This window comes from Botryllus schlosseri, chromosome 16 (assembly GCF_051294905.1).
Source record: "Botryllus schlosseri isolate E-star chromosome 16, Bs_hap1, whole genome shotgun sequence".
In the NCBI taxonomy this organism is placed as follows: Eukaryota; Metazoa; Chordata; class Ascidiacea; order Stolidobranchia; family Styelidae; genus Botryllus; species Botryllus schlosseri.
Genome location: NC_137251.1, coordinates 18,688,772 through 18,760,860, shown reverse-complemented (window position 1 = coordinate 18,760,860; position 72,089 = coordinate 18,688,772). Strand labels below are relative to the sequence as shown.

General features: G+C 40.9%; 6 protein-coding genes and 2 long non-coding RNA genes across 8 annotated transcripts; 4 read left to right on the top strand and 4 right to left on the bottom strand.

Annotated features, from left to right (window-relative positions):
* The first annotated feature begins 3,059 nt into the window (after nt 1-3,059).
* Nucleotides 3,060-9,663, top strand: LOC145458878 (uncharacterized). Its single transcript, XM_080337378.1, has 5 exons — nt 3,060-4,816; nt 6,641-6,686; nt 7,420-7,448; nt 8,018-8,113; nt 8,176-9,663. The coding sequence occupies exons 1-5, from the start codon at nt 3,194-3,196 to the stop codon at nt 8,281-8,283; spliced, it is 1,902 nt and encodes a 633-aa protein (XP_080193504.1). The 5' UTR covers nt 3,060-3,193; the 3' UTR covers nt 8,284-9,663.
* A 3,564-nt stretch (nt 9,664-13,227) lies between these two features.
* On the top strand, nt 13,228-17,225 carry LOC145458726 (uncharacterized). The gene is made up of 2 exons (XR_013921179.1): nt 13,228-15,543; nt 17,047-17,225. It is a non-coding gene; the product is annotated as an uncharacterized LOC145458726 (long non-coding RNA).
* Nucleotides 17,226-29,309: 12,084 nt separating this feature from the next.
* On the bottom strand, nt 29,310-40,290 carry LOC145458595 (uncharacterized). Its single transcript, XM_080337011.1, has 9 exons — nt 40,150-40,290; nt 39,254-39,438; nt 38,915-39,011; nt 38,088-38,173; nt 37,893-38,023; nt 35,385-35,514; nt 32,726-32,841; nt 31,811-32,268; nt 29,310-30,292 (listed from the first exon to the last, which is right to left on the bottom strand). Exons 1-9 carry the CDS (start codon nt 40,288-40,290, stop codon nt 30,056-30,058), a joined length of 1,581 nt encoding a protein of 526 aa, XP_080193137.1. The 3' UTR covers nt 29,310-30,055.
* A 27-nt stretch (nt 40,291-40,317) lies between these two features.
* Nucleotides 40,318-41,982, bottom strand: LOC145458596 (cilia- and flagella-associated protein 299-like). The gene has a single exon (XM_080337012.1). It carries the CDS (start codon nt 41,885-41,887, stop codon nt 41,186-41,188), a length of 702 nt encoding a protein of 233 aa, XP_080193138.1. The 5' UTR covers nt 41,888-41,982; the 3' UTR covers nt 40,318-41,185.
* A 1,316-nt stretch (nt 41,983-43,298) lies between these two features.
* On the bottom strand, nt 43,299-50,419 carry LOC145459050 (protein AATF-like). Its single transcript, XM_080337629.1, has 11 exons — nt 50,164-50,419; nt 49,817-50,024; nt 46,571-46,625; nt 46,381-46,510; nt 46,216-46,319; nt 45,996-46,120; nt 44,968-45,115; nt 44,761-44,904; nt 44,100-44,251; nt 43,865-43,945; nt 43,299-43,793 (listed from the first exon to the last, which is right to left on the bottom strand). Exons 1-11 carry the CDS (start codon nt 50,243-50,245, stop codon nt 43,664-43,666), a joined length of 1,359 nt encoding a protein of 452 aa, XP_080193755.1. The 5' UTR covers nt 50,246-50,419; the 3' UTR covers nt 43,299-43,663.
* A 1,175-nt stretch (nt 50,420-51,594) lies between these two features.
* Nucleotides 51,595-52,380, bottom strand: LOC145459283 (uncharacterized). Its single transcript, XR_013921335.1, has 3 exons — nt 52,197-52,380; nt 52,075-52,131; nt 51,595-52,007 (listed from the first exon to the last, which is right to left on the bottom strand). It is a non-coding gene; the product is annotated as an uncharacterized LOC145459283 (long non-coding RNA).
* Nucleotides 52,381-54,719: 2,339 nt separating this feature from the next.
* LOC145458938 (polyribonucleotide 5'-hydroxyl-kinase Clp1-like) lies at nt 54,720-57,664 on the top strand. The gene has a single exon (XM_080337451.1). It carries the CDS (start codon nt 55,118-55,120, stop codon nt 56,543-56,545), a length of 1,428 nt encoding a protein of 475 aa, XP_080193577.1. The 5' UTR covers nt 54,720-55,117; the 3' UTR covers nt 56,546-57,664.
* A 1-nt stretch (nt 57,665) lies between these two features.
* On the top strand, nt 57,666-58,930 carry LOC145458939 (ubiquitin-associated domain-containing protein 1-like). The gene has a single exon (XM_080337452.1). The coding sequence runs from the start codon at nt 57,666-57,668 to the stop codon at nt 58,806-58,808; it is 1,143 nt and encodes a 380-aa protein (XP_080193578.1). The 3' UTR covers nt 58,809-58,930.
* Nucleotides 58,931-72,089: the final 13,159 nt, after the last annotated feature.

Sequence of the window (72,089 nt, the reverse complement as noted above, 5' to 3'; positions counted from 1 at the left end):
TTCAAACATCTCCCCCGCAAATCATTTTATTTACAATTTTTGGGATCAAAGCGCTTAATACCTTATGTAAGATAGACATGATTTATTCCGACGCCAGTGGGAGCCTGAACAGAGACAAAGACTTCCAAAGTTATACGTTGTTGGTGCGAAATCCTATCAAAGGAGAAGTTTCTCTTCCTATCGCTTCCTGCATTACAAAAAGTCACGACTCTATATCTATCTCACAGTGCCTGAATTTTTTTCTATCTGAACGATTTCGCCTGACCGGAGCTCAGGATTGCCTGCAATGTGGAATGCAATTTTAAGATCGTTTTGCAACGAAACAAGACTGCAATATTACGTCCGCTGCTATCGCGTAGTATCTGGAATGCCAAATGCGAATGTTCTATTTTACCCAAAATCATGCGTTTTGATCCTCAAAAAGTACGCAATTTCTCAACTTTTTGATATTATCGTTAATATCATGATGTAATACTTATCCCAATGTATAACATATCCGAAGCAGAGAGCACGCCGTTACATTTAGGGTGTCCTAATCGTTGATTGAAATAGACCGAAAATCGAATTGGACGAAAAGTCGTATTTGACGCAAAATCGTGCGTTTTGATCCTCAAAAAGTACGCAATTTCTCAACTTTTTGATATTGTCATTCATATCATGATTCAATACTTAACCCTATATATAACATATCCGAAGCAGAGAGCACGCCGTTACATTTAGGGTGTCCTAATCGTTGATTGAAATAGACCGAAAATCGAATTGGACGAAAAGTCGTATTTGACGCAAAATCATGCATTTTGATCTTAAAAAAGTACGCAATTTCTCAACTTTTTGATATTATCGTTAATATCATGATTTAATACTTATTCAAATATATAATATATCCGAAGCAGAGGGCACGCCGTTAAATTTTGGGTGTTCTAATTGTCGATTGAATATGAACGAAAATCGAATTGGACGAAAAGTGGTATTTGACGCAAAATCGTGCATTTTGATCCTCAAAAAGTACGCGATTTCTCAACTTTTTGATATTATCTTTAATATCATGATGTAATACTTATCCCAATGTATAACATATCCGAGGCAGAGAGCACGCCGTTACATTTTGGGTGTCCTAATTGTCGATTGAATCTGATCGAAAATCGAATTTGACGAAAAGTCGTATTTGACGCATAATCGTGCATTTTGGTCTTAAAAAAGTACGCAATTTCTCAACTTTTTGATATTATCATTAATATCAGGATTTATTACTTATCCCAATATATGACTTATCCGAAGCAGAGAGTACGCCGTTACATTTAGGGTGTCCTAATTGTCGATTGAAACTGATCGAAAATCGAATTTGACGAAAAGTAGTATTTGACGCAAAATCATGCGTTTTGATCCTCAAAAAGTACGCAATTTCTCAACTTTTTGATATTGTCATTAATATCATGATTTAATAATTATCCGAATATATAATATATCCGAAGCAGATAGCACGCCGTTACATTTAGGGTGTCCTAATCGTTGATTGAAATAGACCGAAAATCGAATTTGACGAAAAGTCGTATTTGACGCAAAATCGTGCGTTTTGATCTTCAATAAGTAGGCTACGTAAAACCATACGATGAAATAGTTTTACGAATATATAAAATGTCCGAAGCAGAAGCAACGCTATTGCATTTTTTTGTTTTTATTGTTTATTGAATAACTTATAAATTGCGGCATTACAGTCGACCTATACCAAACACGAACATGACGTTAATCGCAATAATCGTAATCATTTATATTCTGATGTGCTCAAGACACATAGTGTGCAATGCGATGTAGTTAACCGGCAAGAAGATGTTGCATTTACCTATTATGGTATTTTAATCAAACAACGACTAAAGCCAATTGGCCGATGTAACAGTGTGGGATAGGCTGTCTTCGTTAAACGTTATTATTTGTTTGTTTTTTCTGCTCGACATCACGTATAATCTTTTGTGGAGTCTTTCTTCGGGCGTCTTGACGCCGTAAGAAATAGTCAAACATGGGGGAAGGAACACAAATTAACCTCTAATGCTTTTGCTACAGGCGAGAATCGAAATAGGTTCGCCTGCGTAGATTACGTAACGGCTGAAAATTTTTCGGAAATATGACGTAAGCATTTTCTGGCAGAATCGCAGTGGTTATGCACCGATGATCTCTGTCCTGGTACATCAGAAGTATAATATACATCAGTTCTGTATACATATACATATACATTGTATATGTATTGTCGTGTTGCCTTACCAATATGCGGTACTTCTTCGGTATTCTGAACTGAAGCTGTTCTGGAAATACGACAGGAACGTATGTGTTGTGATTATCAGCTTGAGCTGTAGCTCAGGGGCGAATTTTTCCATTGAACATAACTCGCAGTTTTCGATAATTTAATCTGTTACCACTTACCAGGATCGTTAACTCGTTACAGGGGTAAGGCCATAATATAGTCGGAACCAGTTGCCAGGACAGTGGGACTGAGGTAGTGCAGTGGTTCTTAAACTCCCCACATCATTGAAACCCTATGAATTCACTGATCAGGCAACAATACGATATGGTGTGCTTAATGTGCAATAGTGTAAATAACGACAGCTTTTCTATGTCAAGCAGACAAGAAAATAATGAAATACATTGTAACCGCTTAAAAAGTGAAAGGTGAAGATAAGCTAACCGAAGCTGTTTTCATTCATTTTAAATTTTTCCATCATCTTTTCACCATTACCGTTACTTTTGATCCAGTATCTTGATCTTGCTCTAGGCCTGTGGTTGGATTGCGACTCAAACTTGGGTCTGGGACACTGGATTTTATTTTTTGAATCGTTTGGTATCAGGCATATTGTGTTGGAGCAAGAAAAATAACAATCAATATCATCAAAAACGTATTAATATGTACACCACGACTCGTTTTCGAAAGATTTTGCTCGATGCTCACTCATTTTGCATCAGAATGCATAACAATTTGATCACAATATGTATTATGATAATTTGTTTGGGTCGAGATGGATCGCCTTGAAACATGTTGGGAACCAATGTTCTAGACGAAAGTAGGTGCCTGATTGAAAGACTGCTCCCAAGTCATTTCGACACCCGCCTATCTTTTTATTAGATCGCAATCTTATATTGTTTTTACCGTATGACTAACTGACGGAGATTCCTCAGTTTTCAGCGTACCGAGTGCACAGTAAATATGAGGCTGACACTAATCGCCACACTACTGTTGATCGTTTCCTTGGTCAATGGTGCAGTCCTTCCAAGAGTAACTACCCCTCCGAGAGTAACTACCCCTACATATGATGCTGAACACCCTCATGCAAATGATCCATCCGAATCCTTGAATCAAGCTAGAGATTTGAAGGCAGGCACTGCTTTAGTGAATAAACACCAGTCCCCAGACGTTGCAATTACTAAAGATAGTGACAATGAAAAAGACGATGGCACAGATACAGCTGAACAAGATGTTACAAGCAAGTCTGTAGAAACAGATGAAGATACTTCAGCACCCGTAACGACTAACGGTGACCCGGCATCTGTACCAAAAAGCAATGATAATCCTGACAACAGTGAAGCAGATGAAAAAACGAAAGCTGTCAGCCCATCAGATGCACAGATGGTCAAAAGCGACAAAGACAGTGTAACTACGAATCTTGAATCTACAAACGGTACATCGAAGATGGACAACTCTTCAAGTTCTCAAACAGGAGATGAAAACTCTGAAAAAACTAACAAAAATCCGGAAAAAACACCACAAAAGGGTGTCACCGCAAAAATTGGGGATCCGATCATAGATGCAAGCAAAGTTCCTGACAACAAAGTAGCCAATTCGAACGATACGACTTCATCAGATCCCAAGGCAGGAACAGACGATGATGGCAAAAGCAAAATTCATGAAATCCAAACTCCGACTGAAAATGCATCTGATCATGAAAATAAACCAACTGGTACGGAAGACGATGCAGAAGGAAATAACAAGACCGAAGAAGCCGTGAAAGGTGTCGGCGATGATTCTTCGAAATCGCAGACCAAAGAAGACTCTGATGAAGACAGGGATGCAGCAGAAAAAATTGGAACTGATTCTGATGACGGGAAGGCTCAGAATTCGAATGACGCAGACCCGGAAGATGACTCGAAATCAGTCGATGAAAAAACTAAGGAAACCGGAACCAACGAAGATGCAGAGAAGGAGGACGAAACAGCGAATAAGCCTGGTACAAAAGATGTGTCTCATACTGCTCCGGATTCTGATTCAGGGAATGATAAAGGATCGAATGGGCATGACAAAGACTCGAAACCTGTCAATGAACAACCTGAGGAAACTGGCACTGATGAAGATACAAAGACGAGTGATGCTCCGGTAAATGCTGATACGCATACCGATCAAGATCCTGATGATGGGAAGAATGTAGAATCGAACCCGGTAGAGCCGGAAAAAGACCCGGAACCTGTCGATGAACAAGCTAAGGAAACTGGGAATAATGAAGACACCGAGAAGATTGACAAAACAGCTGGGACTGATGCAGGTGACGCTCCAAATTCAGAAGATGACAAGCCGGAGAATAGCTTGGAACCAGCTGAAGATAATGTTCCAGTGACGGAGAATGATGATTATACGGACAAGGATGAGGGTACGCTTGATGCTGTGACTGTTGGCGAAACTAAAATCGACCTGGCGGATGATTATAGTGAAGATGATGGTCCCGCGTATGAAAAAGATGAGGAGAACGATAGTATGGTTGTGGCCGGTGGTGACGTTGGGTTCGGGAATAACGATGATGATGATGATGATGAGGAGGACTTTGTTTCGGAAAATATGGTACATTTTCCTTTTGAATTTCATAACTTTATGACCCAATTTATTACTGATCAGTGTTCCTCAAACCTTTTTACAAAAGGCCCCCTGGACAGCAAACCTGTACCAAACGCCCCTACTGCCAGAAAAATAGCGTTTTTTATCATTGCATACAAAGGTCTTTTTTGATTGATCTAATTCCTAGGCAACATGTTATACATTATTCCGGTCACTACTCTGTGCAAATTCTAGGGCAGTTGCAATAGGCGGGCGCGGAAATATTGTATGCAGTAACTCTCCTTTTGAATAATCACTAATCACACTTTGATTTGGTGCCAACGTTTGCATGGCAATTCCAAACTTACCTCAATAAACATTGCTTGCTAGTTGATCTGTTCGTTGATCAATTGATTGGTTGGTTAAAAACTCTGTTAAAACAATGATCATATACGGAAAGCGTTGGTGCCGATTTCCTATTGAAGTTCTTCACGGTACCACATATTCCATCATATATATATGATGCATTAGTAGAGCTATAAATTTCATGATTTCCTCAACGGTTTTCTTAGTCGATAAACCTCCCTTTTACTGTCTGTGCCCATAAACCGCCCAGTTTGTAGCTGGCACCCACTTTGGGAACCACTGTTATCAGCTTATCAAGTTCTATCAAATCAGCTCTTTGTTTTATTCACAAGCCATCTCATCGTTGCTCCTTTATGGGCTCTGAGAACTGTTGTATTTCTAAAAGATTAAAGCATCATACACAAGATACAAATATAAATAATTACCATCTTAAAGTGGATACTGAATAGTGTGGTTATGAAAAGTTTACTGGTAATCATGGTGCAAATGACTTTGACTCAATTACGGTACTACAATTTGGATGTGGTTACTGAAGCGGAACACTGACTCTAACTTATATCCTATTTATAGGAATGATAGAATAGGTAGAACGTAGAATCATAGAATGACACTGCTGTGCTAGAATTTTCTGGAGCGTAGTCTAACATGTACCCTCTATATTTCTCCTTTCTGGAATGTATCAAATTTCAATGTGTAGTTTTGGTTCATGCCTCTGCCACAGATTAATCCTGGATATAACTACGATTCAACTGACAGTGATTTTAGAGAATTTACTAGAAGTCTAGATCTAGTGCCAGAACACTCGTAACAACATTGCTACACAAAATTCCCTACGTTGTTACGTGACAATCGTTATGTGCACCCTCCCTCTCTTTATGTTAGTCCACCAATGTTAACCAACAGACTTGAAATCGTTCTTTTAAATTATTTTACTTCAACGTGGTTGGAAATGTCATATTCGGCTTTCAAACGGATTAACCTTTGCCAGTGTTTATGAATTGGACCAATCTTTACTTGACAGCTGCTCTTAATTTGAAAGGTTGAGCTTAAGAAGGATTTGTGACTATTGTAAATAACCATTGTTTTATATGTGGCTACTAAACATGTTTAGATACTCATAGAAAACTACTTTGTAGATCAACAAAATTCCAGTAATAAGTAAATTTAAAAATAATCATAAGATATTAGATAAGTTTGGTTGCTGATACCTAATTCAATGTTATGAAGCGATAGAATAGTGGTTACAGAATTCCAGAACTAAGTATCATTTAGGAATATTAGCATTGAACAGCTTGAATACCAAGCTTCAAATGTACTGCATTTATTCCTTATTAAAAGATTATCAGCTTGTATGTGTAGGATTGACTCCAGAGATCCTTTCACACATGACGCAGTAGACCAATTCGTGTATGGCATTTCATGTTAAAATCGAAATGTCGTGTGAATAACTGGATGAATACCGGTACCAATTATTATTTTTTTCAGGATGCCAGCTATGATGCTGTAGATCGTGAACCGAAGCAAGGCACAGGTGACGCGTCAATTGTATTTCTTAAGCAAGATTTAGAATGTGCTAGTCTACTTGACAAGCGTTTTTATCAAACCTTCATGTCTTTTTTAAACTTTTTAATGCGTAGACAATTTAAAGTCCTGTTAACTGCAGAGAATTTCACAAGATTCTCTGCCAGAAAAAATGATTTCGAATCTTTTCCTTTTTCATGAATTAATTATTAATCTTTTTAGGTTATTGAATTGCGAATGCTGTTGAATTTTCTGCAAATTATTCCATTTCCTTATGCTTCTGACTAGTGATTACTCTCTCAATCTCGATATTTGATTATGGACTTGCACAACTCGACTGCAATTAAGTACCTGCTTTCTGGAATATAGACTAATTTTAAGTTTTGCAGTAGTTGAAATCTAGCAAGGTCATTAGTCTTCAATAATTGTGCAGCCTTTAAGATGCAGTTGTGGAAGGATTTTGTATTGAAATGCTTGCCGTCCAAAGTACAAGCCTGTGATCTTTGTTACCTGCACAAAAGTTCGTGTTTATTTACATCTATCTTGCAACATACTATTTTGTAATAGTAGTACTTCCCAACACAGATATAATTATAATACCATATGCTCTTTTTTTCCTATAATATGGATGAATATATTCTGTGTTCTGTCTAAACAATCAATGAATTCATCTAGTTCCAGTCGTCAGATCTTCATGATCATGAAATATGCGCTGGTAAAGTTTAACTGGTTCTTTTTTCCAGGTAGCATTGTCAACATGGGTGTTACAGAGGTAAAAAGCACAGTTTCCTTCATTTTTATTTATTGATATTTATTCTTCACAGTTATCCTGTTTTCTACAATACTACTTGAAAATTACAGATTGTGGCTGTTGTAGGTTTAGTGTCTGTGATGACCATAGATTCATGATAATTTGTCTCTTCCTCAATCTTACTGGATTTGTAAATTTTGCATCTCAACATTGCCCACTGGTGTAATTCAATCTCGAATAACCTAACACAAGTATTAGGGCAAACCGAACGATGATTCAAGTAGCTAGTTGCTCCACAAGTTTCGGTAGCACACCATCATTAAGAATTCCTTGTTAACTAGTAACAACTTATGCAATTTATATATTATGCGAATGATGTAGCATCCACACATCTGCAACGAGAGATCTCAAGCCTGGCTGCTAACTATGTTGACAGGGAATTCTAAGTTACAAATACGTTTGGTTATGTTACTCGGCACCCCTGCAAAAACACATAATTGAAATCGTAGCATAGCTGAGGACGAATGAAAATCCGACTCGGTATATAATCCTGTGAATTGAAATCTTGATGTCTATTTGTGAATTCGCAGAGCGAGGACGAACCGGGAAGTAGCTTTTTCACCTTCATCCTCATTGTTATGTTCGCGACAGCGATATGCTATTTACTGTATCATAACAAGAGGAAGGTTAGTAGATATCACGTCGCGTAAGTGATTGGTCGATTTGACTTTCACATTTTACATCACAGGTTATGGGTTATCTACGACCTTCGAATCAGCGAAAAACAGGCTCGCGATTCAGAGGAAAATATGATAGACTGGAAAGCCAACCGGACGGTAAAACGTACCGGTTTTAGTGTAGCCGGTAATATAGTGTATGATAGTTTGATTTTTCCGTCCTTGGAATTGGATGCCAATGTTTTTTGGCCGATGTGCATCGTTTGTCCGCGGCATGAAATATTTGAAAATTGTAAGTTTTCCTCGGTGCGTGGTGTAAAATATGCCTTGCTTTGCGTTTAAAATTCTATATTACTGTGACGGGAGCTAAAAGTTTGAAGTGTTGTGTGGTTTTCCTGTTACTAGGGTACGAGACGCACAATTTCAGCATGTTTCATTGCAAAATTGATATTCGTCTTGTGCGTAGTAAGAGTAACAGTAGCAGTCCATTTTTTATTTTAGAATTTAAATTTTGGCTTTATAACACAACTATTAGAACAGGTAGCGAATAAACCATGTATTTGCGACGTAGTATATTTACTAATATAGTATAGTAATGGTAATCCAAGCTAGCACTTTGCAGTTTTCTATTTAGATAACCAATGCGTTACATTTTATATTTGCCTTACTATGTGATGATTTGAGTCGCACATGCTTTTGAAATTATTACACAAACCTACCCGTCAGTGGTTCTTAACCTTAACCTTTTCAAAGCCCAGCAGACACCATACATGCATGTATCGAACCCTTTGCTGTTGGAAAAAATGCATGTAATTCTTTCGGTAATATTATACCTGGCTGCCCATAAAAGAGATTATGAGATTGGTCACAATTTAGCCTATTTGGTACACCGAATTGTAGTTACATTGTTCCGAACAATTTCAGCGCTGTGATATGGCAATTGGTTTGAATTGTTCGGCTATTTGAAATTGGTAAATGCCACTCTCATATCTGTTTTGCATTAAATTTTGCTGCTTTTCTTCGTTTTCATGTCACCCAGATATTTTGCCACTCCCACTCCCTTTGATCCCAGGAAAAGTTTTGAATTATGAGCATGGTTGGATGCTATTTCAAAGTTGAGATTTGTGGATGGTGCTCAGTTCGCGACTCTATGGGTAAAATTGGCATTGTGCTGAATTGGAGATTTTTGCTTCCAACTACCAACTTTATTGCTGTTGCGCTTTCGTATAAGGAGATGCTCAGCATTCGGCTACCAGTATTTTCACTCTGCTAACAAGTGCTATGTGTCGTTGATACAAAATACCCTTGCAACTTCTGTGTTGACTGGTTTCAATATTACTTTAATGCGAGAAAATGGCATTTTCAGCCATCATTACCTTATGTTATGCATTATTTATCGCTGTAAATTCATCATGTGTAGTAGTTCGACACTGTGTAAATGCTGTACATGGTGTAACTCTTTGGGGTTATGTTTATCGCTTTCTATCTTCAGCTGCATATCAATAAATGTTTCATTTACTTGGCAGAATTTGTCGAGTTTGTGTGCCTTAAAATGTTCATCATGTTCTACGGTCTGAGTAGGGTTTCATGAAGTTCTTGTCAGGGCGGCGTATTTTATTCTATTAATTTGGCGGCAGTGAATCGTCTTTGAAATCAAGATCAGGCTTTTATAATCATAATCAGCTGTTCTATAGATTTCATCTGCTCAATACACGCACAATGTGCGATGCGACCGTGTAGCTCCCAATTCTGCTGAGCGGAACTGCGACTCCACCTTTCCGCAAATCGCTGACTTCGTCTCCCAATTCAATTGTGAGTCGGGAAATTATTCTGTTTTTCTTCCACCTGACTCAGATCAACTGTGTCAGCGACTCTTACGTGACCAAAACTCCCGAGCCTTTCCTGTCCCAGAGCAGTGGTTATTCCAACTTATTTGACCTGTGGCACACTAAAAAATATATAAAATGCTCGCTAGGGGTCTTCAAAAATGACTTTTTTTCTCAAATCGTACTGGCTACTTGATAAAATTGTTCGGTTACCTAATTTAAGCCTGCACACCAAATTTGGATCAATTTCAACCAGTAACCGCATTGCTGCAGGAGAAGAAAGTTTCTATTATATAAAAATAAATGACAAATAATTTGAAAATTTTCTCTTCACCTCATGAAAGTGTTAGGCTGTCTGTAGAAACGATGTTCACCAAATTTGGTTCAATTCCAACCAGTGGAAGCGGAGTTCTTGCCGTCGAAAAATTTGGATAATGAATAAAATAGTATTTACGGTGACCAGTTCTTTAATTATTTATCGTAGTGGTGCCCACCGTGAATACTATTTTATTCATAATACAAATTTTTCGACGGCAAATCAGCACAGTCACTGCGTATCTTAAAACAGGGCTTGCCAAACTTCGTCCAGTAGGTACTCAATATAGAACACAGTAGGCGGGGGATATAGCATAGTGGTGACGATAAGCGCCTACCTCCCAGGCGGCCCGGGTACGATTCCGTGTCGGAGGTTATTCTGGGCTCCTCTTCGCCCTCGTCGCTGTTCTTACGGCAACAAAAAAAGACCCGATGAAAGAGCGCACCCAGAAAGAATGGAAAGAGCCGAGAAAAAGGTACTGTAACATCGGGCATAAGGCCGAGGTGGATGCCAGCTTAAGAGACCGCAACTGGGTCGTTCGGCATCCTCCTATCTGGATATAATTGATTATTGAATCATACCCACCCTTCGCTGGCAAGCCGATTTGGTTTTGCCGAAATGGCAAAAGATGCATAACTTTGAAAAAAAATCTATAATTTATGCTAATTCACGAAATAATTAGGGCTCCGTCAACTTCCATCGCCCCCCTACCCCGCAATATGGGGGTTCGGGGTGTGCAGAGGTGGTCAACGTAGTCAAGAAAGCTACTCGAGCTAGAAGAAAGCTACGTAGAAGTAGCGACGCAAAAAAATATACTCACGTACGAGTAGAAGAACTTCTTACATAAGCAACCTAAAACTACTTGAAGTAGAATTGACTGACATTAATTAAATCTACTCAAGTAAGTGGGGTTGACAGAAAAAGTTAAGGAATTTTTATTTTTAATTTTCCTCAATAAATTAAAATTTTTAATTGGCTCCGCGGCGGCTTATAATTGTTAGAATTCAACCAAATTTGGTGTGCAGTGTTTTTTGGGGTAACCTAACAATTTAATCAGTGAATGGCTGGAATCCGGAAAAAAGTTTATTTTTGAGCAGCCTTACTGGACACCCAGTTATAAAGCAATATTCGCAGTCTGGCAGTCACAGATTATTATAGTTCCCTGACTCCTACAACCATGCTGTAACGTTCTTTCGACCGGCGAATTGATAATCGGTTCTGGCTCTAATCTTAAGGGGGCACTCCTAGTTAGAAATGAATTTTACAGGTGTTCACGTATATGGTCATATCTCCCACAAGGTAGATGCAAGCTCAATGATTCATATATTGTTGGAAAGGGGAGGAAATTTCCTTTCCGAATATGGCCTTTACGTTCAACCATAGGCATACCCCCCAAGGGGACAAGAACTCAAAAAGATATGTAAATTTTCACCCCCCATTCACCAAAATCCTAAAAAGTCGAAATGCTCTATATATATTCTATTCAAAATTGGTGGAGGGATAGTGCAGACATATATCTACAATCCCATTGAGGGATTTTCAAAAAAACGTTTCGTAACAAAATTTATGAAATTTTTGGAAGCGAACCCTAAATTTAGGCTTTTTCGCAACATTTTTTCCTATATAGAAATCTCCACAGAAAAAAATTTGAGAAAGCGCTCAATCGGATTATTGTATATACCCAAACCATCATTCGTGCAAAATTTCAGATGAATCGGATAAGCAGGTGCAGAGAAGATAGAATTCGTAGGCAGAAAAAGCAAGTTTTGAGAAAAACGCGTTTAAAAATTTACAACCACAATAACTCCGATAAACAAGGATATGAACGCTGCTCATGATGTCAATGGTCACGTTAGTTGATTTGCATCACACAGTGAACCATTTCGAACAGAAATTGAGCGTTAATACCCGCCAGGCACCTAGTCGGATGTGCCCAAGGAGTCTCGAACTCTTTCAGTTTTTTGCTTTTTTGACAGTGAACGACTGTTGAGATGCAGTTTTTATCATTTTTTGTCCACTAAAACCAGTACTTCTTGTGGGAGTATCAACTGGTAAGCTTTAGGCCATCAAAAACATCAAAAAAACCACTACATCCAACATTCCGAGGAAGGTTGGTTCGATTGGTTTGAAATAAGGACAAATATGTTAGAAATGAGGTGAGTCTCATGTCAGAAATGAGGATAGTCATGTCAGAAATGAGGATAGTCATGTCAGAAATAAGGATAGTCGCTATATTCACTATAAAGTCAGTTACAGTACCAGGCACGACTTTCTAGTGCTGCTAACCCAGTCCGAACACATCCCAGACATGATGTCCAAACACGCCCCAGACACGATGTCCGGGTATCAACACAGGCCGAACACGCCCAAGACACCATGTCCGAATGGCAACACAGGCCGAAAACACCCCAGACATGATGTCTGAACACGCCCCAGATACGATGTCCGGGTATCAACACGGGCCGAACACGCCCAAAAGACACCATGTCCGAATGGCAACACGGACCGAACACGCCCCAGACACGATGTCCGAGTGTCAACTCAGATCCGAAAACAACCCAGACACCATGCTTGAATGGCCGAACATGTCCCAGACACGATGTCCGATTGGCAGCACAGGCCGAACACACCACAGACATGATGTCCAAACACGCCCCAGATACGATGTCCGGGTATCAACACAGGCCGAACACGCCCTAGACATCATGTGTGAATGGCAGTACAGGCCGAACACCCCCCCCCCCCAGACATGATGTCCGAACACGCCCCAGATACGTTGTCCGGGTATCAACACGGCCGAACACACCCAAGACACCATGTCCGAATGGCAGCACAGGCCGAACACACCCCAGACATAATGTGTGAATGGCATCATAGGCCGACCACATCCCAGACATGATGTCCAAAGTCGCCGCAGACACAATGTCCGAACACAGCCGAGACACCATGTTTGAATGGCAGTACAGGCCGAACACCCCCCCCCCCCCCAGACATGATGTCCGAACACGCCCCAGATACGTTGTCCGGGTATCAACACGGCCGAACACACCCAAGACACCATGTCCGAATGGCAGCACAGGCCGAACACACCCCAGACATAATGTGTGAATGGCATCATAGGCCGACCACATCCCAGACATGATGTCCAAAGTCGCCGCAGACACAATGTCCGAACACAGCCGAGACACCATGTTTGAATGGCAGTACAGGCCGAACACCCCCCCCCCCCCCCAGACATGATGTCCGAACACGCCCCAGATACGTTGTCCGGGTATCAACACGGCCGAACACACCCAAGACACCATGTCCGAATGGCAGCACAGGCCGAACACACCCCAGACATAATGTGTGAATGGCATTAGGCCGACCACATCCCAGACATGATGTCCGAAGTCGCCGCAGACACAATGTCCGAACACAGCCGAGACACCATGTTTGAATGGCCGAACATTCCCCAGACACGATGTCCGATTGGCAGCACAGGCCGAACACACCCCAGACATGATGTCCAAACACGCTCCAGATACGATGATCGGGTATCAACACAGGCCGAACACGCCCAAGACACCATGTCCGAATGGCAACACAGGCCGATAACACCCCAGACATGATGTCCGAATACGCCCCAGATACGAAGTCCGGGTATCAACACGGGCCGAACACGCCCAAGACACCATGTCCGAATGGCAACACAGGCCGAACACACCCCAGACACGATGTCCGAGTGTCAACTCAGATCCGAAAACAACCCAGACACCATGCTTGAATGGCCGAGCATGCCCCAGACACGATGTCCGATTGGCAGCACAGGCCGAACACAACCCATACATGGTGTCGGAACGCCCCAGACACGATGTGCTATTGGCAACACAGTCCCAACACCCCCCAGACACGATGTTAATAAGGTTGGTCGTGTTTGAAATAAGGTCAGTCTAGTGTTTGAAATAAGGATAGTCATGTTAGAAATAAGGATAGCCATGTTTGATATAGGGATAGTCATGTTTGAAATAAGGATAGTCTCATGTCAGAAATGAGGATAGTCATGTCAGAAATGAGGATAGTCATGTCAGAAATAAGGATAGTCGCTATATTCACTATAAAGTCAGTTACAGTACCAGGCACGACTTTCTAGTGCTAACCCAGTCCGAACACATCCCACACATGATGTCCGAACACGCGCCAGATACGATGTCCGGGTATCAATACAGGCCGAACACGCCCGAGACACCATGTCCGAATGGCATCACAGGCCGAACACACCCCAGACATGATGTCCAAGCACGCCCCAGACACGATGTCCAAGTATCAATACAGGCCGAACACACCCAAGACACCATGTCCGAATGGCAACACGGACCGAACACGCCCCAGACACGATGTCCGAGTATCAACACAGGCCGAATACGCTTAAGACACGATGTCCGAATGAATAATTGACCAGGATAATGGAATTTTATCGAGCGATCATTCGGAACAATGCCGATTTCCAGATTTCAGACTTGGACGGCTATATTTATTGGTGGTTCCGTTGACCTGCCAGCTTTAAAATTGTATTTGCGAAATAGCTTTCGATCAAGATCGGTATTGGTAAATTGTAGTTTCATTCAAAGTTAATTTATGAGTTCGGCCGATACTAATGTCCCTTGCATTTATTGCGGGTCGCCTGTGTTTGCCGCTGGGTTTATTTGACAAGGACAGGAATATTTGGGGCTCACACATATAAATATCGAAGACTCCTGGTTACACGTCTATAATTTCAAATGCCGATGCGAAGTTGGATGTTGGACGCACTGGCGTAGCCAGGGGGGACGAAAGGGGCGGTTGCCCCCCCCCCAAAATTTATTGAAAATTTTCGTAAAATCAATAGATATTAGAGTATTTTGGGGCAAAAGTATGCAACCTAAAATTTTTCTTCGCGCTTGGCGCGATTTGGTGTCCGTTCATGTCTTGATTTTGTTATCGGTGTCACGAAAAAAAATTATTCCGCAAATACCCATTATTGAATTTAGCTGCATCCTCAATTATGAGAATACAACAGGACCAGTAGATACACTAGTGTAGCCCGAGGTCGTTGGGTTGATTGAGTCTGTAGGAGTGTCAGTTCAGTATGGCGGTTGGGAACTGTTAGCTCCGGCAACTAGGCTACCGTTTCGGGACACACGAAGATATATAAAGTATGCTACATGCTACTCCGCAAAGTGCGCTCCCGAAATGATTGACCACCATAAATCCGACCCATGTATTCCGAAGCCTTCGATATAGATAAGCTATAGTTGGCAACTGGAAGCTTCCATAGGGTATGTGTCTGTGTGCGTCTAAGAATCGTATGTATAAAGGGTAGTGATGAAATTGCCTATGGCAGGATGTACGGTTCTGCGAGATGTTCCCACGGGAGAGCTCCCCTAAAGCCATAATCCCCCCCCCCCAAAAAAAATTTGTTTTTCTGGCTACGACCTTGCGTGTGCTCGATCTCTTGATCTTGATCTCTTACTAATTGCGCAAAGTGTTTACACCGTATTCTATATAACTTCTCCGTATTACTCTTCGACTAAACTACGGGCCTTATAATATGGGGGATGGCGCCGTACCATGCTATTTTCTAAAACGTGCTGTTCGAGAAAACAGAGGATTAGTATAGCATTTCCATATCAATACTATCATAATGAGAATGAATGCTTATGCTATCGAAAATTGGATACCTGTTGCCTGTTGGTATGCATTAATATGAATCAAGCTCGTCACCTGTTCACAATCCACGTGAACGAATTAGGATCATTTTCACAACTACTTACTTACTTGAGTACTTTTAAAGTCAGTCAATTCTACTTCACCTTCAAGTAGTTTTAGGTTGCTCATGGAAGAAGTACTTCTACTCGTACTTGAGTAGATTTTTTCGTCGCTACTTCTACTTCTACTTGAGTAGATTTCTTGACTACTTTGACCACCTCTGGTTGTGATACACAATGCTGCATAGTATGACACCGGACAAAATTTTATACTCCTTGATTCTTCCGATCAGCTGTTCAATATGAATACGTTCTCTCGCCATCTTTCTTGTTGTGGAACAGTCTGGCTCAGGCATTTGACGTTGTGTAAATCATGTGAAGGAATATTTAAATCTAGATTCAATTTCTTGATTTCAGACTCAATGGTGAATCCCTTTTCTGCCATGATAGCATTGCCTGGCTCACCATAGCTGAACTCCATCATTTTCTTGCATTCCTTGTCGAATCCACATATTTAACTAGTATTTCGATCTGAAATGATCCCTGTGAATAGTTCCTGCACAAAAGTAAGTGTACCACAATCCAATCCATCAATCCTTTCAAAGTTGTATGTCATTTATTGACAGTCAGTAATCATTCTAGATTTGAGAAATCATGAATGAATGCAAATGGTGCATTTTTAAGAACCACATATCTACATGGCCAAATCGCGATTTAATGAAGCAGTTACATGTGGCTGACCCAATGGTTTAATACTATGCTTACAGCAATACTATAAATTTGACGTCAGTAGGATAAGTCGGACAATTCAGAAAGAATTTAATGTAGTCTAGCATAAAATTTCAGCTTCTCCGCATCTTTTGGCATTATGATGCTCCTCTGAGAACTGAACTTCACTAGCAATAATTGTCCGTCAATTTGTAATTTTCCTGGACGAGTTTCCTGTTTTGTGCTTCTATACTTCTTCCAGAAATTTGATTTTCTTGCGTTTAATCCATCGACTTCCTCTTTCTGCAGCTTCATAAAAGAAATCCATCAAGCCTGCACAAAATATATAATATGTTTATTTTACAGAGCAATACTGCTGTGCAGGCACCTGTCAAGGTGTACTCGTCCGACTCATGCAACGTATCACCGCTACCAATTTCAACCATTCATCTCGTTATTGAATATATATTGCTCTCAACAATTTCAATACATTACACACCATCAAGCAACAAGACTGGAGTGGAATAAAACGAGACACACACCAAGTCGATTGTGGCATCAAGTGTGACTGCATTTCAGATTGGACTCATTTTGAAACACAGAATTGTTTCATCTAGATCAGGGCTGGCCAACCTTTTCAGCTAACGGGCCACATTCGATTGACGAATTATCGCGCGGGCCACTAGCCGCGCGAAATTTTTTTGAAGTTCATAGGCCAATAATATTGTCATTTGACTATATTGCGGGCCTGTTGTACATCGCTGGCCCACCTCTTATCTTAGAGTCATAATCCTGTTGATTGCGTGGTAATCGACAGCGCCGATATGCATATTTCTCTAAAATATGCGCATATTTCTTTACTGATGAGTGATGATATTAAAATCTAGGCATAATGGGGCATGAAATCGCGCGAAGCGTGACAGAATTTTCCAAGTTGAATAAATATCCACTAACAAACGACCAACAAAATAATATTGGACCCCTTCGAGCTCCCAATTGGGGGTTTCGGTGTGGCAGTTACAGCCCTCGTAGATCATAGGCTAGAAGTCCTGAATATTATTCTGATCGCCCGCTGCTCCATTCGCATCGCGAAACACGATGATCAGATCCCGGCATCCACTGTGTAATTGGGACTTTAGTTCCACTGTTGTGTGGAATAATGATCATTCTGGACCAGCTTCGAACAATACATTGGTGAATGGGGTACTATACAGCAAAGTATCTGCGATTTCAGCTTTAATCCAATGATAAAATCAATTCATACGACTCTTACACAAATATCAGTGCATGGTCGCGGTGCTGTATCATTTCTGACTCAAAAGGTCCCCGTAATGTAGAGAAACCTGAATCGTGATTTAATAATACAAATAAAATACAACAAATTCAAAAGTTCGCGTTTACAGTTGAATCTCTGGAATTCATCAATCCTCACAACGCATACATACGGTTAACGATATATTACGACTCAAGTAAATGGAGCATAGAAATAAGTGAACTTGTATCGTCGTTACCGCGACTGTTTTAGCAGCGGTTCATAAGTGCATTGAACCAACCAATCATCATCGTCAATTTCATTGTTCGCGATCAAAGTGTTGCTCTACTTATTCTTGCTAGCTTGGTAACAATATGTTCAAGTGAAAAGCAAAGCCGGTGGCCCGCGAGCATTTCGAATGTTTGAATCCGGCCCGCGACGTAATTTTGAGTTTGACAGCCCTGGTTTACAACGTAGGATATTTGTGGCCAGATAGTTATTGTTTTTAGTTGCTTGCTGATGCTGTATAGTAAAGCGATGCAGTGAAGGAATATGAAATTGCTATAGTTGTTGAAATTTACGGACGGGTGATCAGAATAGAACCCCGAGGAAGTATCTGGCAGATGTTCAGTACGTTATCGCAAAGTATTCGAAGAAAGAGTGCGACTGTGATTCCGATTTTTGAAGACACAACTGTCCAGCATTTTGGCATATTAATATTAAATGATGAAGATTATGCTTTTGGAGATGCTGACTATCCACTGAGGACTTACTTATTCACGCCACTATTATGGCCAAGAACATTGACCGAAAAATGTCACTATTGTTTTCATACATAATGTTACCCTTTCTGGCATAGAGCACAGTGCTTTGGGTGTTGAAAAAATATCTCGCGCATTGCCTATATTCAAGGAAGAACCTCAGAATATAATTGTGACAATAGCCTGCCTCTGCCTTCACAATCTATCAATTCAGACGAGGAAGATGGAGCTGAATTTGATGAAATACTTCAAATGGAAGCGTTGAACGCACTCGCATGGTGTCGACTCCTACAGACTACACCAGTGGTTCCCAACCTTTTTTGGCTCATCGCCCCCTTTTCAAACTCCACGCCGATCATCGCCCCCCAAATATGGGGAACCGAAGAATGGGCATACAGACTGAAATCACCGGCGAGTTGACTAAGAAAAAAGGTCAACTTTTCGGCTCGACCGCGAAATTTCACTTTCCCAGCTAAATTTTGGTGAGCTGAGTAACAAAAAAGGTGATTTCTCCGACTTGATTCCAAAAGGACCATAACAGCACTTCGTCAGCCCCCAATACGTTGGTCTTGACCCCCCCTCCATAGGGCGATAAAGCAAACTTCTGCACCCCTCATACCCAACTCCCCCGATACCTCTTCACCGCTACTTCTCAGCACAAATTGTTGGACTCATTAGTTAGTCGGCTTAATTCGTGCGAAGCGCGAAAAATTTCCATCGGTATGATTGAATCGGTCAATATGATCGGGAATTGCATATATATTTCTATCAATTTCTTATCCTCTCTCTGCTCATGTATTCAGATTTACCGGTAAAGCTGAGTTAGGTGTCTTGGAAAATGTAGGGCCCGTAAATAATAATTTAACATATTCGGGCGAACCCGTGGGTATAATGACTTCGTTACGTAATGACATTTTGTGGCCTGTCTGCTATGCCAAAAGATATTCAAATCGCCCATACGTACTAAACTAAAAGATTCACACGATTTGAAATTGGTATGTCTGCACAGGCAATTAATTTTTCTCTGCGAGATGGCATAATTTTGTGGGGTTCTGATTGCCAGGACAGGAACATTTGGCGCCAGCCATTTAGGCGCATATATACAATTAAATAAATATGTCTATCGTATATATATCGAAGTCGGTCAGCATAAAGGCAGGCCTTTTCCCTAAGGTTTTCGCGTTCTGGCCCACTTCTCGGAGTCGCATGTTACATGGCCTGAGACTATACATATCTCTTGGTGCGACATGGTGTGACTGATGCCGAGATGCCCATTTATATAACTCATGCATATTATTTCTTGGAGGAAGGGTATCCAATAAGTAAGAAATATGAGACCAAGAAAAGGCGCGCAGCGCGGAATTTTTTTGAAAAAGTTGCCTAAATTTCCACAATAATTATTGTTCATTCACGAAAGAATTGTGGGCCTCCTTCGATCTCGGGCCCCCATCCCAATTGGGGTTTGGGTGTGGCAGTTACGGTCATGGACGCCAATATAGCCATTTCAACGCGCCATCGCCCCCTATCGCCCCCTTCGTCCGTTTTCGCCCCCCTATCGCCCCCTTGGCTATTTTCGCCCCCCTGGACCGACAAATCGCCCCCCGGGGGGCGATATCGCCCACGTTGGGAACCACTGGACTACACAAATATTTGCATGACAACGCATGATCTTGAGATTTCTCCTAGCTAGCATTCATGAATATTCTTGTTTGCAATACATTTGATTACATTCCAAAACATACTTGTGCTTTATTGCTTGCGACACGTCAAAATGAGGTAAAATGTGCATTATGGCTGTATTAAGTAAGTTCAACCTTATAAATTTGCGACACGAGATAGCGAAGTTATTGGGGCGTGTTCGGCCTATGATGCCATTCAGACATTATATCTGGGGCGTGTCGGCCTGAGTTGACACTCAGACATCGTGTCTGCGGCGAGTTCGGACATCATGTCTGGGGTGTGTTCGGCCTGTGCTGCCAATCGGACATCGTGTCTGGGGCATGTTCGGCCATTCAAACATGGTGTCTCGGCTGTGTTCGGACATTGTGTCTGCGGCGACTTCGGACATCATGTCTGGGATGTGGTCGGCCTATGATGCCATTCACACATTATGTCTGGGGTGTGTTCGGCCTGTGATGCCATTCGGACATGATGTCTCGGGCGTGTTCGGCCTGTATTGATACCCGGACATCGTATCTGGGGCGTGTTCGGACATCATGTCTGGGATGTGTTCGGACTGGGTTAGCAGCACTAGAAAGTCGTGCCTGGTACTGTAACTGACTTTATAGTGAATATAGCGACTATCCTTATTTCTGACATGACTATCCTCATTTCTGACATGACTATCCTCATTCCAAACATGAGACTATCCTTATTTCAAACATGACTATCCCTATATCAAACATGGCTATCCTTATTTCTAACATGACTATCCTTATTTCAAACACTAGACTGACCTTATTTCAAACACGACCAACCTTAATTATTAACATCGTGTCTGGGGGGTGTTGGGACTGTGTTGCCAATAGCACATCGTGTCTGGGGCGTTCCGACACCATGTATGGGTTGTGTTCGGCCTGTGCTGCCAATCGGACATCGTGTCTGGGGCATGCTCGGCCATTCAAGCATGGTGTCTGGGTTGTTTTCGGATCTGAGTTGACACTCGGACATCGTGTCTGGGGCGTGTTCGGTCCGTGTTGCCATTCGGACATGGTGTCTTGGGCGTGTTCGGCCTGTGTTGATACTTGGACATCGTGTCTGGGGTGTGTTCGGCCTGTGTTGCCATTCGGACATGGTGTCTTGGGCGTGTTCGGCCCGTGTTGATACCCGGACTTCGTATCTGGGGCGTATTCGGACATCATGTCTGGGGTGTTATCGGCCTGTGTTGCCATTCGGACATGGTGTCTTGGGCGTGTTCGGCCTGTGTTGATACCCGGGCATCGTATCTGGGGCGTGTTTGGACATCATGTCTGGGGTGTGTTCGGCCTGTGCTGCCAATCGGACATCGTGTCTGGGGCATGTTCGGCCATTCAAACATGGTGTCTCGGCTGTGTTCGGACATTGTGTCTGCGGCCTATGATGCCATTCACACATTATGTCTGGGGTGTGTTCGGCCTGTGCTGCCATTCGGACATGGTGTCTTGGGTGTGTTCGGCCGTGTTGATACCCGGACAACGTATCTGGGGCGTGTTCGGACATCATGTCTGGATGGGGGGGGGGGGGGTGTTCGGCCTGTACTGCCATTCACACATGATGTCTAGGGCGTGTTCGGCCTGTGTTGATACCCGGACATCGTATCTGGGGCGTGTTTGGACATCATGTCTGTGGTGTGTTCGGCCTGTGCTGCCAATCGGACATCGTGTCTGGGGCATGTTCGGCCATTCAAGCATGGTGTCTGGGTTGTTTTCGGATCTGAGCTGCCATTCGGACATGGTGTCTTGGGTGTGTTCGGCCGTGTTGATACCCGGACAACGTATCTGGGGCGTGTTCGGACATCATGTCTGGGGGGGGGGTGTTCGGCCTGTACTGCCATTCACACATGATGTCTAGGGCGTGTTCGGCCTGTGTTGATACCCGGACATCGTATCTGGGGCGTGTTTGGACATCATGTCTGTGGTGTGTTCGGCCTGTGCTGCCAATCGGACATCGTGTCTGGGACATGTTCGGCCATTCAAGCATGGTGTCTGGGTTGTTTTCGGATCTGAGTTGACACTCGGACATCGTGTCTGGGGCGTGTTCGGTCCGTGTTGCCATTCGGACATGGTGTCTTTTGGGCGTGTTCGGCCCGTGTTGATACCCGGACATCGTATCTGGGGCGTGTTCAGACATCATGTCTGGGGTGTTTTCGGCCTGTGTTGCCATTCGGACATGGTGTCTTGGGCGTGTTCGGCCTGTGTTGATACCCGGACATCGTGTCTGGGGCGTGTTTGGACATCATGTCTGGGATGTGTTCGGACTGGGTTAGCAGCACTAGAAAGTCGTGCCTGGTACTGTAACTGACTTTATAGTGAATATAGCGACTATCCTTATTTCTGACATGACTATCCTCATTTCTGACATGACTATCCTCATTTCTGACATGAGACTCACCTCATTTCTAACATATTTGTCCTTATTTCAAACCAATCGAACCAACCCTGTAGAACATTCCAGTTGAGAACACACAGCGCCACGGCCCGTTTGACTGCTGCAGTTCCAAAGTATCCTTCTTTCAGATACCTTTGCCATGGGGTCATGTTCAATGGCTCATTTTCATAGTGTATCAATGTATCTCCTCAATAAAGATTCATCTGACAACCTCTTACAGAGCCAGAGTGGCAGAATGTGTGGCAAAAAAGACTCTGGTAGCTGCTTTGCTTGCTTTTTCTTTCGGCCCAGTGCTGGATCATTTGGATGTATTTGCCTACTGCGAAGTGTGCACAAAATGTTTGGCACTTCTTCGATGGCAGTCAGACATCGAAAAGTGTTCACCATGATCACCGATGAATGTTTTCCATGAACACGAAAAAAAAAATTATAAACGTCAAAATATATTTTTTTTTGTGCCTTTCGAAAGACGAATGTTAGGGTTGGGGTGGGGGGTATTAGGGTGGGGGGAAAGGGGGATATTAGGGTTGTCGGAGGCGATATTAGTGTTAGGATTGGTGGATGGGGATATTAGGGTTGGCGGAGGGGATATTAGTGTTAGGATTGGTGGATATTAGTGTTAGGATTGGTGGATAGTAATATTAGGGTTGGGGTGGGGGGTATTAGGGTGGGGGAAAGGGGGATATTAGGGTTGGCGGAGGGGATATTAGTGTTAGGATTGGTGGATGGGGATATTAGGGTTGGCGGAGGGGATATTAGTGTTAGGATTGGTGGATATTAGTGTTAGGATTGGTGGATAGGGATATTAGGGTTGGGGTGGGGGGTATTAGGGTGGGGGAAAGGGGGATATTAGGGTTGGCGGAGGGGACATTAGTGTTAGGATTGGTGGATGGGGATATTAGGGTTGGCGGAGGGGACATTAGTGTTAGGATTGGTGGATGGGGATATTAGGGTTGGCGGAGGGGACATTAGTGTTAGGATTGGTGGATAGTAATATTAGGGTTGGGGGAGGGGGAGATAGCGTAGTCGTAACGATAAGCGCCCACCAATCTGGCGGACCCGGTTCGATTCCCGTCGGAGGTTTATGTGGGCTCCTCTTCCCTCGCCGTTGCCGCTCTTACGGAGACAAAAAAGACCAACGAAAGAAAGCACTCACAAGGAATGGAAAGAACTAGTAGAAAGGACCGCGGCTTCAATAAGATCAACATCGAAATGAACTGCGACATCGGGCACGGCTTCGATAAGATCAACATAGAAAAGAACTGCGACATCGGGCACTCTAGACCGAGGTGGAAATTAGATTAAAAGGATCGCAACTGCATGCGTGTCGTTCGACATCCTCCTATCTGCTCATTACATCGCATTTTGTCTTATCGCATGTACATTGTGTGTGACTTGTTCAGATGAAACATATAACCCAACGATTAATAATATGATATTATTACTATTAGGGTTGAGGTGGGGAATGTTAGGGTCCATTCATTACATTCAGCACCCATTACCATCCGTTCAAAAGATACATATTTTCCAATTGCCAAGACAGAAAGTATCGAATCTTTCATTCGAGCACGGGGTTAGATCGTTCTAGTTCATTACAAAACTGATTCAAATATAAGCGAGTGATTAATATGATGCCTATTGAATCAATAGGTTACGTCAATTCACGCGGAGTCATCATTACAAACGATGGAAAAACATAAGCGGGTGAATTCAAGCCTGCAGGCTCGTGCCGCTAGGACATACTTTGCGATAGGTGATGCTGGAGCAAACTGATGATAATCAGTATGTTGATATTTCATCCTTTCGAATACACGAAAAGATTGCGATTGAACGAAAAAATTGGAAGGTATTGAAACGATATTTAGTAGTCGTTGAAACCGGACATTCGGACACCACACTTCCTGTAGCCATAAGACAATGTAAAGAGGCACTTACGTCGTTGTAGCCTTGTAGGATGGGCAGTTGGACACTGAATATAAAGTAACAGAAGTGATGGGATGATAGCCTAATGAAGTGGCATGTTTCGGAATGATGGGCCGATATATCAAATTGAGATTTGAATGTGGACGTTCTTGACGACTGTCGGGATGGCCTTCGAGGCTTTTAGCGATGTCTTTCCCAAACTTATTTCCACGGCGTATTTCAATATCGAATATATTCCACATATCGATAGGAAGTCTTGAATCGACAGGTGAAGTCAATGCACGCATTCATGGAAGAACACGAGCATATGGAATTATAGATAACAATGTCTTGGCGAACGGGACTTAATAATTTCGATTTTCTCGACGGCAAATTGAAAGTTGAAAAGTATCGGGATAGACGTCGTTGAATGACCAGTAGCCAAAACTATTCTTTCAAACTATTGGTAAATATACTCCTACACAACTTGTGAAGCAGACGCAGTACAAATACAGTTGATGCCATGCAGCATTCACAATCAATCCTAATGACTATTGTATGATACACGATAAATAGCCTATGCGGTATGTATTTTCATGACAAGTTGATTCTGCGTGTGTACTAAGTTGTTTCTGCTTGTGTGTACTAACTTTTTGACTTCTTAGGGTGAAGCAGAACGCACTAACACCGTACTGATGCATCATTAGTGGTGTGTTTCACTCATTTCCGCCCGTAGGAAGGGTGTGGAGAAACGATTTGGTACCCGAGTGATGCTGTACCGTAGAACCTTAGCTAACCTATTCCTTGAAATTGACATGATGCTGCCGGCGGCGATTACCAAGTTGAAAAAGTGGCCCTTTACTCTTTTCGAGTTGGTAGCCCCTGCTCTGATATCAATATACCACTATATGTCACTGCATGCACATTGCACCATGCACAATGCACATGTCTGTCTGAGGAGCACTGGAGACGGTACAATTCACGCATTGTTTTGTTAACGAATGAAATATAATAAATGTAGCAAAGCCAACGAAAAAATACAGTGTAAATCATGGATGTAAATAAGTATAAATTCAAACAGGATAGCGAGTGGAAATAAGTTTGGGAAAGACATCGCTAAAAGCCTCGAAGGCCATCCCGACAGTCGTCAAGAACGTCCACATTCAAATCTCAATTTGATATATCGGCCCATCATTCCGAAACATGCCACTTCATTAGGCTATCATCCCATCACTTCTGTTACTTTATATTCAGTGTCCAACTGCCCATCCTACAAGGCTACAACGACGTAAGTGCCTCTTTACATTGTCTTATGGCTACAGGAAGTGTGGTGTCCGAATGTCCGGTTTCAACGACTACTAAATATCGTTTCAATACCTTCCAATTTTTTCGTTCAATCGCAATCTTTTCGTGTATTCGAAAGGATGAAATATCAACATACTGATTATCATCAGTTTGCTCCAGCATCACCTATCGCAAAGTATGTCCTAGCGGCACGAGCCTGCAGGCTTGAATTCACCCGCTTATGTTTTTCCATCGTTTGTAATGATGACTCCGCGTGAATTGACGTAACCTATTGATTCAATAGGCATCATATTAATCACTCGCTTATATTTGAATCAGTTTTGTAATGAACTAGAACGATCTAACCCCGTGCTCGAATGAAAGATTCGATACTTTCTGTCTTGGCAATTGGAAAATATGTATCTTTTGAACGGATGGTAATGGGTGCTGAATGTAATGAATGGACCCTAACATTCCCCACCTCAACCCTAATAGTAATAATATCATATTATTAATCGTTGGGTTATATGTTTCATCTGAACAAGTCACACACAATGTACATGCGATAAGACAAAATGCGATGTAATGAGCAGATAGGAGGATGTCGAACGACACGCATGCAGTTGCGATCCTTTTAATCTAATTTCCACCTCGGTCTAGAGTGCCCGATGTCGCAGTTCTTTTCTATGTTGATCTTATCGAAGCCGTGCCCGATGTCGCAGTTCATTTCGATGTTGATCTTATTGAAGCCGCGGTCCTTTCTACTAGTTCTTTCCATTCCTTGTGAGTGCTTTCTTTCGTTGGTCTTTTTTGTCTCCGTAAGAGCGGCAACGGCGAGGGAAGAGGAGCCCACATAAACCTCCGACGGGAATCGAACCGGGTCCGCCAGATTGGTGGGCGCTTATCGTTACGACTACGCTATCTCCCCCTCCCCCAACCCTAATATTACTATCCACCAATCCTAACACTAATGTCCCCTCCGCCAACCCTAATATCCCCATCCACCAATCCTAACACTAATATCCCCTCCGCCAACCCTAATATCCCCATCCACCAATCCTAACACTAATATCCCCTCCGCCAACCCTAATATCCCCATCCACCAATCCTAACACTAATATCCCCTCCGCCAACCCTAATATCGCCCTTTCCCCCACCCTAATACCCCCCACCCCAACCCTAATATCCCTATCCACCAATCCTAACACTAATATCCCCTCCGCCAACCCTAATATCCCCATCCACCAATCCTAACACTAATATCGCCTCCGACAACCCTAATATCCCCCTTTCCCCCCACCCTAATACCCCCCACCCCAACCCTAACATTCGTCTTTCGAAAGGCACAAAAAAAAATATATTTTGACGTTTATAATTTTTTTTTCGTGTTCATGGAAAACATTCATCGGTGATCATGGTGAACACTTTTCGATGTCTGACTGCCATCGAAGAAGTGCCAAATGTTTTTGGCTACGTCTAAATTTCCTCATTCGACTCTTTCTAGGCATATTGAAAGCTATAGAAATGAAAAGCAATCGAACATAGTTATCCACAAAGAGTAAATACTACCTAATATTGTCAGTGATCAGTCAACGAATAGAAAAATAAATAAAAAATACAGCCTTCACATCACCTGTTTTCGGTACTGAACCAGTCAAGCAGCCAGGTTTATGGAAGCAGCAGACTGGCTCGTAGTGGCTATAATACTTATTTCAAGCTCTGTTTAGTATGGAAATCACCAGATGGCGCTATTTCCTCCAATAAAAGTGAATATACACGGCTATATTCGAAATTTAACTGTAATTTTTTATTTCTATTTAAAATGGCCACCAAAATAAGGTAGATTTGACCAAGAAGGAGTTGGACTATCAAAAAAGTAGTAACATATTCGGAATCAGCGTGAAATTTCCGTTCTAGGTCGATAATAAAAGAAATTTCACAAAATTTTTATTTGTAACTAGGAGTGCCCCCTTAAGCCGTTCCAATGTTATCCCGAGAAACATACATTTTTAGTAGGGATGGTGTGAACCCGAGGTTCACGTTCGCGTTCTGTGTGTGAACCTCGGGAATTTGGAGGTTCGCGTTCACAACAGAACCTTGGTAGGTTCTGCACTGTGAACCTTTCTCATACATAACAATTTTCACTTCATAATGACATCTTTGGTTCGAATTTATTGCATTTCAACTGCGGGCCACTCTATGAATGACGCCGGCAGCATAAAAAAAACTCAAAACGAGCATGCACTTTGACAATCTCAAAGATTTTACTTGCTTTGTTACAAAAATTCTGCTCTAAATATCCAACTTTCCGTTTGTGAATATCTAGTGACTCTCTGCTGTGAGCTGACCCGCAATCACATAACATCACGAGCGACATATATAACATGTAGAGAGCGATTCAACCAATCAATGAGATTGATATCGTTTTTTGATGTAACAAATCTAGCTAGCGTACGGGGTCTATCTTCACTTCATATGTTTACTGTGTCAATAAAACCAAATCCGTGCGATTGAGGTGTTGGTCACAGCAGTATAACTTTTGGGGTAGCCTAATATCGGTAGCAAGTATAAAAACCTGTATTACACTCTGCCCAATAGCAATGTAGCAATACTCATACACCGAATACATTGCCCGGTCTGGTCAAAATCGTTAAGGCGTAAGCTTATGTTCCCTGGCAACACCTCTTCGAAATTATTGGCAAAACGACGGATGATATTGATTCTATGGGAGTAATATATCATATGATTGCCCCAGTTGATACATTTAGTGACGTTTAAATCGCCAAAATGTACTTCAGCATTATGGCATTATGTGGCCCGAGTCGTCGCTAGGTATCGTGTACATTAATATAGGCTATCACTTCATTGAAAGATAGGGTTGGAATTAGCAATATGACGTCACGTGACGTCACGAAGTTCACGTTCGTGTTCACACAGAACCTTTCTAAAAGGTTCGCGTTCACACGAACCTGAACCTTTCAGAGGTTCACACCATCCCTAATTTTTAGTATAGCATCACACCGTCCTGTTATAACTTATAAGTCTTTTCTACTTAGTTTAGCCTGGCCTGGAAATTTCTACATGTCATTGAACAGGCTTTTACAGCATTACTTCAACTTGATTGGCATCATTACACACAGCTTGCCGGCCTCTGACTTGGCAGAATCACGCATATCCTCTGAATTGCTCCAGAAAACATGAAATAGTTTCACTGTTAGGTACAATCTGTTACTAAGATTCAGTATAATTCTGATGCTCAGCAATCATATTCGAGCAATCGACAAAAATCCCTAACCTTGAAAATCATCTCCCAAATATTTATAGATCACTCTCAACAGCCTGAAAACTATACAACAAATTCGTTGTTAGAATACTCAAAATTTTATTAACATATCAAGCTGATAATAATAGCAGAAAGTATGACGCTTCTCAACGGACATAACATAGCAGCTAATGAAAATGGATTTTGATGAAAATTTTGAGTGCACGATTATCTTTCTCAAAGTCAAATATAAAGTAAATTTGTACTTGCTCATAAAGTTGCTTTGAAGTTCTGTAATATAACTGATAGTTTCAGCAAGCTCGTGGTTATTCTTGTAATAATTAACAAAATATTAGGGTGGCTGTGCTATCGAAAATCTAATTGTTAAAGTACAGGACTTCAAATTTTATTGAGATGACAAGGTGCTGGAATCAGCAGGAACCGACACATCATGGCATGTAATGATAAATGGATTTTGATAAAAAAGTGGAATTCATGAAAATCATTATGAAATTCAAAATAACATAATGTTAACTTGACATTTGCTCATCAAGTTGCTTTAAAATTCGTGATTTCCTGGGTAATTTTTATAGGTTGCTACTTGAAACTCTATCATGAGGGAGAGTACTAATAGTAATGCAAGTAATCAAAAGAAAATATGGAAACAGCAGAAAAAAATCACGTTTCTGAACAGGTACAGTATAGCAGCTAATGAAAAATAGATTTTGATAGAAATCTTGAGTGCATGATCATTATTCTAAAATTTGATATAATATAATTAAACTAAGTATTTGCTCATGAATTGTTTAGGTTGCTTCTGATCAAGTACTACGACGAATCCAAGAAACTTGTTCGCTTCAGTCCGCTCGTGTATTTCTTTACAAGTTTATCGGCGTATTCTTGCTGTCTGGCGCTGAGCCCCACGTCCGAATGGGTCGGAGACCGCCCTTTAGCATGAAGGTGGTCGATGTCCTGGAGAAATTCATACCTGCCGATATGTTCAGACGTCCCAGATGAGTGTGAGCTGATTTCGGCCCCGCTGTCATCCGTAGTGCTGGATCCCCCCTGTAAAGTTGAACGTTTAGACATAGGAACAGTAACTGGCAAAGGTGGTCAATGTAGTCATCATTGAACCTTGAGTAGAATTGGTAATTTCCAACTAAGCAAAAAAGTTAGTATTATGGGCCCTGATTTGCCTAAAAAACTGGAAACTGTTGACTAGTAACAGAAGTAGGCTAAAATAATAACCGTAAATGCACAAGATAACTCGACTTGAGTCAATTTGTGTATTGACTCGACTTGTACTCAAGTCATTGTGCATGACTCGAACCGGGTCGGTCAAGGCAAACATTTCATTGTAACTTCGAAGAATAGTAAAGTCACCGCATCATTGGTATTTCGTCTATCAGTCCTGATACTTGGAAAATGTGGCTACAAACCGTTAAAACTGAGGAAAATTACAATATTATGAACGCGAGCCATTCTATATCACTCGAGCAGAGTTGAAAAACAGGGCTGAGTCGGATTGAACTCAAAACTGAACAGTACACACAATGACTTGAACTCGGACTCGAGTCACAACACTATCACTCGGAATCGACCCTCTACTCACTGACTTGGACTCGGTGGTGAATTGAAAATGACTCGACTTGACTCGAGTCAAAACTATAAAAGTCAGATGACTTGTGACTTTGTCACAACCCTGGTGATCAGACAGGTTGACCTCCAAAGTCGTATCGATCATTCCTATCTATACCGAATACTGTGTATGCGTATTTTCGGTACCACTATCATTGCCGTCCGCTTGTTATGTATTTCGGTTGGATGAAAATGAAGGCTTTTTTGCTCTCTCTATCACTGCGTTGGGTGCAATGGCCAATAAGGGAGACATGTAAAAACGCCATTTGTATTAGACAAATTGGCTTGAATTCATTATAAGATTAGTCCGACATTGGTTTCTTTGGAAAACACCGTTGGGATGCTTCCGTGTAGGGGTGTGCAACGTGCGGGCACGGGAATATGATACACGGTTATTTCAGGTTCAACCCCTTTCCCTCTCGGGGCATATGCAGACATGAAGTTTGACTCCTACTTGAACAGTTTTTTTGGGCAAAACGAATTACTTTTAACATTTAAGATTTTGGAAAGCATAAAGTAATTTTGCTATAAGTCTGCATCAATTTTATGTGTGAAATCATGTGAAATAGGATCAAGTAACCGCCGAATATCATTTCGAAGATTGCACCTAATTGTAGCATCACTATTCATTTTACGTTAGTCACGAAGATGCGAATTAAACAGGAGTGAATACACAATACACATACTTGACTATTTCTAACTACTTCAAATATTTTCGTACCCCAAACTTTTGAGAATTGATTTGTTGGTGCCACACACTGGACCTGAAGGTGACTTGAAACTATATATTCAAGACGATACAAAAGCACCATCTACTAATGGATTAAATCATTTATTTGATCTTGAATCAAGTATCGTTGGGACATTAAAACTTACTGTATGTTGAATAACGTTGTATGATACTTGCAGTACTATCCGATGAAAAATAGTGATTTCAACTCTCACCTTCATAGGATCTTGCAATTGCTTCTTTGCTTCTTGGTGATGAAGATTTTCGGTGATACGGCTTGAGGAAAGTGAAATATCAAAGCTATTACTTGAACGAGAAAAGTCACATTTTTTTGGCAGCACGTCAACAATTTCTCTGGTGCTTTTGTGTGGCAACTTGCAGTATCTCTCCTTGCTCACTGTAGATCTTTTCTCGTTGATAATAACAGGATTTCGATCCCTTCGATCCTCTTTGTGCGTAAACGACGTACTGCCATTGTCTCGAACATGGCTGCTTCGGTTTGATCTTTTTAAAATGCTCTTCGGACGTCTGTTTTGCGGAGGTAAACTAGAGCAGCTGCTGTATGAGTTTTCAGTACCGGAATACGATACACTTCTGTTTGACAGTCTGTGAGCTATTGGAGACAATTCAGGTTGTTGATCGTACAGGGGTATCCTTGGCTTTGGCTTCAACTCTAGAAAATACAAAGCTTTTTTCACACCTCTAATTGTCATTGTACTGTTATATTCCAACTCTATATAATCACATTGATTCAGAAAAGAAAAAATTTCCTGGGAAAAGGATCCAGAATCCCTAGACCTTTGATTTTCTACGTAAACTTGAAGTAGTATTGACATGTCTTGTAAATCACTAATAATTGATAACAAGTTAGCAGGGTTACCTCTAGTCTGTGACTACCTCGGAAGGAGAAGATGAGTCAGTAAACTACTATTGCAGCTAAAAGCAGTAAGTTTGCGTTTGCATGATTTGGCAATAACATTTAAATAAAAAGCACAGGTGTAGCCCATCAGAAAGACGCAGATGGTGACCAGATTCATTTTAGCAGTGAGGAAAGGACACAAATTAATTCAATGTTGAATGCTGCTGGCAAGGAAGTACACGCGACCAAATTAATCGATGGCGGTCCGTACCTTCTGTCTTTAGCGACTCCTTTTTCTTCAACCGCTCGAGTTTTCGTTCCAAATCGCGAATCTTTGCCGTCGATTCCTGCTTGCAGCGACGCAATTCGTGGAGTTCACGTTCCGTCCTGCCACAACAGAAAATTATGAGTATCCAATTTAGTGGTTCTCAATCATCGACAGGTGTCTACTTTCCTGCTGGTCCGTCACACATATTACAATTCAAATCTCAATCGTGAATTGCAAGAATTCAGACGCTTGTGTATAAATTAGAGAAATGAAATATCAAATTTGAAACGTCTGCATCATGTCGTAATAGAGCGTTCATGGTCTACGTTCGACTTCTTGTAGGTCAAAATTGTGCAAGTGTTGTACCAAACTGTTTAGCCCATGGCTCGTTTAAAACCGGTGATTTGCGAAAGCTGAGAAGACTTATTATAAACAAAATTCATTGAATTTTGGCGATACCATCTGGCTACATTTGGCAGTATAATAGAAGATTGCAAACAGCAAAGCTGCAGTTCTTTAAAAAGAAACCAAACAATCAAAATCAAGTTAGTAGTTTGTAACAGAAATTTGCCTGGCAGAAACTGCAATAGAACCAATAATAATATCTGTAATATCACAAAAGCAAAAGTAAATTCCTCATTAAATTGCAGCGTTCAAATATTCGCTTTTGAGTTGCATGAATTTGAAAAAATTACAGTTTGGGTTCGTTTTGATTGTTGAACGTACACCGATCCACAAAAATTTGTTACAAAGCTGAAAAACTTGATTTAATTCACAGTCTGCGGCTGTTTAGAGCACATGCTGTTCTGCCACCCAGTGTACACTCACTTACTGTAAATTAAGAGACACTACTCATCTGGCTGTAGCACTAAAGTTTATAAATACAGCTGGATTTCCGGGCGCACCAGAAAACGCCCGACCTCATTGACATGTAGGTCCCAGTGTTTAAAGGCATTCATCCAATCAACAGGTAAATTTGTGCGCTTTCAAATCAACATGCCGTCAGAATTGCACGAGTAAACGTTTGAAAAAAAACGTTTCAAAAATACCAAATACTTGCCATGTGATCGTGGAAACAAACGGCTACAATTTATGAATGCAAATGGTATGATGTGCGGCAAGATTTACCCAGTGGTGACCTGTCAGGTCCATTTACACCTTATCCAGGGTGTAGGAGAACTAGACATCATGATTATAATTAAAGTGAAATTTTGTATTCAATTCAGACTTGGCATTCATATCCTTCCTGTCCGATTCCATTACAATTTGCCATGTTCTATGAAATGTGACATGCAGCAATAAAATCGATACCTTGTAATCTGAGGGATCTGTAAATGTTTCTCCTACATTAACCAATTTCTCAAGTGGCCAATCTTAACTCGTACTTCTTACTCAAGTGGTTTGAAAACTTGAAAAATACAGATTTTTTAGACCGAATCAGTCATTTTTACGCTTTCTCAAGAGGAAAGTAATTTTAGTACCATTTTCTCACAATCATCAGACAGTAAAGCTCCTCATCACAATAAGGGAATGGAGTTCTGAGATTGCTCATGACTGTAGCAGTGTAGCAGCTTGCAATGTGGACAGCTGCTAAGAGCTATTGACAAACAAGAATCTGAAATGAGTCAATCAAAACTAATTTGAAAATGTAGGCCTACTTCTTCGAGTACTTGACAAGCTGTTTGTTACTTCTATTCAGAAATGGGTGGAATCTTCACTACTCCTGAGTAGCTGAGTAGTTGGGTACTGGGTAGACTACTTTGATCACCTCTGAACGAACCTTAGAAACTGATAATCGTCATATAACTGATCTGGTAGAAAACTGACAAAGACCATAGATTGGTCTACTCATGTATAATTGTTTGAGCTGATATATACTTGTAAATTACACGACCATAAAAATACTCCTGTGAACATACTAAAGTACATTTTGAATGCATACAAATGCAATTGCAGGCAACACTAAAAAACAGGAAAACACAGATACCTCGCCACCGGATGAATCTAATATGATAAATTATCCGTTTCATTACTACCCATGGCATTTGCATCGGCAAGTGCAGATAATGTACGTTAGTGCATCAGATAAAAATGAATCATATCATCAATATGTGCTGCAATGCTAGCGATTTCCAAATAATAGTGTGATGTTTGACATGCTTCTATTCCATTCGCAATATTTTTCTTCTGAAATTGGTGCCAGGACTCTTCGACCTCTACTTGCATTGCTTGAATGGTGTAAATTGTACACCACTAACATCTCTGCTCTGTTTGGAGCTAAATTACCTGGTTGAAGTTCGTATTTACAAATTTGGCTGGGCACTGCATAAATTTGTGAATAAATTGTGAAATTGTGAAGACCACTGCCCAGTATTATTAATAGCAATTCTGCAACGATTGAGTTTCAAAAGTATGTTCTTTGAATGCTTCTACTTCCATTTAGTTGGCAACATACACACTACTAAAATACTGTGAAACTAGGCCTACTTGCATAATTACAGTGCAGTGTTAGAGTACATTAATGAATGGTGCAGTTGAAAATTTGTGTGCACTTTTGCCACATACCGTACTTTCGGTTCATAGATGAAGTTTCAGGACGTCACAACGCTGACAAGAAAGCAATTTTTATCGACTCAAAATGGCAATCAGAAAGTTGCTTTACTTTTGTGACGATTTTTTCAATGTCTCGTATTTCTCGCAAAGCAGAAGAACTTCTTTTCGGCTGCAAATATCTTTTTTCCGTAATGACGTAGTCATCTTGTTTTGTTCCAATGCGTCTTTCAACAGTGCGTCTGAATTGAAATGATTCCATTGGTTTCTACTTGAAATATCATCACATGTTTAAGGGGGCACTCCTAGTTAGAAATGAATTTTACAGGTGTTCACGTATATGGTCATATCTCCCACAAGGTAGATGCAAGCTCAATGATTCATATATTGTTGCTTGGAAAGGGCAGGAAATTTCCTTTCCGAGCGAGATAGTGTAATGGTTATGCGTCCGGCTTCTCGAGCGGTAGGTCGTGGGTTCGATCCCCGGCCGGGTCATACCAAAGACTCGAAAAATGGTATCCGCAGCTATCCTGCTAGGCGCTCAGCAATCACGGATAGCATGGAGGAGAAAAAAAAAACGGGGGCGCAGACTAGATGACCTCATGGGGCCGTATCGCAACTCCGTCGCCAAAGCATCTCGATGGTGCAGGCGAGAAAGAATATCATATCTCTCTCTCTCCGAATATGGCCTTTACGTTCAACCATAGGCATACCCCCCAAGGGGACAAGAACTCAAAAAGATATGTAAATTTTCACCCCCCATTCACCAAAATCCTAAAAAGTCGAAATGCTCTACATATATTCTATTCAAAATTGGTGGAGGGATAGTGCAGACATATATCTACAATCCCATTGAGGGATTTTCAAAAAAACGTTTCGTAACAAAATTTATGAAATTTTTGGCAGCGAACCCTAAATTTAGGCTTTTTCGCAACATTTTTTCCTATATAGAAATCTCCACGGAAAAAAATTCGAGAAAGCGCTCAATCGGATTATTGTATATACCCAAACCATCATTCGTGCAAAATTTCAGATGAATCGGATAAGCAGGTGCAGAGAAGATAGAATTCGTAGGCAGAAAAAGCAAGTTTTGAGAAAAACGCGTTTAAAAATTTACAACCACAATAACTCCGATAAACAAGGATATGAACGCTGCTCATGATATCAATGGTCACGTTAGTTGATTTGCATCACACAGTGAACCATTTCGAACAGAAATTGAGCGTTAATACCCGCCAGACACCTAGTCGGATGTGCCCAAGGACTCTCGAACTCTTTCAGTTTTTTGCTTTTTTGACAGTGAACGACTGTTGAGATGCAGTTTTTATCATTTTTTGTCCACTAAAACCAGTACTTCTTGTGGGAGTATCAACTGGTAAGCTTTAGGCCATCAAAAACATCAAAAAAACCACTACATCCAACATTCCAGTTGAGAACACACAGCGCCACGGCCCGTTTGACTGCTGCAGTTCCAAAGTATCCTTCTTTCAGATACCTTTGCCATAGGGTCATGTTCAATGGCTCATTTTCATTGTGTATCAATGTATCTCCTCGATAAAGATTCATCTGACAACCTCTTACAGAGCCAGAGTGGCAGAATGTGTGGCAAAAAAGACTCTGGTAGCTGCTTTGCTTGCTTTTTCTTTCGGCCCAGTGCTGGATCATTTGGATGTATTTGCCTACTGCGAAGTGTGCACAAAATGTTTTTGGCTACGTCTAAATTTCCTCATTCGACTCTTTCTAGGCATATTGAAAGCTATAGAAATGAAAAGCAATCGAACATAGTTATCCACAAAGAGTAAATACTACCTAATATTGTCAGTGATCAGTCAACGAATAGAAAAATAAATAAAAAATACAGCCTTCACACCACCTGTTTTCGGTACTGAATCAGTCAAGCAGCCAGGTTTATGGAAGCAGCAGACTGGCTAGTAGTGGCTATAATACTTATTTCAAGCTCTGTTTAGTATGCAAATCACCAGGTGGCGCTATTTCCTCCAATAAAAGTGAATATACCTGGCTATATTCGAAATTCAACTGTAATTTTTTATTTCTATTTAAAATGGCCACCAAAATAAGGTAGATTTGACCAAGAAGGAGTTGGACTATCAAAAAAGTAGTTACATATTCGGAATCAGCGTGAAATTTCCGTTCTAGGTCGATAATAAAAGAAATTTCACAAAATTTTTATTTCTAACTAGGAGTGCCCCTTAATGCAAATGTAAAAATATCACACAGCATTAATTTTCATGTATCACATAGAATATACAAATTTTGCACGAAATACTGAGCATTGTACTAAGGAACTATTGAACGTTCAATTTGGAGACTTTATGGACAAACAGCAAAAGGTGCAGTTCAGTGATAATAATATGCCATCCAATCCAATTACGTGCGGAAAAAGATTATCATCGTTCAAGTTTATAAAAATATTTATTGCTAGTAATCTTTTAACATTGTTGTTGAAGATTACCGCTGACGAATGCCAGCAGAATATGTTTGGGTTTATTTCAATATGAATATGTAATTATATAATTATATATTATTTAATGGTTAATAGAAGTATTGTAACTCCGAGAATCTCAAAAAATTAAGTTTGAATGCAAATTGGACTAAAAACCTTTGAGACTCTCAATTTCAGTTTCTTTTGCCAGTAACTGTTGATGCAAATCTTCCATTCTTTGCTTGTACGTATTATCGATTTCCGCCCGATGGTTTTGCACGGTCACTCTTTCTTCCAGCTTTCGTATCCTGAAATTCGGATTGGCCACAAAATCAGACGCCAGTCGGAAAAACAAGTATAAAACGACGAAACCTGAGAACATGCTCCTCGTTTTGCACTTGCAGTTCTGCCGCCTTTTCCATGACGAGCATTATCCTTTTTCTACAGTTTTCACAATCCTGTTAGAATAAAAAAAAATGAATCTCAAATAAACAGTCCCATATTTTAACAGTGGATATAGTGCATATCAACACATTATTATCCAGCGATATATATATATGAACACGGGCAGACTTGTACAAACTACTCATTTAGTTAGTTGACGGTCAGCTAACTAACGTTTTTTTTTAGTAGTTCTAGTTCTAGTTCTGGTTGGAGACTATGAAAAGTGAGTAGTTTTAGTTTCAGTTCTAGTTGCGAGGTTTAAAAATTGAGTAGGCCTACTGTAGTTCTAGTTCTAGTTTTAGTCGTACTTTTTGAAAATCCAGTAGTTTGTACAAGTCTAAACAGGGGTGATCGAAATGCGATTGATGCCACATTCAAATTTGTTCACACTGCCAAAATACGCTAACATATTGAATTCTACTCTGGGACAGCATATGATTTTGATTGTTACATCGTACTTTGCCATATCATTATCACTTTTGAATCAGTTTGAATCCCTTTAGCGCACTCATGATAAGATGCACCCGGAAAGTATTCGAGTTTTTTTTTACGAAGATGTATCCAAGATATTTTTGCAAATGGCCTACATGAATTTTCAAGAATTCCTCATTTATTTGCGCAGCTAATGCAGACTGTCTGTTTGACGAAACTTCCGATGCAGAAAGAATATCAGTTCTGTAACTATAAGGCGCGGGTAGAAGAAATGTGGTATAAAATCTGCTATTAAAAGCAGATACAATAATATGTACCGGTACCTGATTGTGATTTTCTTGGCTTTTTGCTTCAATTTGTGCGCTTTTCGGAATTAAATTCCGGCATTTTGAACATAGCTTGTTTCCTTCACGTTGAATTCTGAAAACAAGCAAATTCTTCTTGACATTGAATGCCGTAATCGATAGCCGATCGGAAGGGTTGGCAATAAACTTAATCCAGAAAAGCCAAAGCAAAAAGGCGAGTAGTCATAAACGAAAAACATTTGTGAAAGCAGTGGGAATAGCAAAGCTTACTAGAAAACAGTTGAAGCAATTCATTATTACCCAACCTTTCATCCAATACTAGTACTGCATCTTCCTCTATAATAATATATTATATACCTGTTTAGGGTGGAGTTCTCTTGTGAGAGATAGAGTACCACATCTTCCAGTTTTTCACATCTTGTTTTGAATTCTCTCACATTGGTAGGTTCATGGCTAAGCTGTGAGAGGTGATGCGGTGCTGATTCTTCGGTCAAGCTTTCCAGCAGTAATGAAGAGTGATTCTTTGCCTCTTCTTTTGCACTCTGCCAGGCAGATATAGTAGTTTTTTTCGTACAGAAAAATTGACCGCACTAAATATTCAGTCTTGATTAACATTTACTGAATGAGGGTTGTTCATGAGACATTTTAATTACATCAACAAAGAGTACAGAGGTGGACAAAAATGAAGCGGCCAATATCTACATTTCCAGAGTACTTGTGTAACTTTTGCCTGCTTGCATTACTTACTCATGCGGTTACTGCCATAACTAGTTCAACAGTTCTACTAATTTTTTACAATTAGGATTTTAAAAAGTATAAAGTGGTTCTGTAATAAGTTTGGATCACATGATTAGTGTGAAGTATAGAATGACTCTCATGAAAAAGCCTCTGTGTTACGGTAATTGAACCTAGTTTCAAAGAGCGTAGCCTACTTAATTGTAGTGTCATCAATCTGTTTGCGTTAGTCGCAAAAATACATCTTGCACTCTCAAGAATCAACACCTCCGACTAATTCCTGAAATTATGCGACCCGTCGACCAAATCCACTTTTTTAAACTACTTACTCGAGCAGTTTTCATGCCCACGATTTTCTACTTCCACTTGAAGTAGTTATGACGTGCCACGTCCCTCAACCAAATCTTTTGAAAATACATAATTGAGTACTTTGAAGTTGCTACTTAGATACTCTGATTGCTCGTTACACTTCTTAAAATCCAGACGCAATAATAACTCTGCTTTGAGTAATCGCCCACCTCTAGTTCAGATAGCAGCTGCTGTCCTGTACTTGACATTTTATCCAAAATGCTCGACAACTCATCGTGAGCCGATCCGTTTTCTGCCGATTTGAAGCTCAAAGAAAAGCTTGACATATCCATGATATCGCCCCGAGTCATCTTAGTATTACCGCATTATGGTCATGGTTACTAACAGAAAAGATCAATGTCAGCTTGAGAAAAAGGAACCAAATTTTCACACAGCAAAATGTAGAGTAGATTAACACACCTCAAATTTCACACATGAACATTAAACATATATAACATTTGCTAAAGAACAAGAAACAGCAGATTTCTTTTTATTATTTGATCATCGACGGTTGACCTTGCAATGTAATATAAAGCATACACAATTGCAAATATAGAGTGAAAGCGATATAATTCAAATAACACGACTATTGTACATTTCAGTTTTTGAATAGAGAAAGAAATTTGCTGATTATATACAGCTGAGGAAATGTGATCTAAAAATGTTTCTGCCACCTATTCATCAATAAAATTTGAATCAACATTACTCACAATTGTTACGAATGGGCAGTTTGAATATTTTACAGGTTATGAGCAATGTTTTACATCAAGCTATTAAACGACTGAATCAAAAATCTTGGAAAGTGTATTCAATGCTAAAAAATTCTATTGAAAGGTCATTAATTTGAATGAATATCATCAACTGTGAAAAAATGGGCACCGACAAGACCAGTGGGAAAATGCTGTTGTCAATGAAAGTAGACAGATATGCGGGTTAAAAAGAATCGGTTAAGATATTTCTGTTAGCCAAATTGTCACTCCAATTATGTGGTGTTGGAAATCAGTCAGTAGTACAATAAATGTATTAGAATTGGGCCGACCACTTGATTTTAATACTTCACAGCATGAATCAGAAGGACACCTACAATCCTACAAATATGCAGGCTGTACCAACATATGGTAAAAACAAGGAGAATTGATTAAACAAAGAGTTACTTTCTCAGCATATAATATAAATATATTGAAAGTAAAAGAAAAAAATGTCAGATTAAGTTTTTCTTCTTGTGATATGATCGTAAATCACGACTTGCGTGTACTGTTCAGTAACAATCGGGGTTCTGGTGGAATTATCACCGGGCGATTGTGCTTTGGGGTCGACATTCAGAATCTTTCTGTCTCTTTTATTCTTGAAAAGCAGCCCAGGCGCGTTTTCAGTGATGACATGATAGTTTGGGGTGGGAGTGGACGTAGATGTCTGCGTTTCCCAATTATAAAAACTTAAATCCGAAGGTTTTGGAAGAAGTCGCTTTTTTCCTGAAAAATACGGCTCAAAATCTTCAGTTTTCAATCTATGCGCCAAGTCTATGTATCCAGATATTTCTTGGCCCCTTGCATTCTTATCACGGATGAAAATTATAGAAGTCATTTTGCCACTACGGTTGCCCTCTTCTCGCTGAGCTAAAGCTTGAAGGAAGTTAGATTTCAGTTCTTTTCCAGAACTGGCAAGGGCTCTTTGCTGACTGCGCTTCGATAATCTCGAAGCTTCAGCTGCACGCTTCCTGGAGTCGAACTCCTCCCTTTTCAGAACCTCTCCGCTACCGCGGTATCCCAATTCGACAAGCTGTCTGGCCAATTCCTCATCTTCGAGATAATAAAGATCAAGAGAGGTGATCTGTGAGTCTAAAAAGTCTTCGTAAGCGCTGAACTCTGTGACGATATTATCGGCACCAGCGGCGGCATCGTCCTCCATAATCGAAATCAAAGTTTTCAACGAACTGCGGCAAATAAATTGTAACTTGCAGTGCAAATAAAGTGTCAACGTTCGACTGGGCAAGCATTACCATGGCAACTGTTATGATGGCGGTGGAGCTAGAGGAGAGCACGAATCGCTGGACCATATCAATTCACAGCAATCGCAGTAGGGCTGCAGTTTATTATTCATTTTATCGTTTCAAAACACCATGACACTGCCGTACAATGAAAGTTAGGAAGGTGTCGAAATGAATTATAGTAGCCTTTACAATCAGACTATAGATAACTAACCTCCGTAGGTTAGTTATCTATAATCAGACACCCAACCGGGCCCAGGTGATGCAAAGAAGAAAGAAGATACATGGTGAATGAAGAGAGGCCGTTCGCTCTTTCGTTTGGGTGCCTCGTAGTGGACTGTGGACTTTTATCAAAATACGCTACCCAAGTCTGCACGGCAGAAGGGTTTCGTGTACCACCTTAAAATAGTAGAAATTCGAAATTTCGTACCGGTGACATCATCTTTGTGATGTGACTGTTGATGAATGTTCTTCTCTACCAGTTGCTGACGATCACCCCTGACGAGTGTCAATCAATCAGGTTTATTAATATTTTCATCGTTTCAAAACATCACAAGACTGCGAAACAATGAAAAGATAGGAGGGTGTCGAAACAACTAAAATATTCGGGCACATTTCAATATACCATGCAGTTCCGTACCTCCAAGAAGTTCTTCAAACCTAACTTCAAACTGGCAGCAACGGCCGATTTCTCGCTGTTTCTAACACTATTCAAGACTCGTATCTTCGATGCGGCAGAGTATATGCGTCAAAAGCAATGGCCATCCCATGCCCTACCCCGAACAACGCATGATTGACGCATCTAGCAGCACATGAATGACAGACCCTTTCTTCAGCAGTTGACACAGAACTCATAAAGTCAGAATCAGTGGGTTCGATCTCCCACAACAATATCGTAATCCAGGGGCGGGCAATTATTTTTCTTCGCGGGCCAAATTAGAAGTAGAAAATACGTTGGCGGGCCGTCTGAAAATTTTTAGCTGTATTCTCCAGGGTATTTAAATTTTATTTCTAAATTACATTGTCATTATATGCTGCTCAGTGAATGTGTTGATTGCATGTAAGGAGAAAGTGGCGGTTAAATATTAAATATCTATTTGCAGTCATGATTCGAAATAATGTCAAACATGATACCTTTTTAACTCTCTTTAAACCCCTATCCACGTTCTTCTATCAAGACACTAAAACAGTAGTTCTCAAGCTTTTTTTAGACACGCCTCTTTATAATAGTGAAAAGTTTCGCGCCCAACCCCCTATCAAGATATCACAACATATTAAAAAGAGAAGCCAGAAAGCTCGCAATCCCGACCAATAGTTTGATGGCATGAAAGATTTAGGTTGTGGATGATAGAATTCTGTAATAGTTAAATCGGACAATACATAGAGCATTAACGGTTAAAAGCTGGGGTTAAATCGCGCTCACATTTCATTCAACTTCAGCGTCGCGCCTCCCTTCAGATGCATCAACATTCTAAAAGCAGTTTTAATGTTATTAATTCCAAGCAACCTTTCGTGGGCCGCACAGAATGACTTCACTGGCCGCACTTGGCCCGCACTTTGCCCAGGTCTGTCGTAATTCAATACAGACTGCAATATTGCAAGTGGATCACAAGCCACTGTCGCACATTCTGACAGCATTGACTCTCGACACAGATCCGTCGGCATACCTCAGCCAACATATACATGAAACAGAACATCTATTGATCGGGTGAGTTCTCATAGAAAGCCCTAAAAAGTGATTTAAATATCTCATTTCTTGACTCGTGAGTGACAGTGCTTTGGTCGTTCGGAGCCATAAAACTCTGCAATTTGCTGTGAACCCCGTATCTGAAGAAAAATTGTAAGTTTGGCCTTAAAGCCTTTCTCATATCAAACATTTGCATATTCTCAACACAAACCTAATTTTTCTCCCTTTACTCGCTTTCGTGTCCACGTTTTTCTTCGCCTTTGACCGTAAGCTTTGAATTTTCAGATTTAGTCTGAAAGTATAAATATACATATAATGGAATAGATTGTGTGGGGCCATTCTGACAAGTATTTGTCTATGTCTTGGATTGCCAATTTCTGTACTGTTTACACAAGTGGGTAACTGTTAACCAGCTCTCCGCTTGCGGATACATTGTTGGTAAATACCTTGAAAGTGCTTGCGGGTCGGACGATCCGATTGAACCCATGGATTTCTGCTCGATTAACTGCCGCAAAAGTTGGTGGTAAAAATCATCGTCGTCAAAAACTTCCGTGTCAATCTCCAGCAAGGTACTTTTGGGAGCTGGTACATCAGTTTCCTGAACAGTTATTGTTAAAGATATGGTGATGCTCAATGTCATTGAATTAACTTGCGGACAGCATTGTAAATTGTGTAATAGAGATGAGATCATGCTCAGAAAGGTTGTCTCTACCATTCTTTACTCGCAGATGTGGTCAGTAACGAAGTACTTTTACATTTTCATAGTGGTCGAGTAGCCTATAGGTGAGCCTACAAGCACTACCTACTCGAGTGTTAGTATTTTTTCAGCAGTTGCTTCGGAACTGACAAAATCATGAATATAGAGTCAAAAAAAATAACACCAAAATTTGAGCAGTTCAACTACTTCAATTTTTTTGAAGTACACAAGTATGGTTAGCCTACTAGCACTACTTACTAGAGTGTTTCTATTTTTGCAGCAGTTACTTCAGAACTGACAATATCATGAATAGGAGGTAAAGGAAAATCACACCAAAATTTGAGTACACCATCTAATCTGACCCACTTCGTAGAACACAAAATGCAAGCCTACTGTATTAGTAATATTACCTGATCTTTCGATGATTCAGAGACTTCTACGCCAAGCGTCCTATACTGAGACCTTTTAGACTGTGTACGCTTCACCAGCCTTTCTTTATCCAACAACACATCCAATATTTGAGAAACAGGCGTCCGTTCAAAGTTTTCAAAAGACTGAAAGCAAGAAAACAGGTTACCAGCACCATAAGTAAGAATATGCGAGACAACGATATCTACCTTCGAAGAAGCCTTGCCAGAGGCAGTCAATCTTGTTTTGTCGTACCAGAGCTTCAAAACTTTATTCCGTACGCCGCGCAGAGCTTTTGATTGTTGCTCAGCGCATTCGTCTATTTCATCCAAGGGAGTACCTTTCCTTTTTCGTGACCTGCGTTACGGAGCAAAGAGACGACAAATCTGTCAATAACGCAACAAACAAATGCACAGTCTAACTTTGAACTTCATTTTACCGAAACTCCGCTAGGAAAAATGCATATCGCATAGATAGAAGTAGAGATTCTATCATGGTAGCTGAGCAACTGTTTTGCAGTATTCTGTTTACTCACCAAGTAGAGTCTCCTGATAAAAATGATCCCACACTGCCTAGGACAGCGGTTCTTAACCGGGGACAGGGGTTCGCTGAGTGGGTCTCAGGAGTTGGCGGTGGTCAGAATACACCAGTAGCCTATTGGCTACCATTGTTGTCAGGGAATTAAACGTGATCAGAAGTCAATCAGATCCCGAAAGGGAACACTGATATGCAGTAGATATTCAATTATTCCTTTGTTTTATTGTTATCATCATGTTTCATTGGTTTTATGATGTAGGCCTACAGTTCATTTTGTGCCTCAGAATTCTATAGCAATGTATGAGGTAAGTAATGTGGTAGAACTGCCGAGTCCCGCTTGGTTATGCACATGTCACCACTGCCCAAGGTTATCTAGCAGTGCCATATTGCGGATTTCAGAGTTATCGCAATCCATCAGAAAACAGATTACGGGACAGACCATCAAAGCAGATGGAATCGGTACGTTTCACATCATCCATTTTATAGTTGTACTTGAACTTCTTGAGGAGTGCACTAATTCACAAGAATGTCTGCACACTGCTCAACTTCATCAATGTCAGTGAAGGTGCAGACAAGTTGGAAGAAACACAACAATCCCAGAATGCTGTTAAAGACTGCCACGACACTACTATTTTCAAAGACAAATCGGAAAACTTCTGCAAAACAATACTTTCAATTCATGATTTGTGTGCGCACGCACCAAGATTCAGAATCCGCAATCTTCTTCGTCATTGAGCTCTGAAGCATCAGCTTCCTTCGCAAGTCCATCAATTTAAGCAAAACCGATTCAAACACGTCGTCCGTTTCAGACAAGTTGGATTTGACCTACGACAGAAAAGGAAATATCAGCGCGATTCGCAATGGCTCGTAATTTTCCCGATATTAAGGGTTGCGTGAAACAAAGAGCGAAAAATCCAAACCTGTTCAGAAAATGAATCAAATGTGTCATGTCGCGGAAGACGGTTGCTCAGCGTCAGCGTCTCCTGACACTTGATACGAGACTCCAACATCAATTCCCACAATTCTAAACACAAATTCATAGTGTCAGAAGGATGGCGAGACGAGCGTCAGTCCGGGCTGCCTACTTAGTTGGTTGAGCGTCGCTTTTCTTTTTTGATGCTGACTCGCCTCGGCTGGAGCTTTGAATATTGCCAAGTCATCATCACCAGCCTCGTCTGAATCTATTTCCTCATCCATACCGGCCCCCGTGTATTCCTAAACAATTATTCAGGCTTAACATAGTTTCTAACCATTGCATCGACTTGCTTTGCTTACCTCATCTACAGAATCGATTTCTGAATTCGCGTCATCATCCTGGTCATCTTCGGAGCTAAAGAGAATGGAGAAAATCAAATATAACGTAACGAACTATTGGTTCGCAGCTAGGCATAAAAATTTGTGTACTCAAATCCGAATGGAGTATCAATTTTGACGATTTGAAAATACGCTATAGTGAGAGTCGATGATTTGACTTTTGAATTACAGTGCCAAAATTATATGTCTATTTCCGAGAGACATTTCAGCAATGAGAATAATCCGATTCGATATTTTCTTCTCAATGTTCAGGCCTTGAAACCTCCTTTGATTCTATCATGTCATTCAAAACATGAATCACGAAGATATGCTAGTTTAGAGAAACAATATTTCTGACTGAATTTGTGATTGACCTGTAGTATTGTGACAGATTGTTACTGTTATATAATCATCACCTTGACAAATTTTAATTTATGCTTGAGTATAACTGCGATCGTGTACCACCAGGCGCGTAGCCAGCCGAAAAATAAGGGAGGGGATTGAAATAAAAAGGGTAGGGTTTCAATTTTTATAGCATCAAATCATTAGGGATAAGTAATGCGTGAATGACGATTATACTATATACGATCGCCTCACGTTGACGCACTTACGCGTATGATAACCTTGCCAACGCGTCCGGAAGTACTGTCAATTCACGAGTCCCTGATCTCTCACGAACAATTAAATACGCGAGCTTTCTCAACGCATATTACGTAGCCTCGGCGACAATTTGCACAAGTCAAAATGTCCGAGTTGTTATGGAATCTGTTCTATAATGGCACAGATTTCAGGTAGTTCAATTTCAAACCTTTCTCATCTTTATAACTCAAGTATTGACACACATCTTCCGATGGTTATGTTCAAGTATTAGCGAAAATCAATTACGTATGTACGCACGCACATGTTTGCGTTCGATTGCGGACATTCGATGTCATTCAGTTTAGCGATGTCTCTCTATAATCACAATCGCAAATCCGCATGCAATCCATCGAGAGGTAGGAGCCAATGCATGCTAGGCCCGAGACGTGATCGTTAGGCTAGTGATGATATCTTTCGTAGCAGGCATATTGCAGATGCGATTGTTGTGTAGGCCAACGATGATATGGTGCGCGCCAGGCAAAGCAGATGCGATTGTGCAGGCCATCAATGGTATAGTTCGCACCGGGCCTATTGTAGATGCAATTCTTCAAGCCAGCGGAACTAGGCTTGTTGGAGACGTGATAAATCAGGCTAACAACCAGGCGCGTAGCCAGGGGGGGTTTCGGGGGTCGGAACCCCCTCCTTTAGAAACGCGAAACCCCCTCCTTTAACGCGAAACCTTGCTCTTTTTAAATGAACGCTCTGACGCTAATACTCGGTTGCAATTCAATAAGTCGTATTATCAGTATTGCGCGCGGCGAATTAACGAAAGGCGCAGCCAATTAACGAAAGGCGTGGCGGCTGATTAGCGAGATTCATCTGTGCGCATTGCACTGCACAATGTAACGCGACACGATCTCCCGCTGAGATGATTGGCGAAATCAGGTCATTCATTGTCGCGCGTTCGGCAATCATTACTAGCCTGATTTACCGCATCTCCAACAAGCCTAATTCCGCTGGCTTGAATAATCAGATCTGCAATAGGCCCTGTGCACACGATATCGTCACTGGCCTTCACAATCACATCTGCATTGGCTTGGTGTGCACGATATCTTCGCTGGCCTACACAATCGCATCTGCAATAGGCCTAGTACTAAAGATATCACAAGCCTAACTTCCGCGTCTTGGGCCTACCATGCTTTGGCTCCTATTTCTCGATGGCTTAGATAAAATGCTATTAAGTATATGCTGATTAGCGATTGTGATTAAAGAATGACATCTCGTAACTGAATGACATCGAATGTCCGCAATCATGTTCGACGCGTGCGTACATGCGTAATTGATTTCCACTAGTCTTCAGTTATAGTCCAGTAGGCTTGAGTTATAAGAGCTAAAGGGTTACCACTTGAAATCGGCGTCATTATAGCACATATTCCATAAAACCTCGTACATGTTTACTTGCGTAAATCGTCGCTGAGGCTACGTAAGACGAAAGACGCATTGATAAGCGAGCGTATTTAATTGTTGGACGCTTTGATAAGCGCGCGAATTTAATTGTTCAGCGCATTGATAAGCGCGCATATTCAAATGTTCGACGCGTGCGTATTTCATTGTTCACGACAGATCAGGGAGTCGCTAATTAACAGCACTTCCGGACTCGTCAACAAGCTTATAATACGCCTATAATCGCCAACACGGGGATGTTGTATAATCGTTATTTACGCATCGCATGTACTAAACCCTAATGAATCAATGCTACGTTACTAAATTCGGAAAATATCGAACCCCCCCCTTTTATTTCAAACCCCCCTCTTATTTTTCGGCTGGCTACGCGCCTGCTAACAACGATTGACGGCGCGGCAATCAAGGACTTAATTTCGCAATCGTCTCAGCGAGATTGAGTCTCGTTAGTTTTTGCAGTGCACAGCCAAATCTCGCTAATTGGCAACACGCTTGTCGCCAATTAACCGCGGCCGCGCGCTGTGTTAGAGGAATTTAGCAAAAAATGTTCGCGCAGATTGAAGATTGCCGTTTGAATGCAGTGTTCTTCAGATAACCTGTTGCTATTTCTTTGTTCATATTAAACCGTCAAATTGTAGATCAAAGTTGTGTTGCTGTGTGTCGGTGAATGTGTGAGATTAAGCATGTAATTGTTGAAGCATAGACCTAATAGAGAACCAGATTAGATGAGATCGCGGACCACCCGACAATTACAAATTACGCGTCGCCAGTGAGGTGAATACTGCAATACATCCGATATTATTAGTATTGATTACGCGCGTTCAGAAAAGTGAAGAGCTGAGTATAGTGCCCTACTACTCAACTATAGTGACACTGTGAATACATTATACGATATAATTACCTTGTCCCTCTTGCATGTACTGTACACACGAGGAAGACGCGAGAAAAAGGCCATCATGTATCGGTCATATCGTTGCGCAAGAGCGTGCTACAAATTAGCTAGTGCTACCGACCGACGAAATCTTGAAATGAATCGAGGGGGGTTTTGCGTAAAGGGAAGAGGTTTCTCGTTTGAAAAAGGAGGGGGTACCGACATATCTGTAGTACTTCAGGACATTACATTTTTCTGAAGGACTATACTGACAAGAAATGCCTTGTCCCTAGAAGTACGTGCAGTCGTGCACTTACGAATTCATTTTTTCGCTATCGAGTTCTTCTTCAATATCTTCATGTTCTGATTCCGACGAAAGGCATTTTCTTGAAACAGTTTTTCCTCGATATGTCTCGTTCATTTTTTCCAGCAACTGCGTCGCATGACGGCTAGATTTTTGTAGATCCGGTGTCGGATCATCAAAATGATCTAGATCGTCTGTGTCGATCAACTTCGCTTTTGTTTCTGAAATTATCATAAAAATATTGTTTTAACTGTTAATATATTACTGTTAGCTTGTTAAATATATATACTATACAACCACCATAATTAGTTACCGGTACCGTATGGGTCACACTAGTATAGAATAACTATATTTCCGAACCTTCATATATATCATCTTCAGGATCATGACTGTCGGCAACTGGATCAAGTAGTTTGCTCAATTCTTCTGCAAACGACGCCATCGGATATCTCGGTCGTCAAGTTTCTGCGGTGCGGCTAAGGCGAAACGATAACAAAAGGCTGTGCAGTAATAATTATAATTATTATATTAATATTTATAAATATCGCTGTCAGAATAAATCATCAAATCCAGTATGTACTAGTGGCCTCATGGGAATATTACTTGCCTCCTACTCCTGTAAATATCGCAGTATTACTACTAAATTATGCCGAATAGCTGGAGATTGAGAGTTAGCACGTTTCTTTTCATTCAAGCTTTAGGGGAAGCACCGATTTCGACAAAAGCCTCATTATTTGTTGATGCGTAACATCAACATCATTGGTTTATACGGCCATAAACCAAACTTTACGCTGATTGGTCGAGAGACAACGGCCATAGAAACGGCGCAGCAACGGAGGACGCTGCATTTACCTAAGCCTAGTTGGCACTGCGATGTATTCCTATAGCCGTGTGGACTGTATAAAAACGGCAAGATTACAGTTAAATGTTTATTTCTTCATCAATAATGGAATTAGGAAAGGAAATAAACTATTTAATAACATATACTCAAATATAATGCCGAAACATTGCTGTGTTTATAAATGCAGTGCCACCAATGGCAATGAACTGAAGAAGAACAGTTCTTTCCATTCATTTTCTTCCAGCGGAAAGTACAGGAAGGCTTGGAAATGCGGAGTAAGAAGGCAGGAATTCAAGCCTACTTCTAAAAGCTTCATTTGCTCCTACCACTACCATGGCGTGTCATGAACTGTCTTCCTCCATGTTGTGGATGCTGCACATACAAATCCTACATTGTCATCTGGTGATCCTGATTCAGAATCCCCATCGTTTAACCTTCAAATGGAATGTTCAAAGCCATCACCTGAATCTTAGGGTTAGAATTAAGTAGCAATTTTGGTTGCCAGTGAACTCGGCACCTGGTGAACTAGGCACCTTCAACTCGGCACCTTGAACTCGGCACTTGGTGAACTCGGCACTTGATGAACTCGGCACTTCGTTTGACCGTAGATGCTGTGCGATCTCTATTGTTTCAAGTTTATGACAATACAATGTTCCCCATGACACCAATAAATGTTTCCCATGAACACATCGAAACTTATGAAGGCCAAAATAATCAGTTTTTGCCTTCAAAGAAACGGATATTATAAATTAAATATCGCCCTTCAACTATATTTTGTTAGCAGGATGTTTCCCTAATGTCACCCTTCACCTTGCTCCTTATAAATTAAATATCGCCCTTTAACTATATTTTTTAACAGGATGTTTGCCTAATGTCACCCTTCGACCTGCTCCTGACCAGCTACCTGTGACAAAATCACACCTTCCTATAAGTAATCAGCTAATACAAAATCAGTATTGTTGTGTTGTATTGAACTTATAAAATCTCTAATAAACCTAACAGCTGAACTTATCAATAACTAATCAACTAATAAATAAAATATGTGTGCCGTTAACTCTTGAAAAGAGGCACCCGAAAAGTCTTCGAGTTCAATAAATATTATTTTACAATGGATATTGTATTGAAAGCTATAAATAAAATACATATATTTTGCACGATTCTTGCATCTCCAAAGAATTGAGGCATGTTTTTTTTCATCTTCCTGGTGTAAGAACGATCGACTTTAGTCGTCAAACAGCATATCTCATCCTCTTTGCGATACACCCTCCAATATTTTATTAGTTGACTCGTCCGAGCATGACATTTCAGAGTTGACCTGAGCAGCGGACACATCGGATAACGACGACTCAATGAGATCATCTTCCTGCAAACAAAATTATAAGTTAAAATCTGATCACTCATATCGAATTAATTAGCACTATTCGACTTACCTGGTTGTTAAGATCGGCTACCGGTAGCCGACCCACTTCAATATCGACGGCATCTTCCTGCAAACAAAATTTAGTTAAGATCTGATAGCTCACATCGAATTAATTAGCAATATTCGACTTACCTGGTTGTAAAGATCGACTACCAGTAGCGGCCCCACTTCAATCTCAACGCATATGTCCAACTGTCCATGTCCATCGATTATATCAATCATTGCCTCTATCCGTCAAATTAGCAATACATGTACCGAGTAGACCAACACTGACATACGGCATTGTTGCGTCACAATACGAGCGCCGATTTCACCAGGTGCCGAGTTAAAGGTGCCGAGTTCACCAGGTGCCGAGTTCACTGGCAACCGCAATTTTGGTAGGGTTTTGTACTGCTTTGAGAGAAACAAGACAGCAGGTACTCCAAATCCACCATCTCTTTTCAAATCGCTTCAAGGACAGTGCAGTATAAACAGGGATTCAATATTGTGGCGGTTATAGCACGAAGAAAGGGCTATTCAAGACTACTATGTATCATCTGCATCACTCATGTGAATGTAGCAAAGATTGATCTTGTTCTTTTTCCATGTGGATATCTGGGTCCTTCACCTGATAGAGTGATTCTACCTGAGCAGACCGTATCGGCAGTTGGTGTGCTTGAGGTAAAGTGCCCCTGGAGATATCGTAACAACAGTCGATGAGCTCATGAGATTCTAACTTGGGCAAATATCACAGAAAAAGATTTCTTATTTGACTGCTGCTGGATAATTACAAGTAAATCACTCTTACTGGCATCAAATTCAGGCCCAAATGTATGTAACAAATGGTGACTGGGCACATTTTGTTGTTTTGACTACAAAAGATATGCGGATTTGCAAAGTATCAAGAGACCCTGACTGGAAACAAAACATTCCCAAACTACAGCAATTTTATCTGGATGTGATGCTCAGACAAGTACTCATGTCATAATTCGAACTCGCATTTCTTTATTCTTTATTGCCAAAAAAATTCAATTTATTATTCGGAACGGAAGTGGACTAACATATCTCAATCTTCAACAGAACTAGTTCCTGAATAAGTATAATCCACAACATTGGAGGAAGAAAGTTGATACGGAGTTCAGGGTCCGCCTTTTTGCAATGCGCGTATCTTGTGCTTCACCACGGAGATTGTGACCGGGAATCGCACCTCTCTTTAGACGTGATTTTCTAAACTGCATTGTTGTATCTAATGATCTAGCAGCAAAATCTTCCTTGCAAAAGTAGTAGGAGCAAATGAAGCCTGTGGAAGTTGGCTTGAAGTCATGCCTAAATACTCTGCATCCCCAATCCTTCCTGTCCTTTGCGTAGTAAAGGCATGAAAGGATCTGTTCTTCCCCAGTCCATTTCCATTCCATTGGTGGCACTGCATTTATAAACACAGCAGTATTTCGGCATTATATTTTAGTAGGTGTTACTGAATATTTTATTTCCTTTCCTAATTCTATTATTGATGAAGAAATAAACATTTACACGGCTATAGAAATACATCGAAGTGCCAACTAGGCTTAGGTAAATGCAGCGTCCTCTGTTGCTGCGCCGTTTCTATGGCCATTGTCTCTCGACCAATCAGCGTAAAGTTTGGTTTACGGCCGTTTTAGCAATTTTATCAGTTCAATACACCAGAAAAAATGCGATACAATGAAAAGACAGGAAGATGTCGAAGCGACAATTAAGGAGTAGTCTATGGAATATGACACCCACCTTTGCCTAGGCGATGTAAAGAGGAGGCATGCAGACTGAATGAAAGTGAATAAGATGGTATAGAAAAAGAAAGCGACAAGAAATAGGGCGGCATGTCATGGGAAGCTAGATCGATAGGTCAGTCTTGGTCCGGTAATCTTGAGGATGGACTGTATTTATTTAGTAGTAATTGCTTGTATTTCGACTTGAATGTGGACATGCTGAGTGGACCGTAGCTATCTCTATTTCACAGAAATATAATATCGTAATCACGATTGTAATCGCTTCCGTTCTTGTCCAAGACTATATGCATTGATATATCTGTTGACATAGCGATCTATTTCCATATCAAAAGCACTTCGATATGCATCGGGGCAAGATCAACCACCTTTTCAACTCTCGATACCGGTTCGGAGGTACCGAAACGGAAGAATAAATTTTCAAGGATATTTTTGCCAAGGATTTTCAATCGACTAAAAAAGCTCACAGTCGAAGATTATCCATCGGGTTATAAATTGTCATCGTCCGTCACGTCATTACACGGTTAGTGGTTCTGAAACTATAGATAACTAACCTACAGACAGAGATGGCCACAGTCCGGTTCAGGAGCCGGAGCCGGAGCAGGATTTTGATGAATTTTACTGTGGCCGGATCGGAGCCGGATTCTGAAACTGCCATATCAGCCGGATTAAAAACAGGATTTTATATTCATAACAAATATTGAGTGATAAAGGTTCAAGATATCTTATATTCAATGACAAAAGCTGCTTCGATATTATTTCCGTAGTTAAATGCATTCATTGCTATGGATCAAGCCCGGGCTGGTTCCGGCAAAAAATGACAACGTTGAAACCACTGATACCGGTCACGTCGTTGAAATGCGTAAGCAACATAAGTAAAGTTTCTGCAGTGATGAGATTACTTCTAGATGAGATGAGGACGAAGAGGACATTTTATAGCTGCGACATAGCCATAGCTGACACAATCGACATGCATAGAGTAGACAGACCTGTTCAAGTATGGTCTACATTCCAGCACAGAGTGACACACCGTGTTGACACCCTCCCAAAGAAATAGTGTAATGGTAGGGCGCCCGGCCGCCGGGTCAGAACAATGACTTGAACGTAACACCGGTGTCCGCGGCTTTCCAACTAGGCGCTCAGCATTCGGGGATAGCATGGAGAAGAAAGATCATGGTTTGGCAGACTAGATAACCTTACCCAAAGGTATCGCATCTCCGTCGTCGGAGAAATTAGCAAATTGGCAGACAAAAATAAATCTAATCCCTCTCCTATATCATTACATAACATATACCTGATGAAAATTTCAATAAAATGACGCTGACCATTATCCTTTTATTCGATAAATTCTCTGTTTATAAATGTAGTATAGGCTTATATTACTCGTTTGTTATATTTCCAGTTGATGCGTTAACATTAATCCGTCTGTACTTGAAACTTCGAAGTATGGCAACTACGAACGAAGTCGATGAGAAGGGTATCAATAAAGACATAGTTGAAACCTACACCCTTCTCAAAGAAAACGAACTTCGTTTTGAAGTAGAAGCTGGCGAGCGTGTCAAGTTGGAACTCATGGATGGACACGCCGAGGTCTTTGGAACAGAACTGGTCCGCACTAGAAGTTATATATTCGAGTCAAATTCTAAATCCGCTGCCTACACTTGGAGCGGCTGCACAATTAAGTTGACCGGAAAATTAGAAGTCGCGTACATTTCGAAAGAAACTCCGATGGTGGTGTATTTGAACACGCACTGCGCCATTGAGACATTACGCAGGAAAGCGGCTAATGAAGATCTCCGCGGACCTAGAGTTTTGATTGTCGGACCATCGGATGTGGGAAAAAGCACGTTGTCAAGAACATTACTGAATTACGCGGTAAGAATGGGAAGAAAGCCTACATTGATAGACGTCGATGTTGGACAAGGTGGTGTTTCCATACCGGGAACTATGGCTGCTGTCACCATAGAAAGACACGCCGATCCTATCGCCGGATTTGATACAAAATATCCGTTGGTTTATCATTTTGGGCACACATCTCCTAACGGCAATCTAAAACTGTACCAAGTCTTGGTATCAAGAATAGCCGATGTATTCAACGCAAAATGTGAATTCAACTCGAACATCAAGAGAAGTGGTTGCATCATCAACACTTGCGGTTGGATCAAAGGTCAAGGATACATCAGCATTTTGCACGTAGCCGAACAATTTGAATGCGACACTGTTCTGGTGCTGGATAATGAGAGACTTCATAATGATCTCAAAAGAGATTTACCTAGTTTCGTGAACATCGTTCTTCTGCCGAAATCGCCAGGAGTAGTTGAGCGCTCCAGGGAGTTACGTAGAGACAGCCGTGAAGATAGGATTAAAGAATATTTCTACGGGCCTAGCAAAATATACTACCCCCACGTGTACGATATCAAATTTTCGGACATGCATATTTATAAAGTAGGTGCTCCGGAATTGCCTGACTCTTGCTTGCCCCTCGGAATGGAGCCTGAAGACTCTCAGACGAAACTAGTGCCTGTGAAGCCTCAGCTTGATCTGGTTCACCACATACTCAGCTTGAGCATGGCCGAATCTCTTGAGGAAAATCTTGTTGAGACTAATGTTGCCGGGTTTGTTGTGGTGACAGCGGTTCATCCCGAGCGCGAGGTAGTGAGCGTTCTTGCTCCGGCCCCCGCGCCGTTGCCGAGGAAACATTTTCTGATTATGGATTTGAGATTTATGGATATAAATAGATGAGCGCAAATTTTGAAATTTTGCGTTGCAATGATGGGCGTCTACTGTCTACCCCAGTGTGTGTTAGAGATGTATACTTTTCGTGATATGGAACAAATCCTGATAAGATCCTGCTTGGTTCTCAACATTTTAAACACCGTGGCCCACTTTGAAATATTTGAATAATCAATTGTTGATTTAATTAACTCATAAGTCAGAACTTTTGAACATAAACGCATTGTGGCTTGCTCACTCCTTTGTCAGCCGTTGCGCAAATTTTTAAATATTAAAATTAATGAATTCAATAGTAAAACTAAGAACGTAAACTCAAGATTAAAAGGTAGCTTATTGCATTATAGAAACTTACGCCCCCCCCCCCCTGAAAAAGGTTAATGGCCCCCAGGTTGGGTATACCTATATTAAGATCATTGCATTGCATTAGTATTGTAGTATTGCTGTCCAAGTGGTCGAAGTGGACATTCCATGAAGTATAATCACCTTGAATTTAGTAAATGAATCGAATGTTACTTTTGCTGCATTCAGACCGTTGCCAACAAACTTCTAAGATAGAAGACCTCCCTTTATATTCAATTCGTTGGAAATCATAATTTCAAGTCCTTCATCTTTTGGCGCGTCAGTTTTTGCAAGTGTGAAGCGATCTATTACAGCAGTCTTGTGTAGCGCTAAAAAAACATCAATCCAAGGGAAAATAGTTGCAGAAACCAGTTTTTCGAGAAGTTTTATGAGCACCTTCTTGGGAAAATTATCTTTTTTTTAATCAACCCACCAGCGATCAGGGTTGAGTGAATAAATTTCATGTATGTAATGCAATGTATATCTTTTGCTGAATTTCAAGAAAGATCCAAGATTCTGCATTGTTCTAATGTGCTGTCTCAACAGTGTAATTATACCGCAGAGACACCAAATCTGCCCCTCGCATACTGCAGTGGTTCAAACACAATTGCTGAATTTTGAAGCAGGCTCCCTCCTAAATCTACTTTGTGGTGTCTAGCTATATTTGGTCTGAATCTGCACCCACTGCCCTACTGATACAATCCTGATATTGCTGTTACCGTTCGCATCGATTCATGCACACACTGTTGTTGATATAATCGATATTTTACGTTCTTATCGCAGATACAATATGTATAAAGAGTCGCATTCTGCCACCATTCCTATAAGTATATTCAGTATACACGGACAAAGGATATCGATAAACGTTCAATCTGAGTCTTCGATCGAAAATGTAAGGGATGAAGCGATCAGGAAATTTTCCGCCATCAAAGGCGGTCTGTTCGATAATTTAGGAGAATACGTACTCGTGACAGTGGTCGATCCTTTACGGCAGCTGTCGCCGAAAAACACGGTCAAAGCCGAAAGCTTGAAGCAATCCGATATTTTACTTCTTCATAAAATGTGCGGTGCAACTCTGGAACCCGCAAATACTAACAAAGCTAGTGGGATACCGACTAAGCCTGGGATTGAGAAAGCAACGGAAGGCTTACAAGCGAGAGGGGCGCCTAAATCCACCCATTCTCCTATACAAAGTTCCAGTGGAAACTTAGAGCAAACTTTTAGAAAGATATTGCTCACTCTGTTAGATTTATCTTACAAGCTCATGTTTTTTGATGAAGACGCGGATAATATTTTCGAGAAAAAGAAACCGCTAATAGACTCGTCCCTGGTTTCGTCTTTGACCGCGATGGGTTTTTCAGAAGAACGAGCTTGTAAAGCTCTAAAAATTAATGGTCTCGATGTGGAGACTGCCACGGAATGGCTTCTGCATACTCCGGAGGATTCGGAAAAAATGGAAGTAGATACTAAAGAAGCGGATGATGTCGAAGCAAGCTGTAGCAGCCAGCAGGATCCCGAAACAAAAGCGCAACGCAGACTCGCGTTATGGCAAGAAAAGCATTCCGGATTCCAACCAAGAACTGAGCATATCGAATCGTTAGTGTCTATGGGATTTTCCGAAGAGGACAGCAAGCTTGCTTTGAAATACAACGGCAACGATCCTAACGCGGCTTGCGACTGGCTTCTCGGTGATCGTAAAGTACCGACGGACAATCCGAACGAATGCCTTTCTAAAGACAGCGAATTGTACAAGGCCATTTCGACAGACCCGACTATTCACACGGGACTGCACAACAAACGAGTGTTGGAGGCTTTGGAGGATATGCTCGACAATCCGATGAGAAGGCACAATTGGGCGAACGATCCTACCGTCGGTTCGGTTATATTGCAAATTTTGAAGTTGTATCATAAGTATTCAAACTCTGTTTCCTGATGGCAATCTTTTTAACATGGTTTTCCAACTACTTGTTTTATATAAGTCAGCCGTAATTCGGAATTTTGCATGGCGGGAATATAACCTGGCATTGACAAAATACATTATATTATGTCAACAGATGTGGCGTTACGTGATATGTTACAGATTTCTTTGGTTCGGGATAATGCTGTGTACTGATTGGGGTAGTGTATGGGTCTTCAGAATTTTAAATATCATAATGGTTACATAGAGTTTTGGGATGACTAAGTCCTGAAGTCGGCTTGTAACAGTGTTAGTATGACTAGGCTCACGTTTTCTAACTGAATTGTACCTCGAGTCTCTGGCCAGTGTCGACATTGAGAAAATTGGAAGGCTCTGGACCCAAAGTCATTGAATATTTCACTACACAAAGCAATTTCTGAACATCTCAGACAGATCGGTAATTACCACGTAATTACTAAGAACCTTCTATTATCTTGATTTCATTTATGTTCTCGATGTGGATAATATTTTCATCAGCATCATGTCGCAGTGGCTCTGGCTGGCAATATACCAACAATACAACCAGCATGCATAAATTTGTTCAACAATTAAGATCATATTGCCACGGCGCCGGTTAAGCACTCTCGACTGAGTCGCGGCATCGTTATTCCCGACGTGATTATTAATGATTTCACAATTATTGGGTCACAATGTTATCTAATGTTACCATATTTTGGAATCAGGAAAGGAGGGGTGTCTTTGATTTGTACATGTCGCCAATGTCGACGTCTATCTATTTTGTCAATGTCGCCAATGTCACCACTGTCGGTAATGTCACCAATGTCGGCTATGTCACCTATGCCGACATTGCCGACGATGCCGCTCGGGGGCCGAAACTAGGATACTGTAATGACTCGAGTAAGGATTTTTGGTGACTCGACTCGACTTGAATCAATCTTGGTATTGACTTGACCTGCACTCGGCTACTCAAGTACTTCGACTATCTCGCTACATACTACGCGATTCTTGACGGGAAGACCTGAAGATTGCATGGCCACAAACGCAAATTATTTATAACTAATATTATTTACATTATTAGGCCTACGTTGAATTGAATGAACGTCGAAGTCTTTATATATTCCAGTGTAGGATTCGCGAGGAAAATACACGACCGGGTTTAGGTACGCTGGCAAAAAAGTACACTATTTCGCATTCCATTGGTGTCAGATAGTGCTCTGTCTGTGAACTTATCATTTGACTCCAAGGCCCCAAATGAAGTGTGGACTGCGTCTCCCGAAGACACGAAACCTGTCACCTCGATTATTTTTCGAGCAAGCAAGATTATCTAACAAATGTTTATGGCATTTGCCTGTTGTGAGCGCAAAAAGACGAAAGATTTCGTGTTGACGGTAGAGGCCGACTTTTATCAAAATGACGAGTGTCAGCTGAAAATATTCGGGTTCATTTCAATATCAATATACTATTCACTTGGGAAGGTACTGAATTTGAAATTTCCATATCCTCCATACTCTTACATAGAGGGGGCCGACCGAGGTTGGCTCCAGAATTCCTACTGAAGTGTTGCAGGTTTATCTAGACTCCTCGCTATTCCTACCTAATGTTTTGGAGGTTTATCTAGGCTCCTCCTCGCCATGACATTCGTGTAAACCAGGGGTGGCCAACCAGCGGCCATAGAAGGAAATTTGTGGGGCCATGGACACGTCATTCACTTGCCATCTCCATCAACTCTACCGTTGAATAAGTTGAGTGACATATCTTGAAACTGAATAACATCGAATCTGCGCGGTTCGCCTCAACCCGTAATTGGCGTAGGCCTAGCCTAATTGATTTCCGCTAATGCTAAAACATAACGTTCAGAAGATGTGTGTCAAGGCTCGAGTTATCAAAAGATAAGAAACTTGAAATCGCTGTCATATAGCCTACAAAGCAGATTCCAATATAATTACTTGGATATATTGATTTGCGAGCATAGTTCGTCGTCGCCGAGATTGCGCCTATTTCTAACCAAGAGGTACGCCATCATTGACTGCTTTTCATTTCTACTTACGCCATTATTGGCCGTGGTGTAAAAGACCAACAGGTGATAAGTGCCAAATTTTTCTTCAAATAAAAAAAGACCTTTGGAATCGTGTGTGTCTCACAATTTTTTTTCGTACAGGGAATTCCAATATATTTTGACTTTTGTGACAAACCTGATGGGATTTGTGATGTATCAGACTGACAATCATCATCATCATTGGTTTATTAGCAATTTTATCAGTTCAATACACCACAAAAATGCGATACAATAAAAAGACAGGAAGATGTCGAAGCGTCAAGGAGTAGTCTATGGAATCTGACACCCACCTTGGCCTAGGCGATGTAAAGAGGAGGTATGCACACTGAATGAAAGTAAAGAAGATAGCATAGAAAAAGAATGTGACAAGAAATAGGACGGCATGTCATGGGAAGCGAGATCGATAGGTCAGTCGTGGTCCGGTAATCTTGAGGATGGACTGTAGACAGATATTTGATTTGAAGTTTTAAGATTAGTAAAGTTATCATATTGGCGGCCTGTCTCGTCTATATGTAGTATCGGTAAATGAGGCCAGGAACTGTCTGTAATCTACCTAAATAAACATGTGCCAAGATTCTGATAGGGACAAAATAAGCATGTTTGGCGAGCATGAAGGAATTCGATATCACCCAAGCAGGATTGAAAACATGGGATGAACATGACTTCAATACTGTGACTTGGACTCGGACTCGAGTCATAACACTATGACTCGGACTTGACCCTTTGAACGGGGACTTGGACTCGGACTCGACTCGGTGATGAATTGTGACTTGGTCAGTCAGTCAGTCAGGTTTATTAATATTTTCATCGTTTCAAAACATCACAAGACTGCGATACAATGAAAAGATAGGAGGGTGTCGAAACAACTTGGAGTAGCCATTAAGATCAGACACCCACCTTAGCCTAGGCGAAGTAAATAAGAGGCATGCACACTGAATGAAAAGTAATGCAGAGAAATATAAGACGCAAGCGACAAAATGGGGTGGCATGTGGCGGAGGGCGAGGTCGATGTTAGGTCGTGGTCCGGTAATCCTGAAGACTGGCTAGTGTTGATTTAGAAGAAATTGCTTGTATTTCGACTTGAATGCGGACATGCTCGACGACTGACGGATAGCCGGCGAGATGCTGTTCCACAATTGGGGTCCGGCATACTTGATAGAGCAATGCGTTTTCTTGTATTCAGTCCTGATCATATGGTAGTTGTTCTTCGTTGACGCGCGTGTGCTGTACTTGTGCGCTTTTGTCTCCGAGGTGAAGTAGTCCTTGAAATTTGAGGCACATTGACCGCAATGGAACTGATACATAAACTTGGCAATTTCTAGCTTCCTCATATCTTCTAAGTTTAGAACACCAAATCTTTTGAGAAGCGATTTATCAGTTGCACATCCAGGCCCCCGTGGGGCTTTGGCAATGATACGGATGATCCGATGTTGAAGTTTTTGCAGTGGGTCAATTGTATTCTTGCAGGCAGCACCCCAACAAAGAATTCCGTATTGTAACTTTGATAGGAATAGAGAGTTGAAGAGTATCAACAGCACGCTGACTGGCAGAATGTAGCTAAGGCGGCGAAATAGACCACATACCTTCGATAGTCGTGGTTTGAGTGATTGTATGTGACTCTTCCAGGACATGTCCGAATCCAGTAAAACACCAAGGTATTTGGCGTTTTTAGTGTTGGAAATTGGTTGGCCAGCGATGTCAACGGTTAGGTTATCGCAGGAGTTCACGACCAATAATTGGGAATTCGCAGCATTAACCCGAAGGCTATTATGGGACGTCCACTCAGGCACTTTGGGCATTTGATCACTGGTGACGGCATTCAAGCTTGCGGTAGTAGGTGCGTGAGATAGGAGGTGAGTATCGTCAGCGAAGAGTGTGGTATTCAATGATGAGGTTTCAAAGATATCATTGACATATAAAGTAAAAAGGACAGGTCCAAGAATAGAGCCTTGCGGAACACCACAGGTAACAAGGTGGGGGGAGGACAAAGTGTTGGATATCGAAACCATTTGATATCTCCCAGTAAGGTAGCTTTTCATGAGCTCTAGTTGTGGACCCCGGAACCCGTAGCGCGCCAATTTTGAGAGAAGAATACTGTGATCGACGCAGTCAAATGCTTTTTTTAAATCAAGAAAAATGCTACATCCCACACTTCATTTCTCCAAGATGTCATAGTACTGTTCAGCCACTGTTAGCAGGGCATGCGAGGTTTGATGTTTTCTGCGGAAGCCGAATTGTTGTGGAGAAATGATAGACATCTTGGCGAGGAACGAGGACAGGCGGGAGAGGAGCAATTTTTCGAAAACAATTCCAATACACGGTAGGACAGATATAGGTCGGTAGTTGGTGACATTAGTAGTATAAAGTAGGCTATAAGCTGTAAAATGTCAAATTATAAGTTCACCGATTGTGCAAATAAGTCTACGATACAAATGAAATGCGGGTTGCAAAAAAATCTTGTCTTTGTAAACAATTTTGACATTTTTTGACATGTCAAAAAAAATCGCCTTAATTATAACCTAATTTAAACCTAACTGCTGCGAGTCAAATCAGAAATATCTGATATGATTTGGTTAAATACATTTCGAACGTTGGTATTCCGGTCATCTCCAGCGGTATATCATATAAACGAATAAGTCCATTATAAACGGTTGATTATATGTGTTACCGATTGGCGCATCTGCATAACAATATTTCTTTAATATTGAGTTGGATAACCACCAGTCAGAGAGTCTCCTGAATCGTTCACCCTACAGTATCGTCATAATCGTAATATTCTCTGCAATAGTAGGAGTATAGGGTATCCCTAAATGGACTGAATCATATAGTTATCGAGTTCGGTCTCGGATCGGGATCAAAGAGGACTTTTCAGAATCTCAAAGTGGGTTCACCTGTTTGTCTGTTTCAACATTCGTCAACAGATCAAACATCATCAATTGCTATTGACCATCATGCCCGGCGGTAGGATAGGGTTATCTGACAAAGATCGGCAAGAATACCTATCGTCATCCGCAATTCGCTGGATTTCTGCTTGTCCATAAGCAATGGCATATCACCCCAACGTTTGTATCAATTGAGAATGTTCGGAAAATCTTGAAACGTGATTTCAGGAGGATAAGAGTCGTACCGGCGGAAACCGGCACGATAACTACCGTTAGAGCGTTTGGAGTTACGTGCTCAATAGACGCACAGCATCCTGGTAAAACGAACGGGATATTGATGTCGTTATCATGTCAATGAAATGAAAAACAAACTACTTCCGGTCGTGTATTTTCATAGCAAATCTAACAATGGAATGTATAAAGACCTCGACGTTTATTCAATTCAACAGGCCTAATAATGTAAATAATATGATTAGTTATATGATAATAACATTGATAATGACATTTATTCAATTCAACGTAGGCCTAATAATGTAAATAATGTGATTAGTTATAAATAATTTGCGTTTGTGGCCATGCAATCTTCAGGTCTTCCCGTCAAGAATCGCGTAGTATGTAGCGAGATAGTCGAAGTACTTAAGTAGCGAGTAGCCGAGTGCAGGTCAAGTCAATACCAAGATTGATTCAAGTCGAGTCGAGTCACCAAAAATCCTTACTCGAGTCATTACAGTATCCTAGTTTCGGCCCCCGAGCGGCATCGTCGGCAATGTCGGCATTGTCGGCAATGTCGGCATTGGCGACATTGGTGACATAGCCGACATTGGTGACATAGCCGACATTGGTGACATTGGCGACATTGGTGACATTGCCGACATTGGTGACATTGGCGACATTGGTGACATTGGCGACATGGCGACATTGGCGACATTGGTGACATAGCCGACATTGGTGACATAGCCGACATTGGTGACATTGGCGACATTGGTGACATTGCCGACATTGGTGACATTGGCGACATTGGTGACATTGGCGACATGGCGACATTGGTGACATTGACAAAATAGATAAACGTCGACATTAGCGACATTGGTGACATTGGCGACATTGGCGACATGTACAAATCAAAGACACCCGGAAAGGAGGACACTTTTTCAAAATTTTCAGACTTAGAATTATGGAGTAAAATTCGGAAAAAGTGGTAAATTTTCCCCAACTTTATGGTTAGTTGACTAAAAAAAGGTCAACTTTCGGGCTCAATTCCAGAAATCAAGTGTCTCTTTCACACTACACTTTACGTTGGTCGGTAAAAAAAGTCACTTTCGTTCGATCCACGAATTTCCTATTTAGCGTCATTTATGGCCATTTTCACTCGAATCTATCCACTATCTTAGCTCTAAAAGCTGTTAAGGAGGACGAATTGCCGAAAAGGAGGACATTTAGGCGTCCTCGGAGGACATTTTCAAAAACCTGAAAAGGAGGACGTATGGTAATTGGTAACCCTAATGTTATCACAAGCACGAATCGAAGTGTTCGTCGCACACGTTTGGGGATGGCACACGATACAGCAATGGCGTGCGAACTAATTAAAAGGGGTCCATGAGAGATTCTGAATCGGGGTGCTGCTGCACATGACCGCTATATTTAAAATAGGGTTACCATATTTTTGTGAAGCAAATTCCGGGCGCTCTTTAGCGTTCACTAGCGGATTTTTAAATGAGGTGTAACACATTGACCGATAATATGACGTCACACTAGCAAAGCATTGGTCATCGACTGTATGTGTATACACTATCCAGCAGTGGTTCCCAACCTTTTTCCACCCACGTACCACTTCGAGGTTTTATGCAGTGCTCGCGTACCACCTACATAATTTACGCACGCCGTAGGGGTCAAAATTTTTCACCATTAATGACGTCATACTCACGTATTTGACCTATGTGAGGTATAATAACTAGGGCGGAGGATCGGAGGATTTCGACCTAAAAAAACTTGATTTTTACCAAATTTTGAATTCACGTACGCAAATTAGGTGTTTCCGCACATAATGTTAAAATTGTACTACTTATATTCATTTTTGGTAGGGACTGTCTGTACTTACGAAAAAGCGTTTTTGACCTAAAAACTGACAAATTTTGACATGAAAAAAACTTTATTTTAACGATATCAGGCCCAGTAGTTACACCACGTATTATGGTAGAGTTGTGTTGTAGTCAGAGGTGGTCAGTAACGAAGTACTTCTACTTTTTGGAAGTACTCAAGTAGTTTTCCTCTACATCTGGTACTTACTCGAGTAGTTCTGATTTTCTCTACTTCCATTTCGTAATATTTTTTGATATACTTACTTACTTTTCGCTATCCTCAGTTTGTCAAGTAGAAGTAGTTTAATCCCCCAATACGAAAGATAGCCTGAGGAATTTCGGGGCAGTTTTCATGGATTACCAACATTTAATATTCATAAAAGTCAAGTATAAAGACAGAAATTTTGTTGCGCTTCGCGCATAGTAGTTATGGAGTGACAATATGTTTTCACGAAAGTATCAGTGAATATAATTTAGGTACCGGATTGCTTGGTTCCGCTCACACCGCATTATCGCCCATAACAAATATTTCATCACAGTCAATATGGCCCACCATAACGTTTGAAACTACCGTTTCGCAATCTAGCAATTACCTATCATATCGTAATCTAGCAGCCCACGACGTGTCCTGCTAATCTGGAAAATTCTGCATTTGTGAACGTTACACCTGTTTTAGCAGATCACCTTTGAAGTTTTATGGACAAAAGACATGAAATATTTTTCCGCTTTTTAGAAGAGGTATTCTATTTGTATTTCACTTTCAAATCCGAGTAACATACTTCGAGTTCTAATTACTCTCAGTTCTTTTGTCTGCAGAACATACATGTTGGAGCATAAAAGCAAGTGTAGTACAACACACGCACAAGTACAACACACGCGCGTCCACGTCGTCCAAATATCATATGATCGACCGAAAAGATCATCGCTCCATCAAATATGCCGGACCTGATTTGTGGAACAGTATCCCGCCGGCCATCCGACAGTCGACGAGCATGTCCACATTCAAGTCGAAATACAAGCAATTACTACTAAATAAATACAGTCTATCCTCAAGATTACCGGATCACGACTGACCTATCGATCTCGCTTCCCATGACATGCCGCCCTATTTCTTGTCGCATTCTTTTTCTATGCTATCTTCTTTACTTTCATTCAGTGTACATGCCTCCTCTTTACATCGCCTAGGCCAAGGTGGGTGTCAGATTCCATAGACTACTCCTTGTCGCTTCGACATCTTCCTGTCTTTTCATTGTATCGCATTTTTGTGGTGTATTGAACTGATAAAATTGCTAATAAACCAATGATGATGATGATGATAGTAATGCTTCTATTTTCCGAAAATAAACCTACACTAAATATAACTTTTACGATCCACAATATTTGTTATTAACGTATACTAATCGAGTAAAGTGATGAAACCGTATCCGATACGATTTCTACGTATTGCTCTTCGCCCAAACTTGGTGCTTTATAATATGGGGTAGGGCGCCATGCCATGATATTCTCTAAAACTGGGTCTTCTAGTAAACAAAGGGTTAGTATCGCATTTTCATATCAATCCTATGATTTGCATCCCATGATGCGAAAGAATGCTTATTCTGTCGAAAATTGATACCTCCTGGGATGCATCAATACGAATCAAGCTCTCTGCACCTTCCGCATAGCTCAATTTGTAGCTTACGACAGTACATGCTAACGAATTGAGACAGTTTTTAAAACTATACTTACTTACTTGAGTAGATTTAAAGTCAGTCAATTCAACTTCTACTTCAGGTAGTTTTAGGGGGCTTATGGAAGAAGTACTTCTAATCGTACTTGAGTATATTTTTTGTCGGTACTTCTACTTGAGTAGCTGTCTTGACTACTTTGACCACCTCTGATTGTAGTACAACGAAATATACTTTCTTACATTATCGGGTAGAAAGTGTCTGTCCTTACTAAGTAGCTTGCCAAGAATGGAGAAATACCGTTTAACAGCAGTAGTTGTTGGCTGACAACACTGAAGCTGTGCGTACACTGCTGGTGACACAACATGTTGCTTCATACTGACAATTGTCATGCATCACAATTTTTCATCATGCGCTTCTTGATAAAATACCCGTGCAATGTCAAGCAGTCTTTCTTCAGTTAGGATATTGTGGTACGTTGAGCATAACACCATATCAATTGTCAACCTATTTGTTTCGTTTGACAGTTTATGATCCACGATGAGCAGACAATGGGCCGCCTACGAAGGTAGGCCTATAAAGTGGGCTACAAGCTGTAAAATATCAAAATCTACGTTACAAACGAAATCTAGGGGTCCAAAAAATTTAGACCTTGTAAACAATTTTGACAATTTTTCGACTTAACGCTCAATTTTGTAAAGCAAAATCGCCCTAGTAATAACAAATTCTATTAAACTAGGCATTATCAGCCCGGATTAATGAGATGCATGGAATTGTTTTTTCACCACTAGTCAAAAAACTTCAAAAAATTCAAAATCAACTAAACTGAACTAATAACTTCCTTCGGTCGAAAAAAAAAACAGAATCTTCTCGTTTACCACCTGGAAGATCTTCGCGTACCACTAGTGGTACGCGTACCACAGGTTGGGAACCACTGCTATACAGGAATGAAGTGGAACATAGGTTATGAATTGCGCCATCTGTAATGTGAGCTCTGGTGATTGCTACTTGCTAGGGTTTGCAATAGATTCCTCCACGGGCCTGAAGAAATCATCTGACGGGCCGTCTCTGGCCTGTCAGAATTGTGTTTGACAGCCCTGCTATACAGTTAGGTCGGTGCGGCTATCTGTTTATGTTTTTAAATCAGATCCGAAACAACATTTTTTTTTCTCCCCCGTTCCGCCCAAAAAAAGTAGTGATCTTGGGCCCACCATAGGATAGTCGATGCAACTTGTTGGGCACTTACTTACATTTGGCTGTTAAATCTATGTAAGAATTTTGTCAGTAATGTTGATTCTTCGATATATTAGGCTACTATAAAATGCACCGGCAGGTTGCACATCCGGTGATTTCCAACCTTTTATGGTCGCAACCTCATTCCGCACTTGAAAATGTTCCGCGGCGAAGCTCAAAACTTGATAAGCTGATTACTAAAACAATTCAGCTTGCCCACACTTACTCACGGCCTATAGGAAGCTGATTACAATTACGTCCAACATCACCACGAACCCCAGATAAAGGCGGACGACCCCAAGATTTGGAACCACTGTCTGTGATTGAAGCATCCAATCGGCCTTAACCAACTCTAGGAATATACCGTTAGCTTATAATTGCGATTACAATCAGACTTATTTCAGTAAATGCTGGTTATTTATATTTATTTTGATTGCATTTTTGGCGAGAATGGTGTCTGGTGCCCATACTAATATCATTATACGTTGCATTAACTCGCGCGCGGCGCGAAGAACAATTTTGAATAGCATAAATCTGCTTGAAAATAATATTGTTTATGTTGTTTTACGAAAAACTTTTGAGTCTGCTTCCAGCCTTCGAAATTCCGGACATTTAGGCATATTTAAGAAATTCCTCCCGGACGCAGATTTTTCAGTGAAATTCCGGACATGTCCGGGAAATTCTGGACGTATGGCAATCCTAATTTAAAACAAAAATCAATTGAAAACAAACGGAATTATTTCTACATATATAGTATGTTATTTTCACGAAAAGTCATTTTGCGGCTGATTTTCACAAGCCTACAATTAATATTTGCACAAGACATGACGGTTGCACGATAATTGGGCTATATAATTTTGAACGAAAACTTGAGGGGGTCCGTAAAGGTCCAAAAGGGGTCCGCAAAGACAAAAAGGTCGAGAACCACTGAAGTAGGGGAGATGTGGTACCGATGGATCACTGGGACCGAAAATACTTGAAAAATTCTCCATGATAATTCCATGATTACACTCCGTGAATTTGTCTACAATTACATGCTGACAGAATCTTTCCTCACATGCAAAAAAATTCGACCTGCGTGAGTTATGGGGTCTGTGACGAATGATTTACGTTTTAGGGGGTGTAAAGTAAATTTGGATCGACATTTGCATTTTTCTATATCACCTTTCAGACTAACAAACCCGCCATAATTTTTGATGTGAAGTATAGGGCTTGTATCAGGGTATATAATGGCACATATTTTTCGAATCAATACCATCTTCGAGTGGACTATTTTCAAGTCAATTACAATATTTATGGGGTGGGGGACCTATGGTACCATAGCCAAATCAAGCCAAATAGATGGACCAACTAATCACTTAACAACAGAAACTCGCCTACATATATATAGGCTGTAAATCATAGTTACCTGTGGTGTTTTATCGCTAATACGAGGTATTTGATCGTCACAATGTCGATTTGGGGGTAATAGGTATGTGGCATTAATTTTGTAAATTTAGGCGTAAATCAAAACATGATTTTATGCCAACATTTGAGTTGATATAATCTATTATAGTCTTGAAGGTCGCGACGAAACATTCTTCATTGGCTTGCTGTAGCTTAAAGCTTATAGTACACAACAAAACAAGCTAACAAATTTCAGTTTTTGAGCGTATGTCTCATAGGTCCCATGGTCGTGTGCCTTTGGACCCCACGGGTGGGGACCGATGGCACGTTCGAGCAACAAATTTTAAACGTTTATAAATATGGTATGGTATTCGAGGAATCTCGTGGTCGCGTTTATCGACAAAATGTTATACTGAGTGATGGTGTATTGTCTTTAAATTGGTTACGTAGCCAAACACGCGTGATCATGTCTGTCTATCTTACGTACGTTGGTCACTGTCATCTACTTAGATCAGGGGCGGGCAACCTCTCCAGTCGGCGGGCCGTATATGGGGAAATGAAGTGGTTGGGGGACCGGATTCCTGAATCGATACAAAAATCGCGCATTAATCCTCCTATACAAGGAATAAGTCGTATTTAACGTAAAATTTAAGTTTAAAGCATAGAGATTAAAAACAGTATTTAATGTATTCATTAACGGAAAGTCAATGTTGTCGATCAAAGTTGTCAACAAGTTCTTTTAACTCTGACTCCATGTCAGGCATAGAAACCCACAGTAAAGACTGCATATAGCCTAGACATCAGTTAGAATGGAACGCAGCTATGTCTTGTTAATGTTCAATTGTTCATGATAGAAAATATTTGTTCGCGAATGACATTGTATGTATAGGTAGACCCAAACAGATCAATCGGTTTCTCAGGTTGGCAAATTTGGATTCATTCACTGACGCAAAAAATTGTCCAAGTTTCAGGTTGGAATTTCTCTTTCAGGGTAAAATCTGTCGGCGGGCCGCTCAAAATCCCGTCGCGGGCCGGAGAGAGAGAGAGATGATATTCTTTTTCACCTGCACCATCGAAATGCTTTGACGACGGAGATGCGATACGACATGTCACCTAGTCTGCAGCCCCGTTTTTTATCCTCCATGGATGCTGAGCGCCTGGCCGTATAGCTGCGGATATTCGAGTCTTTGGTCTGACCCTACCGGGGATCGAACCCACGACATGCCGATTCAGCAGCCGGACGCATCACTATTACACTATCTCGCTCGGTTCTCTGGCCTTGTGATCAACCCACAACATCGCCACAATGTCCAACGAAGTGGTTATGATTAAAAAATACCAAAATAATCTTAAATGTGATGTAGAACTGGTATTATATTCTTTGTGGTCGCATAAAAGGCACCTATTTGAACTTTCAACGTCATCTGTTATGACATCATAATTGGTTCTGCTCGTAGCCCCAGACATGGGGTGATTACTTCATGAATGTAATCGATTGCGATTACGATTACTTCTGAATGACGCGATTACGATTACGATTACAGTGAGATCAGGAAGTAGTCGATTACGATTACGATTACATTGGAAAAGTAATCACGATTACTCACGATTACATTTATTTTGCATCTTAAAAGTTATATCGGAAGACAATATATGGATTGCGCTGAAAAGGCCTAATGAGATAACAATCTTCCTTTAAAAAAAGATGCGGCATTGGCTTGTTACGTCATCATGTACCGATTGCCCATTCTTAAAGAGGTCGATTTATCGCACCCAACGATTTGCATTCTTGCCAGGTCCATAACCGCCGCCCCCCCAAAAAAAATTTCCCAATAGGGTGGGGAGCGAGATCGAAGGAGACTGAAAAGTATTTCGTAAACCAACATAAATTATACAGTCTTTTCGAGACATTGAATTAACTTGAAAATTCTCTCTGGATAGCTTGATTTTGAAATGCATACGTCTCCCCCTAAAAAAAGCATACATACTCTATA

Coding starts and splice junctions, on each gene's coding strand:
- LOC145458878 (XM_080337378.1), top strand. CDS start 3,194: ATGAGGCTGACACTAATCGCCACACTACTGTTGATCGTTTCCTTGGTC. Junction 6,687..7,419: donor TGAACCGAAGCAAGGCACAG/GTGACGCGTCAA, acceptor TCTTTTTTCCAG/GTAGCATTGTCAACATGGGT. Junction 7,449..8,017: donor TCAACATGGGTGTTACAGAG/GTAAAAAGCACA, acceptor GTGAATTCGCAG/AGCGAGGACGAACCGGGAAG.
- LOC145458595 (XM_080337011.1), bottom strand. CDS start 40,290: ATGACTCGGGGCGATATCATGGATATGTCAAGCTTTTCTTTGAGCTTC. Junction 39,439..40,149: donor AGCTGCTATCTGAACTAGAG/GTGGGCGATTAC, acceptor TCTGCCTGGCAG/AGTGCAAAAGAAGAGGCAAA. Junction 38,174..38,914: donor GCCAAGAAAATCACAATCAG/GTACCGGTACAT, acceptor TTATTCTAACAG/GATTGTGAAAACTGTAGAAA.
- LOC145458596 (XM_080337012.1), bottom strand. CDS start 41,887: ATGGAGGACGATGCCGCCGCTGGTGCCGATAATATCGTCACAGAGTTC.
- LOC145459050 (XM_080337629.1), bottom strand. CDS start 50,245: ATGGCGTCGTTTGCAGAAGAATTGAGCAAACTACTTGATCCAGTTGCC. Junction 45,116..45,995: donor ATTGCGGATTCTGAATCTTG/GTGCGTGCGCAC, acceptor TCCGTAACGCAG/GTCACGAAAAAGGAAAGGTA. Junction 43,946..44,099: donor GACCCGCAAGCACTTTCAAG/GTATTTACCAAC, acceptor TTATACTTTCAG/ACTAAATCTGAAAATTCAAA.
- LOC145458938 (XM_080337451.1), top strand. CDS start 55,118: ATGACGCTGACCATTATCCTTTTATTCGATAAATTCTCTGTTTATAAA.
- LOC145458939 (XM_080337452.1), top strand. CDS start 57,666: ATGTATAAAGAGTCGCATTCTGCCACCATTCCTATAAGTATATTCAGT.